Source organism: Curcuma longa, chromosome 17 (genome assembly GCF_044706935.1).
Source record: "Curcuma longa cultivar G26 ecotype Majalengka, Jawa Barat chromosome 17, ITB_CL_G26_1.1, whole genome shotgun sequence".
Taxonomy (NCBI): domain Eukaryota; kingdom Viridiplantae; phylum Streptophyta; class Magnoliopsida; order Zingiberales; family Zingiberaceae; genus Curcuma; species Curcuma longa.
In genome coordinates this window covers 3,926,677-3,987,624 of record NC_133877.1, presented here as the reverse complement: position 1 = coordinate 3,987,624, position 60,948 = coordinate 3,926,677, and the positions used below count along the sequence as shown (strand labels likewise).

The following is a 60,948-nucleotide window of genomic DNA, read 5'->3' as shown; positions in this document are numbered from 1 at the left end:
ATAAACCAGAGATTAGGTCGACGGTGGAGGTGGTCGTTGGGGTTAGAGGGAAGATAAGGTTAAAAAAAACCTTCAATTGGTTTAAAAAATGGTAGCAAGCAGACCATAAACAGTTGTGGCCTGTCCAATGGATTGAATTGTGATTCATCCTTTACGTTAATAAAGTTTAAATTACTAGAAATTCAATGTCAGATCTCTCTTGATTAATCTATCTTCAGTTCTAAAGCGAAGGAATTGTTTACCTGCCTATTTTCTATGTTTTTTAAAAAATAAGAAATATTTTGACAGTTATATTTATGGAAATTTGTTCTTGGAAATATTACTACTTTTGAGTTATGTTCCTTCAGTTTTATGGAGAAGAAGCAGACAAAAAAAACGCAATCTTTCCTCGTGATTCGTGAGCGATGAATTCTTGTTTGGGCGAGATGGTATTAAATGCGGCGGATCATTCTGGGATGTGGTTCTACGGACGGTCGCTACCTCTCTCTCCTTCTTTAGCCGCTCGCTGTTGCTTGATCTAACCACTGCCATCTCACCTGCGTGGTCCTCGTCCGCTCCGCTTTCGCTGTTGTGGCTTCGGGCTTCCCCTCCATGGGCCTTCGCTGATGGAGTGATGGGGCATTAAATCCGCGCGGCTCTGGCACCATTCCGAAGGCGCCTCTTTCATCGCCTCATCTTCATTCCCTTGCGCTCTCTCTCTCTCTGCGGAATTTTGGCGTGGGCTTCGCGGTTAAGGTATGGAATGGGAAAAGGGAAGAGCTTCAATGTTTTCGTCGATCCCAATGGGGCTTAGGATCTGTTTGGCTTCACAATTTCATTTTCCTTTTTTGGGGGGCTGAAAGATCCGTTCTTTGTGCATATTCATGTCAAAATTTGATTGCAGATTAAAGAAAAAGTTGAAATTTTTTGTTCCTTTGATCTTTTGGCTTTTGCTGCACAGTTCGGCCTTTCCCCAAATGCTAGATCTTCGACTGTAGGAACTTTGACTCTTAGGTTTCGGTGTTCAATTTTTTCTTGGACTTTTTTTTTGACTTCTGATGGCACTCACTTTTGATTGTATTGTGAGACATGAGATCATAGAATAATAGGAATACCCGAGGCTGTGCATGGCATCCATGCGTCTTGGATCAAATTAGTCTTCCTCAAGACTTTCGCTGGGGAACAGGTCTCTGCCCCACGAGGAAGAAAAGACCAGCAGCGAACAAAGAATAAGATTGGGAAAACGGTTGCATGCTAGATCAAGATGGATCATAAAAGGATGGAAGTAATACAAGTTATCTTGAATTAAAATGGATCATAAAAGGACAGAAGCAACACAACCCTCGTCATCTTTGACCTTTGTACTTTGCGTTCTCTGTTTTACCTTGACGTATTCCTTACATTTTGTCCTTGCAGAATTACTAATATTATTAAACATGTTGCTTTTTTTTTTCATAATAACCAAAGGTGTTGCTTTGAGACTTGTGATTCAAGCATTTATCTTGTTTGTCACGTGCCCGATCAAATTTTTATTTCCCTATACCATACAATTGTATTTCAGATTCATACTTGCAATTCATATTGCAGAGTGAGAGAGTTTTCTAACTGCTAGCAGAAGCATTTAGTTGCTGATTAGGTTCCTTTAGTAGTTGGCATGCTTTTCATTTCTTTTTTGTCAAACAAAAAGCACTTCCTCTCTTAAATTATATTGGACTTGGACTTAGTCATTCTAACACGTTTGAAGTATATGTAGAACAGGTCTTCATATTCGTTGATTGCTACAATTTGGATTTCAAATGGGCGAGAATTATGGCAAGAAAGCTGCCAGAGAACAGATCTTTTCAAATGGGGATCAAAATGATGATCAAAATATTAATCATAGTTGCAATGCCAGATATAACAGCAATAGAGGTTCTCAAGTCGGCATCCAAGGAAGATATACATATGCAAGAGCTCCTGTGAATTATGGTGAGAGAGTAAAGCAATTGCTGGAAGTTCTTCCAGTTCATCTTCTACATCTAGTAGATGCTCTAAGTTCTTCCAGGAACAGCAGAATCAAACAAGTCCAAGGGGATCAATTATTGAACAAAATGGCAGGCAGGGTAAGATTCAAGATTTGATCAAGGTTGACAGGAAGGTTTCTCTGGAGAATCTAGATTCTAGAACAGAAAGGAGGATGGACAATTCAGAAGACACTCTCACAATCACGGAGCAGACTGAACCTTCAATCTTACAGAATATTTATACAGATATAAATGAGTCAAAAATTGATACATCAGTTCAACCACATAATCAATTTTACTTCATAAATCGAGATTCTTCTTCAAGTTCCAGCATCGAAAATACAGCTACTGAATATAGGAACTTTAACCCGGCAACTAGAAACAATTCTGAAAGATTGGGCTCTGGGACAGAGAGATGGGGTCTTAAAGGTATAAGTTGCACATCAATATCTGATGTTCTCCCTTCAACTTGTACCTCCTCTCATGTCCCACAAAATAGGAGGGTTGATACAGTAAGAAAGAGACCGTCTGATGCAGAAATTTCAGCTGCGAGAAGCAAAGGCACAGCTGCATCTTCCAGTGGAACTTATGTAGTCTCCACTGATTATGGTGCTGGCTCAAGTTCATATCGACGGGATCATTTAACACATCACCGAACAGCAAGAATTGCTAGAAACCTACCGACATCTAGGGATGATTCAATTCCAGTTAGAATTCGGAGGGGTTATAGTGGAGAAAGTCAAATGAGGTTACCTGTGCATGGTGATGAAAGTGCTTTCCCATTGCATGAGTCCTTTGTCGACCCCCGTTACAGGTGGTCTCAATTTTCTGTACCTGAAGCACAATCTGAAAGTTCATCAAGATCATCACACGCTTTGCATAATCCTTATAGGCGACCAGATTTAAGCGATCAGGCTTCTCAAAGTAGATTCGTGCCTCGTCTTGAAGATAACACTGGAGGAATTCTCGTCAGTTCTTTGAGTTTGGGGGATAGAGATGACTACAGACACTTAGGCATGGGTGCTGTTGCTGAGGTTCTCTTCTTACCATTTGACTAAAAACCTAAAAATTGTCATACTGATTGCTTCATAGTAGTTTTCATAATTTATTTAAACATAAATGGACAATTGCATTACTTTAAGTCTTACTATTTCATTCAATTGTTCATGACTGGACATTTGTACTAAGCACTTAAACTAAAGGATCATTTTTTCTCTTCAGGTTCTTTTGGCACTTGAACGAGCTGAACAAGATGATGCATTGACATATGAGGTTGTAAATATGTGTTCTCAGAACCCTTCATTCAAATTTCACTATCTGAATGAGTTTCTCTCTGTCTTTGCAGCAATTGTTGTTGTTGGAGACGAGCTTGCTCTTTAGTGAGCTTAACTTCAGTGATAGGCATAGAGACATGAGGATGGATATTGATAATATGTCCTATGAGGTATCACCTTTCCCTTATGTTCTTTAGCTTGTTGATTTGTCTAGGATTTTTTTTCCCTTTTGGTTTGGGATAGAAATTATGCCACATTTGACCTTCAGTACTTTGATATGCCAGTCAATCTTCTCCTACATGTTTGAAAGGACAATATTTTTGTTACGTAGTCAAAGCAAGGCAGCTGTTTGAGATGGGTTAATAGTAAAAAGACAAACTGCTCTCTATATTGTACTTGTTAAACCAAGAAATTGATCATTTTGATTGTGAAAATTTCAAAACGATTTCCAATCTGAGTTGTCTTGTTTATTTAGCTCAGAGGCTTAATTTTTTTTTAAAAAAAAATTAGGAACTTCTGGCGCTGGAGGAAAGAATGGGTACGGTAAGCACCGCCCTATCGGAAGAGCAATTGTTAAGATGCCTCAAGAGAAGCATATACACAACCAACCATGTGGCCAGTGGAATCACCTTCTGTGGGGATGAAGATATGAGATGCAGCATATGCCAGGTACTCTGCTGGTGAACTCTCTCCAGGAAATAATGTAGTCTGGTAACTGATCGTCAATAGATTCTGCTTCTCATGGGATAAGTTTTAAATGTTTTATTGCCCTCTCATACATTGACCAGAATAATTATCAATTTAGTATGTTCAGATGTAATAACCTTGCATGTTCTTGATGCATTGTCGATAAATCATTGGAAAGTCAGTGATTCTGAGAACCAGTGTTTCAGTCATCCCTGATACTTGCAACATGAAATGTCTGTTTTGTTTCCATCGATGATGATTTGTTATTTTCCTTTCAGGAAGAGTACGTCAGCGAAGATGAAGTAGGCGAGTTGCCATGCGACCACCGCTACCATGCTGCATGCGTCGAGCAATGGCTCCAGCAGAAGAACTGGTGCCCTATCTGCAAATCATCTGCCCTTCCAGAACATAAAACTGGCTGAAATCATTTGCCAATCCTTCGTGGACACAGACTTTTCACTGTAATAAATCCAGATTTCCTCTTCAGCAGCTCTTATATTCTTAAATGTGCACTGGAATTGTTAAGCTTGTGTGGAACATTTCATATGAAACAGCTCTCTTTCCCTGTAATAAACTGGCACATCTAAAGAAGCAACTGACAGTGAAGAAAAGCAAGTCAATCTTTTGTTCCCAAAATCAATAGAGGGGAAGAAAAAACTTTTTATTCATCTAAAATTTTAGATATTTCTAAGGAACTATTATTTGTGCTCACAAAAATTGAGGAGGAGGTAGAATAATGGTGAATCCCGCCTCATGAAGCTTCTACTAGCCACTGCGCTTCTGCCAAGTGGCTGCTTCTCCATCTCTACGATGATAACAAAGCCTTCTACGTTAACAGTGTAGCATTCAGAGCCCCGAGCCAAAGCAAGAAAGCAATAAGCAGCTCCTTGTTCGGAGTCCATGGCTTTGATCTCCTCTACGCGTTCTTTCCTCACTGTAAACCCTCTCTCGCCCTTCACCAAGCACAAGAAGGCGCTTCACAGGGCGCCTCTGGTGGCCTGCAGGTGCTCCGTCGACGATGGCTCATCAAGGTTCGATTTTTAGTCACAGATTTTATGGTTGCTTTCCAGATTGTCTATGAATCTTACTCTACCTTTTTCTGCTAAGTGAGCAGTGGGAAAAGTGAGGCGAAGTTGGCCAAACTAGCGATGGTCACATTGGCAGCAGGGATGCTGGCGCTTGGTAGTGTGGATCCGGCGGCGGCTGCGAAGTCTGGCGGCAGAGTTGGCGGTCAGGCCTTCCGATCTGCGGCTCCTAGGGTTTCCGGCCCTCGGATTAACAACTCAAGGTAATTGAAGCAACCGATTGGTAAATCAAATAATCAATCCCTATCTTGTTGGGGATCCCTCGGTTTAATTGTTTATTTGCTTTGACGAAATTGCAAGGTGTCTACCCTAGCAAAGAAGCCATTAGACCTCCATTCTTTCTTGGCACTAGCACTCTCTGCGTTAAGTATATCCATGGCTATTTTTTTGATTGCCTATTGAAAGTTGGTTGAATTGTTTGGCTGAAAAGTGTCTAGACTTGCAGTGTTGGGTCAAGAACTAAGGTATCAGAGGCTATACTACTCTCACTACTAAGAAACTTTGTCTAGATTCTGAAGTGTGATCCATTGGGTCTGTTCTCTATCCTCCAGTTTGGTAGATTTAAGCCATGAACTACTCGCATCTCCAGTTCATGTTTGACTGTTTTCTGTCATTAACATCGACGATCAATGTGTAATTAGCTTCTTTTTGAAGGGAGATTCAGAGCAATGCATCCACCAATTTTATTTCTATAGTAAATTGGTTTACAGTGAACTGCGTTTGCATAGAGCTAGGGAGATGAATTTGTTTACATATGTCATGGGAGAAAAGAGAGAATTACAAAAGATCCGGTCTAAGTGACTGCAAAAGCTAGTTTTAGAAGAGCAGCTAGATGGGGTTCATGAAGAGCTGTCTAGAAGAGGTAGGACGTTAAGTAGCATCAAAGATCCTGAGATTCTCCATTGATTCTGAGAAGGTCTGTAGATAAGCTTTATTCGATGAATAGGCAACTGGTTGAATTTTCTCCTTGCCACTCCAGAACAACCACAACGACAATAACTAGGGGGATCCATGCTCGATATTTCCTGGTTAAGTGGTTCAGATCACAAATTAATGGTTTCTTTTTAGAATTAGAGTGGAAACAAGGACAGATGTCCTTGCATACCAAAGATCATTATTTCCTGATTATCAATTAGTAAGAATTCATTTGCTCATTTCAAACTTAGTTAGATATCAGATCTGTATTCTTTCCCTATTAATAAGTTTTAATACGTGATCATTTCTCTGTCTGTTAATACGAGTATTGGCACAAAGTTTGTTGTAGAGTATACATCATCTTTGGTACCAATAGAATGATACTTCAACTCAAGGATCCGAAATGATTCATACTGTGACGATGTTGTGCAGGACAAATATCTATGTCAATCCCCCAATCGCCCCGCCACTGTTTGGCGGGTATGGCTATGGTGCACCGTTCTACGGTGGATGGGGTTGGTCACCATTCACATTCTTCGTGCCGGGGCCGGGCATTGCAGTAGGCGTGGGTGGTGGCTTTGATGTTTTTGTTGCATTTCTAGTGCTCGGTGCCATTGCAGCTGCGATCCGAAGGGTTTTTGGGAGCAAGGATTATGAAGATGATGATTACTGATGCATCTTTCAAGTGGTGTAAGTAAATATACGCATGGAAAAAAAATTACTTTAATGGTGTTATAATTTTGGCGAATGTAATTGTAGTATAGCAGATTTAAGTAGAGTAACTTGTTGTAATGTAAACTGTTGTGGCCTGTACACTGTGGATAGTTCAAACGCTGTTTCAAGGTTCGTCGACGTGCATGTTCCTGTGATGAGACTGTGGAAGGAGAAGAAAAGGTCTGCAAAGTACTCAAAAAGAGAGTTAGAATGATATCGGGATGGATTTCCGACAAGTTACTCCGACGCTCAAGTTAGGGTTCGACGCAAGGAGTTTAATGACTTGGGGAAGTTAGAGTTTATGTGTGCGTACCTGTACCCATGGACATGAGTTACCTTTTTATAATAGTTGATCTCCGAGATATTAGCAACCGTTTAAGAATTATTTTGACATATTTGTTTTTTTTGAAAGATTTCGTTTGTTTCTCATATATTTATGAATATGTTCTTGTTTTGTTGGAGAATCGGTTCTACATTTCCCGATTTAAATAGGATGACTCTGTTTTTAGGTGAGAATCACGCGTCAAGTATTTATACGTGATCTCATAGGCATGTTGAGACCAAATCTTGATTTTAACACGTGCAAGGAGCGTGCAAAGACCAAGTTCCGAAGTCGACACCCGACGTAGGAGGCATGCTAGGACTAAGTCATGAGGTCGACACCTGACACAGGAGGTGCGTTGAGACCAAGTTATGAGGTCGACATCTGATGCAGGAGGTGTGTCGAGACCAAGTCACGAGGTCAACACTTGATGCAGGAGGTGTGTTGAGACCAAGTCATGAGGTCGACATATGCTTAAGGAAGCATATTGAGACCGGAACAGGAGATTGACATATGCTTAAGGAAATATACCGAGATCGGAATAGGAGGTCGACATATGCTTAAGCATACCGAGACCGGAGCAGGAGGTCGGCACATATTTAAGAAAACATATCGAGACCGGAGCAGGAGGTCGACGCATGCTTAAGGAAACATACCGAGACCGAAATAGGAGGTCGACATATGCTTAAGCATACCGAGACAGGAGCAGGAGGTCATCACATGCTTAAGGAAATATATCAAGACCGGAGCAGGAAATCGGCACATGCTTAAGGAAGCATATCGAGACCGAAGCAAGAGGTCGGGGGTTTATTCGGATTCCTCTCATAACTCTCGGTGATTAACCAATACTTATATTTATTCTTTTTTTCCTCATATTCTATTATACCCGATGTTCATGTAACCACTAAATAATCTCACCGAATCATAAACAATAAGCTTCTGCAGTCTTTATATTAATATGCACGAGTAAACTAACCTAAGTGCTTAGATATTTTAGTATTTTGTAAACTTAGTTATACTAATTAATATCACTTGTAAATTATTATTGATAAACTATTTCACCAAATTAATCTACTCGTCAATGGATAATAGCAAAAGCGTTAGAATACGTAATTTATTTGTTATATCGTTTCATCCATGCAAACAAATAAAAATTTACTTCCCCTTTGAAATACAAGGGATCATGACTTTTTTTATTTTTTTCCATAAACTTGTTTTTGTCGTTTCTTCTGATTTTTACTCATTTTTCCCTTTGGAAATGCAAGTATTTCAACAACAGCGGCTTCTGCTCCACGTGTTTGGAAAACTATCGTTGACTTTGACTTACGTTCCGGTTTTGATCCCGATACTCGTAGCTTCTCCATTCCTTTTCTCATCTCTAGCAGATCAGAGTCATGAAACCAGTTTCGCCCTTCCGAATCTTCATCGGATTCGTCACCAGTAAGAAACATCGATCTCTCCTTCTCTTCACTTAGTTAACTTATTCCGCTGATAGAATTTCCCACGCTTGATCTTGCTCAGCAACTACACTTATCTGCTTGCCAATCATCGCATTCACAACGGAACAGGTCCCAGCCTTGAAGATAACCACCTGTAAGAAACAGTACCTCTCCTTCCTTTAATCTCTTACTCCTTCCATGCTAGCTAATACTCACGTTTACTTGCAGTTGCCATAGTTCTCTGTGTGTTATTCGTTAAGTTAATATGGCTCTACAAAAAGTCGAGCAAACTTCGGCCCCAAATCACTGCCGTAATCATCGCCTGTAAGAATTGTGATGTTTGCTTTATATATATATTGGCCACTTCTCTAATTAATGCAATACTGATGAATCAAATACTGTGTTTGTTCTTGCAGTAGCTGTAATTTTCTGTTGGCTAATCCTTAGCGTGATAATATGGAAGATACCTCTCGCCATCCCCACTGTCGGTAAACAACAATCGACACCGAATAATATTAATTTGTTTGTTAAACACAAAATATAATCAGTGTGCACGATTCGAGTGAAATCACAAACATCGTCGAAACCTATAACGACGATCATGAAAAGTGAAGAAATCATGTTTAAGCAGAGTAAATCAATTTTGATTATCTCACGTCTATGCCTGGGTTGATTATTCTGCAGTAGCTGTGGTTCTGTTCGTGGTGTTTAGTGTGGTTACAGCCGTCCTCAAGTGGTACCCCATAAGAAAATCTCAGTATCCAACCAAATTCGACACAATACCACGAACAGTTGCTAGAAGAGCATTCGCCAATATGCCGATGAGGACGAAGAGAATACCACGAACAATTGCTAGAAGAGCACTCCCCAATGAGCCGCTGAGGACGACGACGATAGAGAATTTTCTTAACAAGTTAGCGGAAGAAAGGCCAATCCGCTTTTTGCCTCAACAGCTCGCAGAGTTCACGCACAATTTCACCGTCAAATTGGGCTCCGGCGCGTTCGGATCAGTCTACAAGGGCGAGCTCCCCGACCAAAAACCCATCGCCGTCAAAGTCCTCGTCGGAATCATTGACAGGAGAATGGAGGAGCAGTTCATGGCGGAGGTGGGCACCATCGCCGGCACCCAACACATCAACCTCGTCCGCCTCTACGGCTTCTGCTACGACGACACCCTGATCGCGCAGGTGTACGAGTACATGGAAAACGGCTCCCTCGACAAGTACTTGTTCCACAAGGACGACGTCGACACGCTACGAGAAAAGTGAGTTTTAATGATAAAATTTATCATCTCATTCAATAGTTGGTTAAGATATTAAATGTATAATTTCTATTAATAATTTTATCAACCATTTTCCTTTATGCCATTGTAGTGGCCGCAAGGTGATAGAGTTCGGGAGGCTGAATGAGATCGCCATCGGCGCGGCGAAAGGAATCCGGTACCTGCACGAGGAGTGCCAGCAGCGGATCATCCACTACGACATCAAGCCAGGAAACATCCTCCTCGACGCCAACTTCAACCCGAAAGTGGCGGACTTCGGGTTGGCCAAGCTGATGAGCAGGGAGTACACCCACATGAGCATGACCGGAATGAGGGGCACGCCGGGGTACGCGGCGCCGGAGATGTGGGTGCCCTCTTCTCCGGTCACCTACAAGTGCGACGTGTACAGCTTCGGGATGCTTCTGTTTGAGATGGTGGGAAGGAGGAAGAACTTCGATTGCCGCGCGGCGGAGAGCGAGCATAAATGGTTTCCCAAGCTGGTGTACAAGAAATGGGATAGTGGGATGCTGGGAGAGGTCTTGGAGTCTTGTGGGATTGAGCAGAAGGCGGGGAGGGAGAGAGCGGTGAGGATGTGCAAGGTGGCGCTATGGTGCGTCCAGTACAGCGCGGAGGCGAGGCCGTCGATGGGCAAGGTGGTGCAGATGCTGGAGGGACAGATAGAGATCGAGCCACCGCCGAATCCTTTCACTGACTTGTATGTTTCAGACGTGCCTGATAGTGATTTGAGAGGAGGAATCAGTAATAGTAATGACCTTCAAAGTTTACTTCCAGTTTGAAGCTAATCCTCTTCTTCTTCTTCTTCTTTTATGGAACTGATAATGTTCAGGTTCATATGGGTTGGTGTAAGATTTTCATTTCTAGATTTCTGCTGTAAGTAGATTTGGCTAATGAAGAGACACTGTGCAATATCATATCAATCAGAACCAAATAAACACTTTTGTCATATATCATTCTCGTTGTCTCTAACTTATCAGAGCATTTCTGACTTGAAACTTCCACTGCTACTCAATAAATATGGTGAGAATCATTTGTAGTCTTCTAAACCTCAAACCTTTTCTCTCATGGCCACACAAAAACTCCTCTTACGTTTTGATATATAAATCGATGATCATGACTTGAAGCCTAATGTTATCAATTCGTGTCTCATGGACTTGGCCTTCAAAATCTTCCATCTTGGTGCCATTCCCTAATGGATCAGAAAAAATTGATACAAGCATAAATGAATTGAATGAATGCTTCTATTGCAATGTTTATATATTTTGGACGGATAGAGTATTTTAATATTATAATTTTGATTCAAATATCAAGTAGACATAAATGAGATGCAGATTAAGTGACGACCAGAATGTGTCAAATAATGGTCAAGTGGAAAGGAATTCTAAGCTCTCTTTCCTCTGAAATGCTGTCGATTCCGAAAAAGAAAATGTTCTTTTTTATTTTCCTAAATGGAGCTTGGGAGATGAACTTGTTTTCATATGAAATGAGAGAAAAGAAAGAATTAAAAAGAGCAGGTCTAAGCGATTGCAAAAGCTAGTTTTAGAAGAGCAACTGGTTGAATTTTCTCCTTAGTCCTTGCCACTCCAGAACAACCAGTCAACCACAATGACGACGATAACTAAGGGGAGACATGTTCGATATTTTCTGGTTGACAGCTAGTTCAGATCACAAACCGAGTCGGACAGTGATAGATTATCGACAATAACTAGGGGGACCCAAGCTCGATATTATCTCCAACGCTAGTGTTAAATAACACCTTTTTATTCTCTCACCACATGACACACATGACGGAGGAGTGATCACATGAACTCATGTGGCAGGGGTGAGAAAATTTACCCACATGCTTTTTATTTAAAGTTTTTTAGGTATTATAACTCTTCTGCGTTGCAGATGCTCTTGCCATTTAATCAACTATCGTTTACTTGACTTGCGTTCCTCTTCTCTCCAATTCTTATCCCGTTACTCTCGTCGCCTCTCCAGAACAGTTGGATCAGAATCATGAAATTACTTCTGCCCTTCCAAATCTTTATCGGAATCCTCACCGGTAAGAAACATCTCTCATTCTCTTCGTTTCGTTAACTCAATCCGCTGATTGAATCCCACGCTTGATCTTGCCCAGTAAGTACAGTCATCGGCTTGCTAATCATTGCAGCCACGACGACGACGTCACCAGCCTTTCTGATCGCCGCCGGTAAGAAACACTACCTCTCCTGCCTTTGTCTCTTACTCCTACCAAGTTAATTCTCACGTTTACTTGCAGTAGCCTTACTTCTCTGTGTGTTACTCGTGGAATTAGTATGGCTCTACAAGCATTTCGACAAACAATCTCGGCCCCAAATCATTGCCGTAATCATCGCCTGTAAGAATTGTGCTGTTTTCTTTGTATACATTGGCCACTTCTCTAATTAATGCAATACTGATGAATCAAATCCTGTGATTATTCTTGCAGTTGCTGTAATTTTCTGTGCGCTAATCCTTGGTGTGGTATTATGGAATATACCTCCCTTCGTCCCTATTACAGGTCAGAAACAATATCAATCGATCATTTCTGATATTTGTTTAATTTGTTAAACGCAATATTTTATTTGGTATAAAATCAAATTTAAAAGACTTTACATTAAAGCTTCGACATAGTATAACGGTATATTTAAGGGGTTTTTTTTGCTCAAAGTGAGAAATAATCTCATATTTGAGTATCTTGTTGTTCAGATAAAAAATATTATATCTATGTAAATATTTTTCAAATATATTTTATTTATAAGAGAATTATCATAAAGCAATTGCTAAGTGGTATGCGATGTGTGATGTGGTAACATCTTTATAAATCACGTTCTGAAAATCAAAGGTCATACGAAGGTCCAGACTTAGACTTATATTGATTTAACATCCTAAGTTAAAATAGCCCAAAAGAAAGATGGTTCCGCTCTGGTAGAGCTTGGATGAGCCCAAATGTTATATTTGCCTCAAACACCATCTCGATCTCAGACACTATCTCGTACGTCCTCAGATGTCATTTCGATCTTAGAGGTCATCCTTACTTTGACTCATATCTCAATTTTACACACCTCTAGCCCTACTCCATATCAAGTCCGCTCCATATCCTAAGTATGATTTTGTCCTTCGTAACTCATATACAGGTTTGCGAATATTCCCAAAATATGTGGCAGCTTAAGAATAAAAGAGCAGTTAGGAGGTGATCAAATGCAAAAAAAAAAAAAATGGAAGCAATCAATGGCTGTCATATATGGTCTTCTCGTACACTTCCAAAATGATGTCACTCCCGTTGATGTGGAGATGCTTCTTGATGGTTGTATAAACCCTAGAAGAGGTACGTCTAGGGGAGATTTTTCTTTTCTTCAGCTTCTCCTTCTTTGATAGTCATCTCTTCTTTCGAATAATCTTAACTTGAGCGTTGAAGTGGTCTACCGGAACTTCTCAACACCAATCTAACCTCCTACTGAAGTGTATTTCAGGTTCTCTTTACTTTCTCCAACGGGGTCTTCTGGAGGTTGTGCACGTTGGATCGTTCATTGACTTGTGGCTTGACCATCCATGATATCTAGCAGGAAACAATTGGGGTCGTCTGTGGAAATACTGAGCTAAGATGTCGTGATAGTTAATACTAGAAGAACTACCGACAACCGCGACTTAGTCAAGGAAAGGAATCACGACGACGTGATAACCATGACACCTGAGGATCTTGATCAGTTGATCCATTGGGCAGTGCAAGAGGCATTACAACGGCAAAAACCTTCACAACCCCAAGCTGCTAGGATCCCCCTCCATTGGCTGGAGTTCATACGGTAAGTCAAGCTTTACCACTCATCGTCGGAGCTTCCCCAATGATGATTTCAATCCACAGAGACGTAGCCGCTTCACAAGAGGACTCACATGAATCTCGGCCTAGAGAGGTACCCTTGCACAACCATAGAGGGAAAGCTCTTATCCTCTCTGAGGAGGATATTGAAGAGACCCCTTTCTCTAGAGAAGTCCTTGAACAGGAACTACCCCCTCACTTTCGACAATTATAGCTGGGTGAGTACATGGGATCCTCAGATTCCGAAAATCACTTGTGTCGTTTTGAAAATACTTCCTTATTACACCGATATATAGACAGAGTAAAATGTCAAGTCTTCTTGAATACCCTTTCAGGCTCCACTCAAAGATGGTTCAAATGTCTTCTTACCTCTTCCATTCGTTCCTTCAAAGACTTTAAAGTCACCTTTCTATATCAATTTGCTAGCAGTAAAAAGTATCAGAAAATACATCTTAACCTGTTTACTATGAAACAGAAGTCTCAATACTCTACGAGAATACCCATATCCTTTAGTTGTCCAGAATTGGAAAATCCTGCATCTCTAAGCGCCAAAACAGTCTGTCCAACCTCCCCATGTGTCCACTAACTCCATAAGAAAAATAGGTAATCTATTCCCTTTTTCGAAAATAAGATTATTTTGGAGGTTGTGTAATGCTTAGTCTTAAACTCTTTGTTTACACAGTAGTGATATTCTTTGTTTCTAAATCGAAAGTATCAAGCAGGTCGAGTAATCAGAGCGAGCGGAGAAAGAGGGATTCGAACCCTCGGTACGAATAATTCGTACAACGGATTAGCAATCCGACGCTTTAGTCCACTCAGCCATCTCTCCAAACTCTAAACGGAAAAGAAAATCGAAATAATTTAAATTAAAGAAATTACGGAGAATTCAATATTTTCTTTATTTTATTTTCATATTTCATATATTATGAATATATTATGAATTAATATATTAATATATATTACTATTACATATATATTAATATAATATTATATTATAAATTATTATTTTATAATTAAATAAAATGCAATTATAAAATTTTATATTAGGAATTTCCTATTTTTCATTAATATAAAATAAGTAAGTTCAGAGTAAATAAAGAACGAATTTGATCAGGAATTACATTTAGATAATGATTCGAAACAAGTATCTACAATACAATAGAAAGAATACCTTACTTCTTTGATTTTGTACGAAAGATTTATTCCCCCGGCCGAGGCCGGGTCTTAGTTAAGTACCGGCCAGGCCAGTACGTACCTCTTTTTGTCTAGCTTCAATGACCCCTTCAATCCGAAAATACTAGCAATCCAACAAAACAAGGATATATATAGTCTTATTGAAATTTATGTATGTTATTTTAAAAATTCGAAAATTTTAAAAGCTTTGTGCCCTTTACCCTTTTAAGTCCCTGGCTAACAGGACTAAATATGCGTCAACACCATAATTTGGATCCTATCTTGATTGCGTATTAAAAACTTAAATAGTTAAGGGAAGGGGTATCTCCGTTTTTTTCATACTCCGATCAAAAACTTTATTTCTTAAAAAGGTTTAATCCTTTACCTCTCAATAGCATATTTGAGGAAGAACATACATTCTCACGATTTGTATCCAAAGTCCTATTAGAAATTCATTTTTATTTATTAAAAATAAAAATGGATTATGTAGTCGTGAAACATAATTTTTTTGAACTGGATCCAGTCTTCCAATCGAATAAGTATGACTAAGGATCCATGGATGAAGATACAAAAGTTTAGTTCCAATCGTAACTAGATCTTCTATTTTGGTGTTGTAAAAGGGAAATTGAAGCCAAACAAGCTGGAAGAGAGTGGTTTTGGTTTACTAGAACCATCCGCATCGCATATTGTTTCAGCTCGGTGGAAACGAAATTCTTTTCCTCAGGATCCTGCCAGTAAAAATAGAGAACGAAGTAACTAGACTAGACGGATTTCATATAATCCCTCTCCTCTAGAGGGATCATCTAGTAAGCAAATAGTTTTGGATACATTCAAACAGAAAGGCTCTATGAATACATCAATCTTCCATAAAGGAGCCGAATGAAATAAAAATTTCATGTTCAGTTTTGAATTAGAGACGTTAAAAATAATCAACCAACGTCGACTATAACCCCTAGCCACATTTTACTAATGAAAATAAATTTAAAACCAAATTAAGTTCCAGACCAACAAAACGTTTAGAGGGAGGACAATAAGCTAATCCCTAGAAAAGATAATGAACATAAAAACTAAATACATTAATTAGCTTTAATGAACATTAATTTCCACTGTATTGGAGTGTGTTAACCTACTACCTGCTCTAAAATTGTATACTTATTTCGCTCTTAGCTTATAATAAACTGATCATATATGGGAATTTATATTTGTTAGAAAAAAAATCATCGACGGATAAATTTTTTATTTCGTCTGTTGATTAAGCAAGAGGAGAAAAGAATCCATCTTTTATTACGAAATAAAGAGAAACGAATTTCACGATGAAATTTTTTTATAATTTTTAGTTCCATCCATACAAAGTAAACAGAGGATTAAAGGAACAGGATCGCGTTGGCCTTGAATATTTTACTTATAAAATCAAATATTTAATCTAACTTGATTCCCAAAAAGCAGTAAAATAAATCCTCAAATATCACTAAATTTCTTTAGTCATAATCTTTTTTCTCATCATCATGCAGCAGATCTGTATGTTATCATTAAATATACAGAAAATACTAACCATTTCATGTTACGGTCAGTTACCACAGGACCGTTCTTCATGCATCCAAGATATGTTCGAGTATACGGTCGTTATTTTGCCAAAAGCAAAGAAAGACGATCTGAACAATGCAATGAACATATAGACTAAAGCAGTTCTAAAGAAAGAAATGACAATTTCTCAAATACATGTTACCTGGCCTCAAATATATGTCATCATTGGCTTTCACATAGAAATCAGAATCATAAAGTGCAAATGCAGTTTTGAAGAAAGCTAATCTACAACAAAAATCAGATGAGAGTTTGGACAAACCAAGAGAAGAGCACTCCAAAACACTTATGTAGTGGCATTTCATACGTTTTGTGTGGAAGATTGGTGTACTCTTCTTCAATATCTATAAGCATGAAATCATCGTACACATTCACCTCCTTTTGAAGGGTTGCCATTTTTGATTTACCTTTGGTCTTTCCTATAACAAATCTGAAAGCCAAGCCAGTCGCTTCTTCCAAACTGCAGCATGCATTACTGAGACTCAGAAATAGGGCCACGATTCAACGCCAATCCGGTTAATTACGAAATCCATCCAATTAGAGATCACAAGATACTATCAAAGCCGAAACTTTGTGGTACAAAAATCAACAGACAATGGAGAAGAGAATGAGACAAACGAAGAGTCCGATACGACGAGATCGAGATTAAAGACGAACCGGAGAAGACCTCGACGATCGGAGGGCAACCACGCCTGCCTGATAGCTTCCCTCCGGCCGACTGATCCAAACCCCGTCTGGATCCCAACGAAAGCCATCACCTTGTGCCGCTTCGACGCTCCGACGTCGTGTAAACCTCCGCCACCGGCGCCGCTGCGATCCCACACGACGGAGACCGACCTAGGCTTCACATCGGGGCACTCTCCGGAGGGTCTCGTGACGGAGAATACGCCGAAGAGGACTCCGGTGATGCAGAAGATTAGGCAAACGAAGGAGAAGACGGAGGAGGAGGAGTAGAGGCGGCGGAAACGGATGTTTGAGAACAGGGAGGGAAATAGGCGCTCCCCGGCGATCGACACCACGCGACTTGTCACGTGAGTGGTCGTCCAAATAAGCCCGTTTTAAGTGTACTAGCAGGTGGTACATGCACCGCGCGTTGCGCGGTGCGTGCCATAAGTAGTAGCTTAAATATAAGTATAAATACAAGCATGTTCACGTAAAAAGAAAGGCTTGAAGGACTATAAACTTTGAAAGAAGTTCACACATGCCCATCATTATCAGGAGAGGAACACCATTCCGTTGCAGCATTTTGTACGAAACACAAAGGGTGAGAGAAGGAAAGAACCGGATTTTTCGCTGAAAAAAATCAAAGATGTGACATTAAGAAACATTTTTCAAATTCAAAAATAATAGAAAAATTAGGAGGAAAAGGTAATTTTATGTTTAGGTAGACCATAAAATAGATTACCAGAGCAGCATGCACAGGTGCTCAGATCGATGCCATTAGAGCCCTATGCAATTGAACCAAAATCAGGAAAATCTCACTGCCGGCGCAGAAAGCGGTGCATCAGAAAGGGATTTCAGAGCATCGGACAAGGATGATTTGGGGGAGGGTTTAGCGGACTCGGAGAGAGCGGGCCAAGACGCGGTTCCCCCAATCACGGCGGCGCCCGCCTTCGCCGACACATTGGGCGGTTGCTTCCAAGCCTGCTTCTTACCTTGGGCGGCGTCCGATGAAGTCCTAGACGCGTCTTTTAATTTTTGTGTTTTTCATTCTTAAAGATTTTGTTATAGTAATTTATTGTTTTTTATAATGGTTAAACATTTTTTCTTTGAAGATCGAACTTTTTAGATGTTATTTATAATAAAAGTATATAATAAAAAGATGACTAACAAAAATGGTAGCTATCTATTTAGTGAGAATTCGCAATTCATTAGCATCATTCCCTTTCTATATGCTACAGTTATAGTGGCCGTCAATCTCCAACGTAAAAGTCAACTTGCTCTCGTAGCTATGGAATTAGATGGCTATAATCACTTGATTAGATATTTGATTTTATCAGTAAAATATTTAAGACCCACCTGTCTCTTTAAGTCTTAATCAATAGTTCATTTAATAAATGCATGATTTGATGATCGAAAAATATAAATCAAAACATATCGTGATTTGGATTGATTGAAATGACAATACGTAACACAATATTTTAAAGATTGGCCAAAAAATAAAAAATGATGAAAAGCAAAGATTAAGACAGTAGATTATTTAATTAAGTAAATTTTAATTAATTTTCGTGTAGCAATGACGACGGGCGAGCAAAATATTAAAAATTTTGATATATATAGTATCTATTGGTTCAATAGATATCGAATGTATCAATATCTTTGATATTTTTGATATATCCTAAAATAATAAAATATCAAAAAATTTAATGAGTCATTGGACAAATATAATTTTTTTATAATTTTAATGCATCAAAAAATTGAAATATCGAATACTTTTGATATAAACGCTATGAAGTTTGAGTCTGGATCTCGAGATCGGAACTTGAGATCAAGATTCGAGAGTGAGATAGCGTCGATGTATGATGTCAAGTGAGTGTTAAGATCGGAATTCGAGATTGAGACTTGAGATCGATATGAGATCAGTGCATGATACCGATTGAGTGCGGAGATCAAGATAAGATTGGCATTTGATGACGAGCGAGGACAAAAGTTAGGTTCTAGATTTTGAAGGTGACTATCATCAAAACTTGAGAACACATAAATTTATCAATTATCCACCTCTCAAATATTATCTGATCTTTTTTAATGATTTATTTTTTATTGTATAGTCATGTGATATTTCAACGGTCACCATGTATCGATCTAGAGATTCCATCATATTAGATATATAGGGTTTTTCATTATTAAAGATTTTGTTATAGTAATAAATGATGGTTAAATATCTTTTCTTCAAAGAGGTGAACATTTTAGAGGTGTTCATAATTTTTTTTTGATTTTATTTATAATAAAAATATATAATAAAAAGATGGATAACAAAAATCGTTGCTATATATTTAGTGAGAATTGACAATTCATTAGCAGGACACATCATTCCCTTTCTATATGTGTCTCACATGTATACTCATAGTCACACTTTGCTCCATTAAATTCTACAAATCCATCTTTACCACAAATTTTTGTAGTTATGTTTTTCCCTTTTTAATAATTTTGTTGTTCATATTTTGTCCACCCCTTCCACGTTAAGCATGATTACCAAGTAATCATAATAATACGTTTGATTTAAATTATTATATATAAAATATATTAATATTATTTAATTTAATTTATTTATTTTAAAAAATAAAAATTAATCAGTATAATATTTACTATTATTTAATTTATTTTTAAAATAAAATAAAATATTAATATTAATACTATTAATGATTATAATAAATTGATAATATATAAAAATAAATAAATAATTTTTAAATATAAAATAAATTTATATATTTTAATAAAATAATTCATTAAAATAATTATTTTAATAAAATAATTTGTTAAAATTAATAAATTTAATTTTTTTAATTTAATTTTTTAAAATTTAAAATAAATTTATATTTTTTAATAAAATAATTCATTAAAATAATTCATTAAATTAATAAATATAATTTATTAATTTTAATTTTTAAATTTTAAAATAAATTTATATATTTTAATAAAATAATTTATTAATTTTATTTTTTAAAATTTAAAATAAATTTAAATATATTTTAATAAAATAATTAATTAAAATAATTATTTTAATAAAATTAATAAATATAATTTATTAATTTTATTTTTAAAATTAAAATTAAAATTTATTATTAATAGATTGGTGAAGATAATTAAATTTTTATAATTGATGTGATAGTAATACTATATTATTTAATAATTGATTATAATTTAAATTAAATAAAATTAGAATTAATAATTTTGGACGTTAACTTCTCCGCGTCCGTACGACCTCCACTCTTCTTGTCACGCCGTGGGAGAGGAGATGAACAGGAGAGAAGAAGGAAGAATGAACGAGAAGAAGGGAAAGAGATATAGAGAGGAGGGATGGTGGAGGCATGGCTACGGTAGGGCTGTGGCAGTGGGGTTTTTTTTCCCAATACTTAACACTTCAGCTTCTTCCTATAGCTGTGCTGCTGCTGTTGCACTCTTGCTCTCGCTCTCGCTCTCGCTCCTGCTCTTGCTCTAATGGCTGCTGCTGCTGCTGCTTACTCCACCCCTCGCGAGCACGTCGAGTGGATACGGAGGGAGAGGTACTACATTGGGACAGTATGACGAAGAGGAACAGAGCGATAGATTGAGAGAGAGAGAGAGGAGCACGTGATGGCACGGTCCTTTATGGCGGAAGAGTGGAAGGAACAGTAGATAAAAGGGCGAAGCGAGGAGACGACGGAAGAGTGGAAGGAACAGTAGATAAAAGGGCGAAGCGAGGAGACGACGTCCCATCATTATGAACAGGCGTCGGACATCCGGCCACCAGTCAGATCCCCACAAGACTGGTCCAGATCAGACGGCAGTACTTTGTTCCATCAACGGCTTGTTCCCGCGACAGTACTTTGGTCGCGGCGTTTGAGGGCAATATTTGAGAACAGAGAGGAAAATACTAATGCTGGCAAGAAAAAATCACACAACCTATTGTCACGTGAGTGGTCGTCACTCACGTGATCAAATAAGCCGGTTTTCTTTTTACATATAGAAAATATAATAATAATAATAATAATAATAATAATAATAATAATAATAATAATAATAATAATAATAATAAAAAATAAATAATAAATAATAATAAATAATAATAATAATAATAATAATAATAATAACTAGCAGGTGGTACATGCACCGCGCAATGCGCGGTGTGTGCCATAAGTCGTAGCTTAAATATAAGTATAAATACAAGCATATTCACGTAAAAAGAAAGGCTTGAAGTACTATAAACCTTGAAAGAAGTTCACACATGCCCATCATTATCAGGAGAGGAACACCATTCCGTCCAGCATTTTGTACGAAACACAAAGGGTGAGAGAAGGAAAGAACCGGATTTTTCGCTGAAAAAAATCAAAGATGTGACATTAATAAACATTTTTCAAATCCAAAAATAATAGAAAAATTAGGAGGAAAAGGTAATTTTATGTTTAGGTAGACCATAAAATAGATTACCAGAGCAGCATGCACAGGTGCTCAGATCGATGCCATTAGAGCCCTATGCAATTGAACCAAAATCAGGAAAATCTCACTGCCGGCGCAGAAAGCGGTGCATCAGAAAGAGATTTCAAAGCATCGGACAAGGATGATTTGGGGGAGGGTTTAGCGGACTCGGAGAGAGCGGGCCAAGACGCGGTTCCCCCAATCACGGCGGCGCCCGCCTTCGCCGACACATTGGGCGGTCGCTTCCAAACCTGCTTCTTACCTTGGGCGGCGTCCGATGAAGTCCTAGACGCGTCTTTTAATTTTTGTGTTTTTCATTCTTAAAGATTTTGTTATAGTAATTTATTGTTTTTTATAATGGTTAAACATTTTTTCTTTGAAGATCGAACTTTTTAGATGTTATTTATAATAAAAGTATATAATAAAAAGATGACTAACAAAAATGGTAGCTATCTATTTAGTGAGAATTCGCAATTCATTAGCATCATTCCCTTTCTATATGCCACAGTTATAGTGGCCGTCAATCTCCATCGTAAAAGTCAACTTGCTCTCGTAGCTATGGAATTAGATGGCTATAATCACTTGATTAGATATTTGATTTTATCAGTAAAATATTTAAGACCCACCTGTCTCTTTAAGTCTTAATCAATAGTTCATTTAATAAATGCATGATTTGATGATCGAAAAATATAAATCAAAACATATCGTGATTTGGATTGATCGAAATGACAATACGTAACACAATATTTTAAAGATTGGCCCAAAAATAAAAAATGATGAACAGCAAAGATTAAGACAGTAGATTATTTAATTAAGTAAATTTTAATTAATTTTCGTGTAGCAATGACGACGGGCGAGCAAAATATTAAAAATTTCGATATATATAGTATCTATTGGTTCAATAAATATCGAATGTATCAATATCTTTGATATTTTTGATATATCCTAAAATAATAAAATATCAAAAAATTTAATGAGTCATTGGACAAATATAATTTATTTTATAATTTTAATGCATCAAAAAATTGAAATATCGAATACTTTTGATATAAACGCTATGAAGTTCGAGTCTGGATCTCGAGATCGGAACTTGAGATCAATTATAGTAATTTATTATTATTATTTTTATAATGGTTAAATATCTTTTCTTCAAAGAGGTGAACATTTTAGAGGTGTTCATAATTTTTTTTGATTTTATTTATAATAAAAATATATAATAAAAAGATGGGTAACAAAAATTGTTGCTATGTATTTAGTGAGAATTGACAATTCATTAGCAGGACACATCATTCCCTTTCTATATGTGTCTCACATGTATACTCATAGTCACACTTTGCTCCATTAAATTCTACAAATCCATCTCTACCACAAAATTTTGTAGTTATGTTTTTCCCTTTTTAATAATTTTGTTGTTCATATTTTGTCCAATTAATGTCTTTTTCATGATTTATCCTTCAGCTTGTGTATTTAAAATTTGATTTACAGAATATTTATTTTCATTAAGATTCGAATTCTAATATTATATTTTGTCTGTTTCGTATTCGTGGAGATTGCTCGTTGATTTACAAATTTGTAATTATTTCTCACAAATTTATTTTTTTATAAATAAAATGTAATTTATATTTTGTATTATATTTTTATTCTACTCCATTAGATTTTTAATTTTATAAGTAAAAGATTTGAGCCCACGTGCATATTTAATCCTGTCACTTTTAGTCTTAATCATCAATAAATATTGATTTGACAATTAAAAATATAAATAAATCAAGTAAAAAGAGAAAAGTGTCACGTGAGTGGTCGTCACTCACGTGATCAAAGAAGGCTGTTTTTCTTTAATATCGTGACGACGTTCGGGGAAGGGAGGGAGCTGATGAAGGCGGAGGAGGAGGAGAGGAGGAGGAGAGAGAGGAGGAGTAGAGTGACTGGATGGGCGGACGTACAGTTTCGCTTGTTCCCGCGGCAGTACTTTGTTCGCGGCGTTCGAGGGCAATGTTTGAGAACAGGGAGGGAAATACGCGCTCCCCGACGATCGACACCACGCGATCAAAAAATGCTTTTTGTCAGGTCATAAGATTGAATTTGCTTCCCCTAAAAACATGGAAGCCGGATCGCCCTTGACGAACTGTACCTATTTAAAGTGTTAAATATCCAAAAATAAAACCTTTTCTCTGAACACAGCTTCCAAAGTATACAACTCTTATAGGTCAAAATCATTGATCTTCTCATAAACCTCTGATATCTACAAGTTCAATAGGAAACGAAAACCAAGAAGACTAACAGATTGATAACTTAAAGATCCGGAAAAAAATAATGGAAATCGACGCGATTAAGAGAAGTGAGAGGTGGAACTTATCAGAGAGTAGAGTAGAAGAGTGAATAAAAAAATATTTTAGATATAAAACATTCAATGAGATGTTCATTTGAATTTTATGTTTATTTGAAAACGGAGTGTTTTTTTTACTTTTTATTTTTGGTCAATAAAGTTTGATGCAATTGTTTGGAGTCTTACGTCACATTTTGGGTAATGAGATGAGATAATCGATTATAATAGGGAAGAAAAGCAAAGGAGGAGATGCCACGCAAAGGCGTGGCCACGTGAAGGATAACATGAAGCCGTTCAACATGCCTGCACGACATTAACTATGCCGCTCAGCAGGTACAGGTCTGACGAGACCTTTGGCGTGTCTTGTAATATCGGCCATCCACGTGGACTTTGATATGGGAGCGTATCGATGGGCAGATACTTGTCTTGCGTGCGTGGTACTTGGTGCTCATTGATTTCGGCACGTCTGCTGTCAGAAAGAGGAAAGTAGTCCAATTGATGGGCGAGTGGGAATCAGGGTATATTGCGTACTTTATTTTCGAATTTAGCGTAGGAAAAGTACGCCGGTATGGGCACCGAATACAGGGAGAGGGAAGAGGGGGGCCGACGTATCTTGATTAGAAAAAGGGACTGTGAAACAAAGTCTAAAGATCTGATAGGGTCCAGTGCGATGTGACGGCCAAACTGTAACTGCACTGCTTGGAGACAACAGAGCGAGCCGGATGGGAGGGAGAGTTGGAGGGGTAAGCAGTGAGCGATGATTCCAAAGCGATGACAATTAATGGGCACACCGAACGTGAGCTCAACTCCGGCGTGGGTGCGCTGCTTCGGCGATCGACACCACGCGACTTGTCACGTGAGTGGTCGTCCAAATAAGCCCGTTTCGGAGAGGAGGAGGAGAAAGAGAGGGAGGTGGGCAGAAGCCCGCTGGCTGTTCGCCCTATAAAGCTCTTTACTTAAATGTCTTATAACCATACTATGATATATATGATATGATGTACAACATAATATAAATATAAATATAATATCAATTATAATAAATGAATAATATTCTCTTTTTCTACTTTATTCTCATTTCTTGTTATTTATTTTCATTCATATTAAATTACTTGTGCACTATGAAAATCTCTTTTTATTTTTTTATTTTTTATTTTGAACAATTACTTACTATTCCCCTTCCCCTAATTAGTGGGTTATCAATTTATTTTAATCAATTGATCTCATAATTATTTTATCTAAATTTATTACACATGCATCTAATCTACTATCTAATTATACTTGAGTCGATTAATCTTTCATTTAGTATATTGATCTACTATAACTTATAGGTCATTGTAGTCTTATCATGTTATAGCATTAGTTTTCTTTCAAACTTTTAGTCAATTAAGTTTACCTTAATAATTGTCTAGTCAACTGACTTACAAATGAAAATATTTTATTTGTTAACAAATCAATCAAGTCAATTGTCTAGTCAACTTAATGATCAATCAATTAAATTATTAAATTCAACCTTTAGTCAACTAGATTATCAACTTCAATCAACTCTAAGACCAAGTCCTTACCTAAATCAAGTCTACTAAAACCCTAAAGTATATGTCATTTATAGATTTCTATCTTACTTACACTTTCTTGCCAAGGAGTCACACCCTCGAGACTTCCTCATTTAGCTAAGAGTCCTTACTTCTAGAATTTTCTTCATTAAGAGTCTTGTCTTCAGAACTTCCATCTCTACATAGTATGGTCAACCTTAATTTACCATGATTTCACTAACCAAGGACTTAGCCTTTAGGATTTCCTCAACCAAAAGTCTTTGTCGTTAAGACTTCATTATTTATCTAATCGCAGTCAACTTTGATTTGTTATGACTTCCACTTGTTCAACCTTATATCAATTTTGACCTACCTTCCTTGACCTTCCAAGACTTCGATTGTCTATTATTAGGTCAACTTTAATCTACCATAACTTTCTCTTGCCTTATTAAGATCAATTTTGATTTGCTAGGACTTCTTCTTACTTAGATTAGGTTCACTTTGACATATAGACTTCCACATTTACTAACTTTTCTTTTATCAAGACATGTTGGACTTTCTCAACTATCAATTTTTAATCAATTTTAACTCATTTAGACTTCACTTCATATGAAGTATCTAATTAATTTTGACCAACTTAACACATCATATAAATATAACACATTGTGCTAACTTAACCACCTGAGTTAAACATATCTTTAACCAAGCATATAGCTAAACGTCAAAATGTGTTGGTCTAATAAAACAAAGGTTACATTGAGTAAACATAAATTATTGATTTTATAATGAGTTAAATTTGTAAAATGTAACTCATAAACTATTTAAACACACACAAAGTGTAAAATACCATAAATTAAGGGGTAGTTTCTAAATAAAATGTAACTTAATTGTTGGGGTTTAAGGGAAGATTAGGAAAGTTATTGGGTTAATGATTATTGGATCTTAAAAACCTAACTCATTAAGGCTATAATAAGATCCGGTTACTGTAGATCCCTAATTCATGATTGTCTTCTCTATTTCTCCCCATCGCACGAAGCTGCGGATCTTCTTTCTCGCCGATGCGCAAGAGCAGCTGGCCGAAGCTGGAAGCGAGGTCAGGTTGAGTCGCCGACGACCAGAGCTTCGATTGTTGAACTACATTTAGCTGGGGAAGTGGCTGCTCAACTTCGAGTGGCGGTGATTTGGGCAAACGGGAGCAGGGGAGATGGAGTCGAAGAGGAGAAGTATCAGTAAGAGCTGAAATTTTTAGGGATTCATTGGATTTCTTGGTTATCTTTGGATTTGGGTGTCAATTTTTGGATTTGTTTGAACTTACAGATTGATTCGGTTGGGAAACTAAGCGATCGGTCGGTGGTGACGACGAGATTGGATCGGAGGAAGAATCGAATTAGGGCACAGATTAGAGGTAAGTTTCCTTATTGAGCTGGTTAGATTTCCGAATTGATTGGATTCTTGTTCTTTGTTGTTGTCAATGTGATTTGGAACTGTTCAATCGAGATTTATTGATTCATATTGGATCTGTTGATGTTTATTGGAATGGTTAGAGCTAGATTTTTGTACAGGTTTTGGTTATGGATTGATCAGTGTGAGGGGTTGGCCTTACCCTGTTGAAAATGGGTGTTGATCTGAGGGATTAGTTGGGTTTTATGGATCTAATCAGATTTATGAATCTAATTAGGTTTTGCCGGGAGTGTGGGTTAATCTCTGAACTGGTATGGGAGTTGTTTTGTTCGGTAAGAATGAGATTGAAGGATCGGGTTGTGTTTCGATGTTGAAGGATTGTGTAGGTTATTGATGTTGAATCTGTTGGTTGGGTGTGTTGGACTCAAATTGGTTCTTAGCTTGAGAATTGGGGGTAATCGATTAAGTTTGTATGGTGGCTTGGAACTGATGTAGTGGGAACCGGTTGTGATTAAGTATGGAATGGGTCTAATTAAATTTATGTGATTAGTTGTGATTCGGATTAGGTTAATTAGGTTAGGTTAAATATGATTAAAAACTAAGAATGGTTTTAGTGTGGATTGATTAGTTTAATCATTGTATTTAGGAATGTTATTTATTCCTTTTGCAGGACCTTAATTGATTTGTGATCCTGCTATATACGGAGTATTATATTTTCTGGGGGTTCTGTTGTTGACGGGCATCAGATTCAGGTGGGTACCATGTACTTGGTCACTACAGGTTTTATTTTAGTGTATAACCTATTGTATATTGTTTATCTATTCTGTTGATACTTCTGCTACTTGTGCTAACTACCTAGTTGACACCTTGTTACTCGTTGCTTGATACATGCCAGTTGACCTTTGATTGATCTATCCATTGATAGTATAATCTCAATTTACCTATCACTGATGTATGAGGATTTATCTTGTCTTATGTTGATTATGCTGAGTAGTTGTAGCTATTATATGTTGAGTTGATCATCATAGCATCTACATGCTAGTAGTAGTTGTTGTTAACCGCTGTTGGCTGTTGTTGCTAGCACTCACCTGCACTGTGGTGTGGTGGCACATGGGTGAGAGCACTTGTTGCGCTATGTTGGTGCGACTAGGACTGACTAGATAGTCCTCCTGAGATACACTGCCCACTCCCCACTTATTATTAGTGGTTGTTAGAGCTTGTGCAGTATGTCTTATTTGGTGCCTCAGTTCACTGTACTGGATGAGTGATTGGGGATGACGAGTGCAGACAGTGACCATGCATGTTGCATGTGATGTGTGTTGCATATTTGTGTAACGCCCCCCTCTTTCTTATACTAATAGGGAGACGTTACGTACTTTAAATTTTTCCTTAACCTTTACTTATTAAATAACATAACTCAAATAAAATATTCTTTTTCTGTTTAACATGCGGAAGCAAAGAAATAAATATAAATTCTTGGACATAAAATAAATATTTATTTAATTCTTAATCTTTGATCTTATTTCGCGGTTCCGCCAACACCACACATCAAACACTTTTCCAGCTGCCTCCACTTTCTTAAAACTTTTCCTTTTATTTATCTGCAATATGAGGAATGCAAACTATAAGCAACGCTTAGTAAGTACATACCTAATCTCACAAAACAACGAAAATCGTTTCATGCATTCTTTCGTAATTAAACAGGAAATAAGTAAACATACTTATGGGCCCTGGCGGAGTATCAATGCGCGCATCTCTGATAGGACTCGGGGTAGCTAGCCACCGAATGCTACTCAGAGGACTTATCTTATCAGGCGACTTTTGGCCTGGAATTCCTTTCCTTATGGGCGAACCTTTGGCCCGGAATTCATTATGGGCGAACCTTTGGCCCGATACCCGCCTCTTAAAAGTAATATACATTTCTTATACTTCTTATATCATGCAATTTGGAAAGAAAAATTTACACATGCTTTAACTTAAAATGATGCCATGGAAAGAATACTTTATGCATGCTCTACAAAATCATGCTATCGAAAAATAAAGATAACCACGGAACTACTCATACTGCAGGTGAGAGATGTACTTACTTTCTGCGCTAATTTTCTTACAATTCTTTCGTTAGAAAAGAAAATCTTTTCGGCGATCTTCCTATGTCTACGCGCTCTTCTCACGGAGAGGAGAGTCCTTGTAGAAGAAGTTTTTCGTAAGCCTTCCTTGTGATCCTAGGGGACGGAATCCTCGTTCTTCGGGTTTGGGGCGCCGAGAGGGAGGAGAAAAGAGGGCGACGGCGTTCTGGGCGAGAGGGGAGGGAAGAGTTTTCGAAGATAATCAAAACCCTTAAGCCTCCTATTTATATTAAGTGATTCCTATACCTAACTGGCCTATAAGTAAATTTTGATTCCTTCTTTTTTGGAACAGATTGCTGGGCCGTTTGGTTATTGGAGATATTTTAGAAGTTGCAGATTTCTGAAGGTTGCGGGTTCAAATCTCGCCTTGGACGTTTTTCTTCCTATTTATTTTTGCTACTTTCGCTACTCCAAAAATTCTAAAAAAATATTCTAAAATTCTAGAAAAATCATAGAATATTTCTAAAATTATTTTTGAGATTTTTCGGGCGTTACAATTTGTATGCATTTGCTGTTATATTTTACTACATTGTTGTTTACTGCATATTTGTGTGTGACTGTTGCACTTGTTTGATATATTATTGTTGCATTGTATGACATGACATGCACTACTTGATTTTGCATGATTCTTATACCTGTTATACAGTATTGATCTTTCCTTATGTATCACTTATAGAGACTGTATATCTTCTGTTATTCTTATTGATATATCCTGTTATGCACTTCTATCCTGTATTTCACTGAGTATCTGATACTCACTACCCAGACCCTGGGGTTGTATTATTTGCTCCCCAGGTAGCAGATAGGATTGAACATGAAGCTTAGAGTTCTGCCAGGTTGATTCTATCTCACAACAGGATATGTGGTATTGTGGTTTTATTCATATGGATTTTATTGTAGTTGGTATATGGATTGTATGTATGGACTTATGAAGTTTGGTAAGTGTCTAGATTTCGGACTTGTGTTCGTACTTATGTGGATTTGTATTTCGTTCTGTTTTGCTGCGTAACTCCTGTAGTCTTGTGTGGACTTGTCATTTATACGTTTTATTTTAGTTGCATGTATTAGTTTAGTAGTTGTGACCGTGTGGACCTTATTTTTATCTGTTATATATCTGTGATGTATAGATTGCGGTCGTGTAGGCTTTTTGTATATATGTATTCAGGGAAATGTCATTGTTACATGGGAGATGCTGCCTAAATTTTTCGGACGACCATCTCCCGGGATGTAACACAAAGATTATTTTAAAAAAATATTGGCATTAATAATATATCCAATATGTCTTGATACATCTTACATTCAACAAGTTATCTTCATCATTTTCAACTAAGGTTGCAATGCTAGCTTGTTTTTAAAATATAGACAACAAATGTTAGTTGCATCAATTATAAATTAGAAATAAAAGTAGAAATTATGAAAAGAATAGAACCATTGATGGTGATATACTTGCATCAAATTACTTTGATAAAGAAGTGCCCATGAGTAGGATAGATGAAGGTGGAATACAGAAAAGAGCTAGGTTTTCTAATGTATTTAAGTTAGATAGTTTTACAAGCAAAATATATTTTCCAAAAGTTAAGAGTACTTATTTAAGCGCTCCTTGTAAGAACATTATATTTGAAATTTTCATTAGCAAAGATACTATTTAGAAAGGCATTTTATAATTGATATACATTGTTACTTTGTTAATCGCAATATATGATATAACTTCTTGTTAGAACTATGATATCTTATTCCCTTCAACAAAAGGTGGAATCCGCCACCCGAGCAGCCCCACATGATCGGCCCCATGACCATCTATGAGGAGGTAAATCGGGGAAGCTGCAGTTGGCCATGACGGAGGAGGACATTGCCTCGGCTTCGCCAAAATTCGACCCTTGCCTATAATATTTTATTCCTTCTCTATGTTATTCTCTTCTATTTGGATGGGATTGAGCATAAATAATTAATATGTTCAACTTATATTTATTGGATGTTTAAATTTCACTTTCCTTTAGTTCTGGTGATTTTGGAAAAAAATAAAATAGAGGAATTAGATTAAAATAAATTCCTTTCTCTTCTCTATTTTATTTAAACAATCTCTTCATTTCATTTCTATTTTCCATTTTATTTGAATGATATCTTCATTTCATTTTTCTTCTCTTCTATCTTATATCTATCTAAGTAAACTTAATATTAATCAAAATCTATTAGCTTAATAGTATAGATAAGTTAGTTTTGTCAGACTGTGGATTATAAATCATCATGATCAGTTCTAAGCTCAAATTAGCTAGATTGTATTTGATAGTTGTAGCTAGGCCATTGCAAACTTTGGCTCAAAGAGCATTCAATACTTCACTACAAAAATAATCAGTATTAGCGACGAAATTTTCCATCGCTAACAAGCTTTAGCGACTGATTGGCGATTGATTTTTCTCGTCTCCAAAAATTTGATCGTTGACGCCATTTAGTAACAGAATTTAATTTTCATTATTAATTAGCGACGGAATATATAATGTTCATCGCTAATCTTAGAGATAAAAATTTTAATCCATCGCTAAAACTGTAAATGGAATGTATTTTTCTGTCTCTGATATAGTGACGGATGTGTCGTCGCTAACTTTAGCGACGATTTAAATTTCCGTTGTTAATTAGCAATGAACATTTAAAAATTCTATCACTAATAGCAAGTAAAATTTTACAACTTCTTTCAGTTATCGTAGTTACCTATTTACGTTTTCATAAATAATCATAAACCATCACAAGTGCTAATTTTGACAATACATACAATCCAACAACTTCAATAAACAACACTACAATCACAAATTGATCCAACAACTTACCAAATTCAATATCTTTCTAATCACGATACAAGTTAAACCAATACAACAACTTAACAAATTCAATATCTTAAATCAATCTAATCACAACATATCAAATATAACAAATGAATACATTCAATATATGAAATATCTCATGTTAAACTAATTAAATCATAATACAAACACAAATATCAAATATCTGAATACATTGATAACATAGAATATAATGATAATATATCAAATATCTCAATACAATTACAACCTATGAAATATCTAAAATATCCAACTAGCAGTATTGAATCCTATAAAAAATATAATAAGATAAGTTAGTAATAAAACAAGGATATGTATCTATTATGAAAATTAATAAATTTAATTTGCATGTTCATGAGTGATAATTAAATAAAAAAGAAAAGTTAAAAATGTTAGCATATCTCTGATGCAGCTATTGATCAGGATCCTGATGGTTGTGAGGGTTTTGAGTCTCTTGAGAGTCAAAGTCATACGGCGGCTCCGGCATTTGACTCATGCGAACCATGAATCCTCGCATTTCTCACTCAATTTCCTCGTATCTCAACTAGGTTTGGCAAGACTCTTGAAATTCTTGCTCTAATATGGAGAGTCGATTCTTCAATGCAATATTTTCTTGCTCTAGGGCTTCTACCCTAGTAAATCATCCGCTGGAACACACGGTTTCTTCTTTTCAGTGCTTCATATGGCGTTTGGTCGACAAGAGTTCTGGTGGACGTTCGATTAATGAGGTATGTGGCGTGTCTTACAGCTTCTCCCCATAGAAAACTCGGAATCTTCATATGCTTCATAAGACTTCGCGTCATTCCCATCAATGTTCTGTTTCTCCTCTCAACGACTCCGTTTTGTTGAGGGGAGTAAGGCGCAGTTAGGTGCCTACTGATTCCGGATTCTTCGCAGAAACTTTGAAACTCACGAGAGGTGAACTCGCCACCTCTATCAGTTCTGAGAGTTTTGATGAAAGCTCCTGTTTCTTGCTCAACTTTCACTTTAAAGCTCCTGAACTTATCGAAAGCCTCTCCCTTTTCCTTCAACAGAATTGTCCACATATACCGTGAATTATCGTCAATAAGCACAAAGATGTACCTGTTGCCTCCTGCAGTCGGAGGGGAGATAGGTCCACAGAGATCTCCGTGTACAAGTTCAAGTACTTGTGATGCTCTGAATGTAGTTGCTTGAGGGAACGACTTTCGGGTTTGCTTTCCGAAGAGACAAGAACTGCACTGCTCCTTTGTAACTTCAAACCTTGGAATTCCTACGACCAGTTCCTTGCTCATCATTATCCTCATTGCATCGCTTCCAATATGTCCGAGCCTCGCGTGCCACCTTGCTGATTTGTCCTAAGAAGAGTCGAGTTGCAGACACTTCGTCTCTGCTCTCTCCATGATAACCTTGTACAAGCGATTTCGTGACCGAGTTGATCTTGCAATCACATTGCCCCCTTTATCATGAAGAGTAAGAAGACTCCCCTTCATGCTGACTTCACAACCTGATTCCGTGGCTTGACCTAGGCTTATGATGTTGTTCTTCAAGTCTGGAATGTAATAAACATCAGCAAGAATCTTCCTTTCTCCGTTACTGCTTATGAACAGAACCGATCCCTTCCCCTTGATATCGATTCGTGAAGTCATCTCCAAACCGTACCTTTCCTGTGACATTCTCGTCAATCTTCACGAAATACCCTCGATTCCCAGTCATGTGGTTGCTTGCTCCATTGTCAAGGTACCATACACAGTCATTATCTGAACAAGTTTCAAACTTCATGGGTTTGACGTTCTTCTCATGGAGATAAATCACCTCATTCATCAAAAGACCATCAGCCGCTTGCGTATCATCCTGATCATAGGTTTGAGTCTCTTGAAATTTAAGGAGGCGATCAGGACAGTTAGAGGCATAATGTCCGAAATTGTCACATCTGTAACATTGGATTTTCGACAGATCCTTTGTTCCATTAGACCTTCCACGGCCCCTTCCTCTACCTCTTGATTGTCCACCGCGACCTCTTCCTCCGTTGAATCCATACTGATTTTCCGAAGTCGCATACATCAGCTTGTCTTGTTCCCCTTGAGTTTCTTCGTCTTCATCAGCAACCCGTTCCTCATAAGCCTTTAATCGACCTATGATATCTTCAAAACTTGTTTTGTTGAGATCCAGAACTTGCTCAAGCGACGCCACTATGTGTATGTATTTCTTCCTGGGAAGACTTGCAAGAAATTTCTTCACCATCTTTGGATCGTCAATCTCCTCTCCCAACTCGGCTGATTTGGATGAAATTGAAGAGAGCTTGCCAACAAAGTCGTCAATTTTCTCTGTTTCCTTCATCTTCAGGCGCTCGAACTCAGCCATCAAGGTTTGGAGTCTTGCTTCCTTAACTCTTTCTGCCCCGAGGTGTCTTGTCTTTATTGCGTCCCACACCTCCTTCGCAGTGTCCAGATTCCCGATTTGGAGGATGAGAGTTTCTGGGATCGATTGAAATATCAACGCCATAGCCATGTCGTTCTTCTCTTCATCAAGATTCCCCTTTCAACAGCCTCCCATCCTTTGTAAACCTTGAGAAGAATTTTCATCCTTATGGCCCATACCGTATAATTTGTAGAGTTAAGCATAGGGCATTTAATCGATGAAGACCCTCCTCCTTCCTTCGGCTTCGACTTATGCAACAGAACAACAACAACAACAACCAAGTTTTATCCCACTAGGTGGAGTCGGTTATATAGATCTTTCTACGTTATTGGGCTCTATCCCCTACTATATCATCATTTATATTTAAATAAATTTTATCTTGTGTTATTGTTGTTAACCAAGTCTTTTTTTATTTTACTCTTCCTCGTTTGATGTGCACATTTATCATAGTTTCACATCGCCTAACTAGAGCATGTATTGGTCGTCTACGTACATGTTCGTACCATCTTAAACGTGTCTCCTTGAGTTTTTCCTCAATAGGTGCAACCCCGACTTTCTCTCTAATATTTTCATTTCTTATCTTATCTATCCTTGTATGTCCGCGCATTCACTTTAACATCCTCATTTCTGCAACTTTCATGTTTTGCTCATGTGCTCGAGTCATAACCAACATTTAGCTCCATATAACATAGCAGGTCTAACTGTCATTTTGTAAAACTTTCCTTTAAGTTTTAAAGGTATTTTACGATCACAAAGAACATCTGACACTCTTCTCCATTTCAACCATCCCGCTTTGTATTCTATGTAAGACATCTCTCTCAATCTCTCCATCCTTTTGTAGAAATGATCACAAATATTTAAAAGTCTCAATTATAGATAATTCATCATCTCCTATCTTAACAATTGTCTCATTACGTCTAATATTACTAAATTTAATTTCATATATTTTGTCTTTACTCTACTAAAATCTAAAATCTTTCATTTCTAGTTTTTCCCGCCAAGATTCGAGTTTAGCATTTACTCCTTCACGTGTCTCATCTATAATATCATCTTCAAAACAATATCATGTCTTGTGTGTCCAGTGAATTCATTCTATGATTAGTGTAAAAAGATAAAGACTTAGAGTTGATCCTTAATGTAACCCTATCTTTATTGGGGAATGCTTCGGTTAATTCTCTGAAATCTTCACTCTTGTCATTACATTTTCATACATATCCTTAATTAGTTCAATATACGTTATACTAACACCTCTCTTTTCTAGAATTCTCCATATAATTTCCTTTGAGATTCTCTCATAAGCTTTTTCTAGATCAACAAATACCATACGTAAGTCTTGCTTTTGTTCACAATACTTTTCAATTAGTTGTCTGAGAATATATATAACTTCTATTATCAATCTTCCAAACATAAATCCAAATTGATTTTCGATCACCGTGGTCTCCTTAGTCTTTTTTCTATTACTTTTTTTTAAAATTTCATGATACGACTCATTAGTTTAATACCCCTATAGTTTGCACAATTTTGTATCTCCTTTATTCTTATATTAGAGAACTATAGTATTTACCCTCCACTAATCGGATATTTTTTTAATTTTTAATATCAGATTAAAGAACTTTATAAGTCATTTAATACCTTATTTCCCTAGGCACTTCCATACCTCTTTGGGAACATCAAAATATCATCTGATCTAACTGCTTTTTCCATTTTGTATCCCATTTAAAGCTTATTCTACTTTTGAAATTTGAATTATACGATAAAAATTTAAATTTCTATACTCATTTGACCTACTTAAATTACCTAATTAAATTGGTCACCTAAACCTTTATTAAAAAGTTGATGAAAATATATTTTTCATTACTCTTTTATTTCCTCATCATTTATTAATACCCTATTGCATCATTTATTAGTACCTTCTTTGATCTTCCTTTCTATCGCTTTAGCTATTCTGTAAATATCTCTTTTCCCCTCTTTTATATTCAATTTTCGATATAAATATTTAAAAATTTTATTTTTAACTTCATTCATTGTTTTCTTGACTTTTTTCTTGGCTATTATATATTTGTTTAAATTTTTCTCGTTCTTACAAGTATATAATACCTTATAGGCTATTCGTTTTTCTTTAATTTTCTCATTTTCTCATTCTACCACCAAGATTCTTTACTTGGTGGTACATGTCCCTTTGACTCACCAAGTACACTCTTAACTACTATTTTCAACTTTGATACCATCTTATCCTATGTCGTATTCAAGTCGCCATATATTTTTCCTAATACTTACCCTCTTCTTAAATATGTTTTGTTTTTCATCCTTTAACTTCTACCATTTAATTCTAGGAGTCGTATATATTTTCCTTCTATTGATATTATACTTGAAGTGTAAATCCAACACTACTAACTTATGTTAGATAATTAAGTTTTCTCCTCTACAATCTTTACAACTCTTTCTATCCTTCTTCCTAATCATAAAAAAGTCAATTTGTGATTTATTATTCTCACTTTTGAATGTGACCTAGTATTCTTCTCTTTTCTTAAAAAACGTATTAACTAATATAAAATCATATGTTATTATAAAATCCAATATAATTTTTCCTTCTTCATTTCTTATTCCAAACCTATAACCCTCATACTCCCTATCATATTCCTCATTTGTTCACTCCTATATGCTCATTTAAGTCTCCTCCTATTAAAATCATTTTAGTTGGCGGAATATTTTATAATACCTCATTTAGGTCATCCCAAAATCTAGATTTAATGTGTTCACCTAATCCTACTTGAAGTGCATATATGTTAATTACATTAATAGTTTCTTTCACCACCATAATCTTGAGAGTTATAATCCTATCCCCTTTCTAACTACTACTACTTCATCCTTTAAAAAATTATCGACAACAATACCTATTACATTTCTTGTTTTACTCCTTCCTGTGTACCATAACTTAAAATCTAAATTTTCTATCATCTTTGTCTTCTCTTCTACCATTTTGTCTCTTATACACAAAATATTGATTTTTCTCATAATCATCATATCTAGTACCTTCATTGTTTTACCAGTGAGTGTTCTTAGATTTCATGTTTCAAATTTTAGATAATTAATTTTCCTATAATATTTGTTCTTGATCAACCTATAATGTGAGAACTCTTACATATTTAACACTATACCTATATTCTCATGAAGATGTAACAGTCCTTGCTAAGATATAGTCGAACCCTGCAATGCGTTCCTTACAGGAAGCATTAGTACAATACAATTTTGATGGATCTATTTATTGAATATTTACTTGTAAGTTCACGCTGACTGCAATCTAATACGCAACCCTCGCACTTTTTCAACCGGGCTTAGAATCGACTTTGACGGGTTTTACTCCTAAATTATGCGCAATCAATAAATTTATATACACATGTCGTGCATCGGCATATCTTAATTGAAAACAAATTTGTATTTCTCCTATAGAAAATCATCTCTGAGCATTGTAAGACAAGACTACTAGTCAAGGTTGGTCTTTTGTTTCACCAATGTAGAAGGGTATATAAAAACAGAACCATCTAATCATTCACAAATTCTTAGACGAGTTGAAAGAAAACCTAAGTAGCCTTCATTCCACTTCTATAGCCTTCTTCCCATAAAACATAAACTTATGAAACCAAAAATAGACATATACCTATCTCATTCAAATCACCCAAATCACCAAAACCTTTCAAAGTGGAGAGTTTTCGGTATCTAACAATCGAAAGAATTCATCCGCAACCCAAGTAGCACAGGGTGTCAACTCCAGACACGTAACAAAAGAAAAGTAGAAAACCCCAAGGAAGCAATGACGACAAATAATCCGCAGCAAAAGAAAAACAGCACCTCGATAGCCGCATTCTTTCAGTAGAGCTTGAAGCATTCTGAGGCAAGCCCTGTCATCGTCCACCACTAGAACTCGCATACCCGACGGGAACTTGTTCTTCCTCGAGTATTCAGAGCCGCCCTTCTCCATGAGGTCTCTCGCCCACTGCTTGAATAAAAATAGAAGCTTTTGGGTTTGCCTTCTCTTCAAAATTACCTTTTTATCCATATTTTCCAAGATGATTTTGGGGTACCTGCCTCATGGTAGGATGGACCCCACCTACAGCCAACCATCAGCAAGCGAGGTGACGGTGGGTTTGAAGGAGCAAACCAATGTTTAGCGAATGAAGGCGCAACCATCCCCAACTAGAGTTACATTCATAATTGACAGTGATAAACTTTTCTTTCCACGGAATATATTCGAAGAACTTAACAACTCGTCCGTATCATACAAGAAGTAACCGAGGAAAATATAGATGACATCTTACAAAGATAAATTCGACTACCATTTCCCAATCAAAATATTTAACATCTGTTAATCAGCAGAACTCAGTTGCAGGTAGGCGGTAGCACAGTAGCAAGACAAATTCCACAATCTAACGAGTATACAACAAGAGGCATGAACGAGGAGCTAGTTTTACTCGTCTGTGAATCTGATGTTGGCCTATGATTTCTCTGCTTCTGCAGCCTTTTGTTCCTCTTGCTTCTTCCTTAGAGATGGAGGTGGCCGAACAACGATACTTCTCTTCCATTTCTTGTCAAGTTTCCTGGACAATCTTTTGTTTATTCCCTCTTCGATCTCCCTCTCCCTTTTTACTGTTAGCATTCGAGCAATCTACAAGAGATTATCAAAACAAGTAATAATATCTGCATAATCCACAAAGTATACATTTTGAGTAATTAAAGGGAACTAATAAATTGACTCCCCATTGGCCAAAAGCATCCTAATGATTCATTTAAGATGCTAACACAAAAAATGTGGATCCATACATGTATTCGGGTTTCGCAACTGGTCTGGTCACTAAAACTTGGGGCCTGGGGATGCTTATTAGAACAGAGCTAGAACTGGAAGCTACAAAGAAAAGCACAAAGGTTTTTCCCAAGCCTAATAAGTCAAGATGTGTTTGCCAGATGGTAATTCACCATATAAAATAATGAACACTAAAGGTCTAATGCAAAATTAAGATCAAAATGTTATAAGACAATATTAGCAAGATATTTGTCTTGTTATCCATGTGAAATTTCATTCTTAAGGGACTAAACATTACCAACAGAGAATATTTGTCAAACTATACTAATGTAAATACAAACCAAAAGTATGATCTCTCAGCAAAGCATCCTTGTATTTGCATGTTCATTTTAATCAATTTCATAGATCCATAGCATATGAGCCAACGCCAAGCATATACTGCATGATATTATATCTTTAAGTCGCTACAGAATCTGTTACGAGAGTCTTAAAGTGTTCTTATGTATTACCTTGATGTAGAAACAACCTTATATTGCATATTCAACTTTTAATCCTCACTTACAACATCAAACTTCCTATATTACTCCAATTTGCTCATTTCAGTTTAATTAGCTGGATCCAGAGTCGTGGCAATTTGTGAAGATACAATCGCACTCATACTAAATTTCTGGCAAAATGACTATACTTTATTGCAGCCTAGTTACTTGGTACCCACATCTACAAATAAGTACAGAAATTCAAATGCAAACTCTAATCAGTTGAGAATTTTATGAGTATTTATCTTCTAAATTAACAGACCTGAAGCTTGGTGTTTTTTTTTTTTTTTTTTTGTGACTGAAAACAATAATACAAAATCAAGATAAAGCTCATCCTTGCCACTTCCATCAAAAGACTCCATGAAAGCAAACTTTTCTTGAACTCAGAAAAATTGACAATTGTATCACCTACACACATAATAGTAACATAGGGTGAGAGATTAATAGGGAGAGGAGTTTCCGATGTTTAGAATGATTGTTGGGTATGCCATCATATTTAATGGATCACCATGAAAATCACATAAAAAATTAATATAGCGAAGAAGAAAATACTAAGATGGATGTGTAAGATACTAACTAAAAAGTATAAAAGGACAGCCCGATACATGAAGCTTCCGCTAATGTGGAGTTCTAGAGAAGGATTGGATCACATTAGATTTATTGCACATAGTCTTACCAATGTAGAGGTTGTTTCCGCGACTCGAACCCATGACCACAAGGTCACACGGCAACAAAGTCTAAAATAGAAAATGCTACTACTTGAATCAATTAAGTGTAGTTCTAAAAGATGATAAAATGAGTTAAGATAGTATGAACATATCCAAAATGAATGTAGATTCTACCATTAGACAAATTGAATAAGTTAGAGTATTGTAAGGGAAAGAACAAGACTAAATCAAACTCTATTTAATGTACCTAAAATTCTTTAAGAGATTTGACTAATGCAGAGTTTTGTAGAAGGATCGGACCACATTAGGCCTATTATACGCAGTCTTACATTGCATTATTTGTTTCCACGACTCAGACTCGTGACCACAAGGTCACACGGCAGCAAAGTATAAAATAGAAAATGCTACTACTTGAATCAATTAAGTGTAGTTCTAAAAGATGATAAAATGAGTGAAAATAAATTAAGATGGTATGAACATATCCAAAATTAACATGGATTCTACCATTAGACAAGTTGAATAAGTTAGAATATTGTAAGGGAAAGAACAAGACTAAATCAAACTCTAGTTAATGTAACTAAAATTCTTTAAGAGATTTGACTATTATTAGCAAGCTTATGCATAGACATATGTTAGAACCTCATCAAGCTTACGCATAATGTTTCATTACTGATGACCCTTACACCGAAGTGTCCATATTTGACAATAATCACACATAGTTACATGTCCTCGTTACTAGAATTCCAATTAGCTATTGGTGTCATTATCCGCACTACCTGAACTGCCAATATACTCAATCTCCATTGCCCTTATTAACAAAAATGGCAATAACAACAAAACAAATTTCTTCATTTTTTTTATGTATAACTATGAAGCAACCATTTCACATGGAAGAAACAGTTCTTAAAACATAGAACAAGTAGATGGATTTTATCCGAAATGTGATACGATATGAACCTTAGAACACAAGCAGAAAACTCCAATTTCGAGCATCGAGCAACAAGAATGTAAGAAAGAGGAGAACAGGTAGCGTGTACCCTTTTCTGCATCCGTCCGAACTCACTAGATTTGAACTCATTCCGCGCAGATTTCTGGAGCCGGAGCATGAAGAGCTCCCCCTTAAGGTCGATTACCTCCTCGTTGATCTCCTCAGTCGTCTTCGTACGTATCTCCTTCATCTCCTCTTCCCTCTTCGCCATCCTCACCACCAGCCTTCCTCCGCGCGCACTGTAGCGCGGCGTCGGAGCTCGAACTGCGGCCCCAAGTCGGATTCCGCTGAAGGACGAAGCCCTTGAGGAAGGAACTGGAGGCGAAACCCTGAGAAAAGAGAAGGAAGCAAGGATTTGATGAGATGAGGAGGACGGCGGCGATGATATCCCGAGAGCCATCATCTTCGTCGCTGGGCGGCTCCACTCGCTCTCTCTCCGGTGACTCTGTTGTGGGTAGGATTGGGCAGTGATAACGTTCCTACGGAGTATGGAATGTAGGAATTATGGGCTTTCCCGGTTTCTAGCCTTTCGGCTCAATAATAACAAAATTGGCCCAAATTACAACCCGATTATGAAAACAAATTGGAAATTTTTTAATATAAATTAATTATTTATTTATAAAATTACATCATGGTGCAGATACTATTGAAAAATGAAAAGAGGCCCCCTTGTATCAAATATCTTAAACCATGGAAGACGGCGTGATACAGGCGTCGAAGAGTAAGCTCTCCTTGGCCGCGTCGAAGATGGGCTACCTACCGTCACTCGGCAGCAAGGCGGCGCACCTCGTCTCCGGCATCACCTCCGTCTACCTAAATCCCATCTCCGATGAACCTGCTGACCACTCTGTGAGTGATTTTGTTCACTTTCCCTTTTCATCTTCTGGTTTGATTGATCGAAGGCTAATTCACTAGATTATGGTTTTCCTTGGAATTTTTAAACTGGTGTAATCGCTGTGAAATGGATTAGAGTAGGAGATCGAGATCATTTGCATAGGGTAATTCGTTGAAGGGCGGCAAGAAGCTGAAACAAAATGTTTCGCCATTTTTGTGGATTATAAATTTCATAGTTCAAGTGTCACTAGGCATCAAAGTATCATGGAAATTGGATGCATCATCCTGTTATAGCACTATGTGCGATTGATTGAAAATGAATAACGATTGGCATGACCTTTCTCATTTGTGTTAAGTCTATGGCTTGAAGTTTTAGGTGCTTGCTAATCTCGGTTATCCTGTTGGGTTTAACCAAGTAAAATTGAGCCTTCTACTGTCCAAAACTGAGATTCCGTGTAGTTTGTAGGTTCTCTGTTTTTTCTGTGATTTCCTGAACTGATGTGTTGCTTTAGAGCTACTAAATTAGTTAACCTTGGTCATGATACTTCAAAGGACTACACATAATTCTAGTTGCACCTCACCATGTGATTGCCTCTTTATTCTTATGAAACTATTGATAAAACGAGTTGGTGAGACACCAAAGAGAATTCTATTTATTGTCGTTAAAAGTAAAATGAATTTTAAAAGTGATATGGGCACAATGGCAGGATGGGATTCATGTGGCCAACCTTAGCTAATTGAGACTTTTGACTTATTGTGATTGTATTGTTTATCTTCTTTCCTTTGTTATTTTAAAATGGTAAAAAAAATGGACGGATAAATAAATATAAGGATCTATCATCTCCCTACTTTCAGTAATTCCTCATGCTTTCTTGGATTAAGTTGCTGTTGACTATTTTCCAATTTCTTATGACTTGGCTCATTGAGATGATAAAATGGTGACAAATTTTAGGGTGCAATATTTAGGCCTTCGGATTGATTGAAGAAAAAAAATTAAAAAATGTTTCATATTGAAATTCATCTTTCGTCCACATGCAATCCTACTATGCCCTTAATTCTACTGATAATTGTGGGTATTTGTTACCATAATTTACTTTTCAAAGTATATGAAATCAACCTCATGATATAAGAAACAGTTGGTCAAGAAAAGATGATGTGTCTTTTGAACATTCGCTTCCATCCTTTACAAGTTGTTAGTACATTTTTTTTGTAAAATTCAAGCATAAGTTCACAAAGAATCCTTGTATCCTGCATCTGTCTTATATTATTTGTCCTGAATTTTCATAGAGATGATTCCAATGCCGGTTGAAGTTTTGAAATTTTTGATCCTACAAGTTTTTGTGAGATGAAAGATGTTTTCTGGAATGCAATCCATTAAACATGTGCAATATTTTCTTTGAGGCCTTTAAGCTTTTTTCCTATAGTTTGTGACTATTTTTCTTGTGCAGGAAGAGAATTTGGGGGCAAAGAACCTGGATGATGCAGACTTACAAGGAGGAGGAGGTTATAAATCTCCAAATGTTCCAGACACCACCTCTTTCGCTGCATTTATGATCTCTCTTTTGTCATTGTCAAACTCAAGTAATCATCCTCCTGAAGACCTACAAGAGCATCATGCTGAAGAAGAAGAGAAAATTTCAAAGTCTGTACCTAATGAAAATAGTGGAAGAAAAGGCATACTTGCAAGAGGGAAGAAAAAACTTGGGAAAGTTATTCACAAGGCAGCTAAAATGAGTGGATTTAGACAAAACTCAGTGCCTGAAGTTGATTGTAACATTCTAAAAGATTCAGAGTTGAAGACACATGAATTGAGTCCAGTTAAAGTCACAAAGAATGCTGCAACTCTATTTGACCTACCGGAGATGTCTGAGCCCTCATTACTTCTCTCACACAATACGCGTGCTGCTCTGTACTTTTCACTGCCAGCATTAGTCAAAGGGCGGAACTGGCTTCTGCTTTATAGGTTCTAGAAACATATTTCTATAATCTGTTATGCATAAATTTGCATGATTACCATCTTCGGTACACTTTTATTCACAGACAGTTTTGATGCAGCACTTGGAGACATGGTATATCTCTATCAACTCTTTACAGAAGAAGCACAATTTTCCCTGGTCACTCACTCCTGGTATGTACTTTTTTCTCATAATCTAATTTAGTTTTCAATTGACGCACTCTTGTTTTTTTTTCCTCATAATATAATTTAGTTCTCAATTGACGCACTCTTGTTTTTTGTGCCACTCAATTATTCACCTAGTGAATAGTGAACTTAGTTAAATGGAAGAGGAAAAAAATTTGTATAAATTAAAAAAAAAAGTGAAGGAACATTGCATGGATATTAATGCTAGCCGTTAAGACAAGTGTGAAACCACTGGCTTGATTAGTTCAGTTCCATGTATTTTGCATCGAAGTCCTGCAGGATTCCAATTGAAAAAGTTATAAACCTACAACCACTATCGGTTCGTGCAACAGTCTAGAAAACAAATTGGAAATTTGGCAGATCAGATCTCTTTTATTTATTTATTTTATATATATATATATATATATATATATAATTTAGTGCATTTAACTTGTTTCTAACCATTTCCGATGCTCCTAGTCCTAGCATCAGTTATTGCTATCCTAAATATTTGCACTACTGTTTTTTGACTTTTTTTCTTAATACGAAGTTGCAAAAACATGTGAGAGAAGTTAAAATAGAAAGCATGTGGATTTGCTCTTCAGATAGTCTACTGTTTTTTTTAAAACCCAAGATACAACAATTTGTTAGTGAATCTAATTTAGTTTAAGGTTCTCCATGCTATTTTTATTTTAGTGATCTATTGATTGCTATTACTAGGATTCTATCTCTATGCTATCAGTCTTGAGGGCGAGCTACATCCATCTATAGAACATTACTGCTTAAATAGAATCATGTCTCTTCTAGGGCTCTAATTGTTAAAACAAATAGGATGTGAGAGGAAAGGATAAAACTCCATCCTTTAGTTACAGATTGACTTTAAAAAAAGGATGTTGGGCTTGAGTAGGCATGTTAGGATAAAACTTTGCCTTTAGTCCCACATCCCAAAATGAGAGGTCTTAAAATATACTTGAATACGAAGAAATCCCTACCTTAAGACCCTCGGCAAGCTTGCTTAAATTTGAGCAAGACAAAATCAGAAATATGTTTTATCCCTATATTAATATGCTTCATGAAAAGAATAAACATTATATTTCACCCATTAGTTTACTCCTATATTTTCTTTCAGGTCGTTGGGGATCAGAAGGGTGCTGTTTTTGGTGGCTTAGTTGAAGCACCGTTGCAACCAACCAGTAGGAGAAAGTATCAGGTCTATAAACTGCAGAACTATTACTTTCATAGTTGACCTTCTAGTGATGTTTATTGATATTGTTTTTGTTAGTACGGTCTCAATTATTTTGATTTGTTTTGGGTATTTCAGGGAACAAACAGCAGCTTTGTTTTCTCTGATGTATCTGGAACTCCTGTTATCTTTCGGCCTACAGGTATAGCCTGAATATCACACGGCAGTATCTTTGCACTCTGTTGCCTGTAAATTTTACTGACTATAACTTGATAGAAGCAAAATCATGGATTGGTTGCTATGATCCATTAACTGTTAAAAAATAATAATAATATTATTATTTATTTCTTTTGTGTTCGTGTTAAGTATTAGCTAATTGTTTGTACTATTTAGGTACAAATCACTACTTCACTTTGTGTTCATCTGAATTCTTAGCATTGGGAGGGGGCGGTCACTTTGCATTGTATTTGGATGGAGATCTGTAAGCTGCGCTTATTTGAACTCATCTCTTAAAATCCATCCAGTCCTTTGAAAAATATCTGGCACCAGGATATCTACTTGTTTTGACAATCTCTGTTCTAATTGTATTTTTCAAGGTTGAACGGATCAAGTTCTTCTTCAGAAACTTTCGGAAATTCATGTCTTGCACACACTGAAGATTTTGAAGTGAAGGAGGTCGAGGTAAGTGATCTCTCTCCATTTTCCTGTCCCTCTCTCTCTCTCTCTCTCTCTCTCTCGCCAGTGTTGTAACAAATAAAGTCTGTTGCGACAATCTTACAAAGGAAATTATATCTTTGCAGTTGTGGGCTTTTGTCTATGCTTCCCAATACGATGAGATCGTGGATTTGTGTCGAACAGAGAAGCCTGGAATTTGCAGATGGCGTGAAGACACTTCAACTGTGTAAGCCTTCATAGCACATAAAACTTGTGGAATTTTCACGTTGCAAATATACAACTCTGACTAATTGTGTATAAGTCTTGTTCGCTTCACGAAAAGTATCTTATCGAAATATGTGAGCCATGAATCATGGGTTCTTTCAACGGCATGGATCGATGTGGATCGACCCATTGGGCCGGACGAACTCATAGAAACCCCAATTATTAGTAACATTATGTTATCAACCAACTAATTTAATTAGGTGGTAAATATGGATGCTCAAAGTAGCAAACATTAGATTAGACTCTAATTAAATTAATTTCAAGGATATAATTCTAGTAGGCAAACACCTGTTAAAATATTTATGAACCTTCCATCGAGTAGAGAGATAAATGCATGCATAGGGCCGGGCCTTATATTAGTGGATTACTGCACCATTTGTAAATTGTATTCTAGTTAAGATTTTTTTAACTTAGTCAATTAATATTAAAGCAGCCGAAAGTTAATTCGTCTTAATGGCATGTCCAACAAATTCGGTCAATAATGCACATAAAGTATAATCATCATTCATTTTCACTTCCTTTTCTTTTCTTTTCTCTTGTTTTTTTTTTATATTCTTTTTATCCGAGTAAAGGCAGCCTTAGAGTTCATATTCCAACCATTTAACATATCTCTCCATCGATTGCTTTAATTGGAATCTACCTACATGACAAATACTCTTTGATTTGTTTGGAATATTAATTGGACCTAGCTATTTGATTTAAATACTAACGTACGGGCACTAGATCTTCAATAATTAATGAAGACTAAATATGTATATGACATTAATCAACTTTAATATATAGTTAGCTTTAGGCATAATCATTTATATTAATTAATTAATGGGCTCATATGATGATAGTAGTTCTTTGTATGAATTAAGGGCAAAGGAAAGCTTCTTGATCATATAATTCATCCATGGATATTCCATGCATATATATAATGAGGAGAATAAAGGGCAGCCCGGTGCACGAAGCTCCCGCAATGCGAGGTCCGGAGAAAGAATCCATTGTACGCAGTCTTACCTTGCCTTTGGCAAGAGGTTGTTTTCAGGATTTAAACCCGTGACCTCTAGGTCACATGGCAGCAACCTTACCGTTACGCCAAGGCTCCCCTTCGCGCATAATGAGGAGAATAATGGATCATTTAATATACACAAAGTTATCATGCTTTACATACCTTTTTTTTATAAAAAGAAAAAATCATTAATTATAAACATGAATATAATTAATGGACCAAGACTGTTCATATATTCTTTCAAGGGATGAATAATATCCCTTTTATTATCTCAATAAATTAAACTGATATTTTTTAACTTATCCAATTAAAATATAGCAAAGTGGAAGATAGAAAAGATGATGAGTGCAGTCCATCAATTGACGAGATATATAGATTTGGTTTGCTTGGGGTTCAAATTAGTGGAAGTCCAAGTTGTACTCGTGCTATTCCACATGTTTGTGACTCAGATAATTTTATCGCAGCATCTTTAGATTTCTTGAGGTGAGATATTTTACAGTTAAGATTATCTCTCACTTGAGATCTTTTCTTGAGATCGACATAAGCTCGAATGCGAGTGATTTATCATTCATATATATTCGCTTCTTTACTTTTTGTCCTTGAATTTTCGATGTCCATTTCTCATCTTCTGAGATAAACAAAGTCTGTCAAAAGTAGCTCAACTTTTTTATTTTTCTTCAGCAAAAGATAGAATCCGCCATCCCAACATTCTCACACGATCGACCCTACGAGTTATATATATATATATTAGTATTGCATTTTAATTTTTTAACTAGAAAATAATTTTATATTTAATAGAGTGTGATGTCATGCCATACTAGCTACCTTCATTAGACACTTATTAATATTGTCATTTTCTTAACTTTCCTCCTAATTTTGTTATACTCCATTAATTTGGTCGGATCGATTTATCATAATATCAATTGGTGAATTATTTATATAAATTGAAAAACTTTGGAGATTCGAAATTTAGCAAGAGTACACATGAATGAATCGGATGATAGGGATATGTGAATGAACCGGTTGATGTCGATCGCCACTTGTTGATTAAAACTTGAAACCGAGACAAATCGGCCCATCGACTATGACTAAACCATTGGGTCGCAAATTGGACCACATTACCAATACAAACATGGTCCCCCAATTCTAAGATTTAGACTGTTAATTGAAACAAAACCGTCCCCATTAGTATTAATAGCTATATATTTATTAAAGGATAAAAAAGATAATAAAATATAGAAAAAATTATAATTATATATGTCAAAGAAAAACATATTATATTTTTTCTAAGTAGATTAATATATAAAATGAATAATTTTCTCTTTCAAATTTATCTCAAAATTAATTATGTGAAAATATTGAAATCAACATTTTTAATGTTTTTAAAAAAATAACTCAAACCAAACAAACCGATTAATTTAGCCGAGTTTTTTTTATATAAAATTAATAACGAGTATTTTGATGAAAAAAACATATTATTGGTCTAAGAATCCGGCGCGCGCGCGACGACCGCTGACCTACTAATTACATAGTGCACGGAAAGAACAGGAGTTGACTTAGCGTTGACCTTGCATTGACTGTAATTATGTATTTATTTATGAAGTCGGACAAGTTAAATTTCATAAAAGTTGTCCGTGAAATAATTTATTTTAATGCGGGATCGAAAATTTTGACAGACGCAAGATTCAACTGCTGACTACTTGAACTCGAGTCAAAAGTAGCATATCCCTATGAAAATAAACAAAGTTTATGTAATTATATATACAGTTAATTGATTGTGTGTGCAACTAAATAAGTTAAAAATGAATACGATATTTCTTGATATATTTCTCCTATAATATTTAATTGCCACCATTGTACGTATAATATCGTTGACATATATATGAGGTTGAAAAGTCAAATATCTCAACAATATTAATCAACAGAAGTTGACCGTTGGACTCATAAAGAGGAGTATGTTGCGTGTGATCAATGGAAGGCATAGCTAAGCTAATTAATTATTCATCATAAATACGATTAATAATTAAAATGCTCTCCGTATGGTGCAATGGTAAGTGACAAGGTGGATAACACATAATGGTTCTGAACTACTGGTGATGTTGGATCGTCGAGTTGTAGATTTATATAATTTCTGAATATACTCTAATGGTAGATGAAAAAATATCTAAATTAAAATAATAAAAAAATAGATGATGAACCAACTAATAAATTGGAAAGCAAGCAAGTAATATGGGAATGAACGGATGAGTATTCATTGGTAATTCAGTGAATATAAATTATGAATAAAAAACTAATGATAATTCAGTGAGTATACAAATTATGCATCCTACAATCATAAAGAGAAGATGAAAACACCTAAACATGTTATTAATCTCTTTTCTCATTTTTTAATATATTTATTTTGAAAACAAAAGTAATAGAACATTGATTTTGTTAGGAGGATCCATCATCATTATTTATGGATAGATAGCACCAACGCCAAGTTAAATTTAGATCCTTTTAGATGCTAACTGAATCTCTTTACATTATTTACTATTTAAAGTAAACTCGAATCCACTTGACTAAGATTTAGTCCTCCATGTTGGCTTGATCGGTTTGGCAATTTGACTTGAGTTGACCATGGTTTAGCTCGAGTCGGGTCCGATTTAACCCTAAAATCAATAAAAATCAAATTAATACCAAAAATTGCCATAAAATCATGAAAATTAGAATCAAGCCTCAGATTATGCAATAAATGATAATTAAGATCAAATCGATTCATTTTGTAATTTATTTTCATGTAAAAACCCAAAAGTGAATCGATTAAAAATGCATAAAACTCTAACTCATCAGGGGGCGATGGAGTAATCACGGCCGGATGGATGGATCATCGATTCCTGCTCCAGAAGATGGCTTCGGTGGCTCAAAACATTCCTAGGGTCTCTCCCAAGGTCTCCCCCCTTTCTTAGGGGTCTTTAGGTGTAACAACCCCCCCCCCCTCTTTCTTATACTAATAGGGGATGTTACGTACTTAAACTTTTCTCATTACTCTTACTCATTAAATAGAATAACTCAAATAAACTTTTCTTTTTCTGTTTAGCATGCGGAAGCAAAAGAAATAAATATAAATTCTTGGACATAAAATAAATATTTATATAATTCTTGATCTTATTCCGCGGTTCCGCCGACACCACACATCAAACACTTCTCCAGCTGCCTCCTCTTTCCTATAACTTTTCCTTTCATTTATCTGCAATATGAGGAATGCAAACTATAAGCAACGCTTAGTAAGTACATCATCTAACTCACAAAAATCATAGAAAACTTCGTCATAACATATGCTATTATATGAAAGAAAATGCTGGTAAATGATGTGGAAAAACTTATACTATATATAAGTGAAAATAAATAAACATCCTTCTTTGGGCCCAGCGAGGTATCAATGCAGACATCTCTTACATAGGCGAACCTTGTGCCTTGAATTCCTTTTCTTATGGGCGAACCTTGTGCCCGGAATTCATTATGGGCGAACCTTGTGCCCTGGATTCCTTTCCTTGTGGGCGAACCTTGTGCCCAGAATCCTTTATGTCTTGCATTTCTTATGGGCGAACCTTGTGCCCGATACCCGCCTCTTAAAAGTAAAATATCTTTCTCATACTTCTTATATCATGCAATTATACCATTTACGTATGCTTCAACAAAATCATGCATATACTTTAACAAGATCATGTTTATGGAAAAACACAAGAAATTAAATTTACACATGCTATGTAAAAGAACTTAATGCATGCTTTTAATAAAATCATACTATAGAAAGAGCAAAGAAAATAACGGAACTACTCATACTGCAGGTGAGAAATGTACTTACCTTGTCTGTTCACTAAGGTTTTCACGCTAAGGTTTATGAAATCGGTGACCTTCTCCGATGTGTTCTAGCACCTTCTTCGCGCGACCTAGCAAAATCATAACTATAGCTTAATCGAAACCATTAACCTAATCTAATTCCTCAACCTGGTTAAGAGTTAATCCTATCCCAATCTAACCAAACTCATTCTAATTTAGTTTAAATCTTACTTAATCAATAAATAAGATTATTAATTAGTCAATTAATCAATAGATTAAATGTTAATTAATCATATTAACTAACTTGATAATTAATTAACAACTAATTAGCTACTTAATTAATCTAATTAATCACTCAACTTAGCTAAATACACAATTTATTTCCGACTAATTATTAAACTAATTAATTAAATTACTGATTACACTATAATTATTAATTAACTATAAATGTTTAACTTGATTAACCAAGAACTAATTACTAAATTAACTAATCCCCAAATAAATTAACTGATTAACACATTAACAAATTAACTATTGATTAACCAATAATTTAATTAATTAATTAAATCTAATAATTAATTAACTTAATTAATTAAAATCCCCTTTACCGATTTAATCGGCGACTTCCCACGTAGAGGAGCTCGGACCGGCGGCAGAGGCGGCGTCGGCAGGAGGCAGGGCGGCGGCGTCTTCGGCAAGAGGAGGGTCTCGGCCGGCGGCGGCAGTTGAGCTGGTCCTCTCGACGCGAGCAGCCGGCTCACGGCGGCGCTGAGCCTCGTCGGTGAAGAGAAACAGAGGAGGTGGCGGCTGCTTCTCCACGCGGAGGGCAGCGGTCGCAACGTCGGCAGCGATGTTGCGGCGCGGAGCGGAGGGCGTCGCGAACGGAAGGCTGCAGAGGGCTGCTGGCAGGGCGGCGACGCTGTGGAGGGAGGAGGCTTCGGCACCGGCGGCTCTGTTCCTCTTCACGCAGCGGCGGCGGAGGAGGGAGGGAGACGGGTGGCTAGGGTTTTGGTCGCGGCCTCTCTTATAGCCCTCTTCCTCGGTCCGTTCCGAGTTCCTCGCCGGCAGAATCGGGCGGCGGCAGACCGGGTGCGGGCGCGCGGACGAAGTCTCGCGGGCGCGGAAGGAGCGGGCGGCGGGGAGAGGAAAAACCCAAAAGAAAAGAAAAGAAAAAATAACCGGACCGGTTATTACTGTAGCGGTTCAATCTGTAGTGTAGCGAACCGGGTTAGTAGCGGTTCGCTTGGTTCGGCTATCAAACGACCTCCGATTTGGTCAAAATCGGTCTTGTTGGATTCGTCTTCGCGAGATGAAATTTCTCTTCTATTTTATTTTATCAAACTCCCTTCTATCATTTAACTACAGGACCTTTATTATAATTTTAAATCTAATTAAAAATCCTAAAAATAGGGAAAAATAATACGGATGTTACATTAGGAGGCTATTTATATGCCCTCCTTTCGACAGGCACGCCCTTGTCACACTGCCGTGTGCTGCCGCTCCTCTGTAGAATAGGCACGGCCGTGGCTAGGGGGCACGACCATGGGACGTTGATGCACTAGAAATGTGGCACGGTTGTGCCCGGTGGTCACGGCCAGGGGCAGATGAGGCTCTGGAGACATGGCACAACTGTGCTTGTGGGGCACGACCAAAGGCAATCGTCGCTCTGGAAATGTGGCACGACCGTGCCTGTGGGGCACGGCCATGCGCTGGCTGGGTGTTGGAGTGAAGGCAAGGCCGTGCCTATTTGGCACGACCCCTAGCAGCTGCTCCTCTATTGTGAAGACACGACCGTGCCTAGTGGGCATGACCAGGAGCTGGTTCTGCCTGTGAAGAAGCACGGTCGTGCCCTGTGGGGCACGCACGGTCCCTGGAGGAATGAGACACGGTCATGCCTAGGAGGCACGACCCTGTCTAGCCTTGTCTTCAATTGCTTCTCCGTTTAGCCTTTTCGCTCCATTTCCGTCCTGCAAATACATAAAAATACGAGTAGATCTCCGAACTAGGAAAAGAAGATAATCATGTCTAATGCACAGATAAAGGATGCAATGAACGTAAGAAATAGCATGAAATATAGAAAGATATACGATTAAAGCATAAGAAACATATGTATACCCTACGCACATCACTCCTCTTGCACGGTACGAGCTTCCTCTATCGGCACCTGATGAATGCGACCATGGTCGCCACGCCCACGACCACGACGACCCTTCATCGAATCTGATGTGCTCTGATACCAACTGACGCCGAGCAGAATAACGATTATTCTAGATGCGGAAGATTGGAGGAGAATTGAGGAGAGAACAAGTTCGAGAAATTGGAAAAACGGGTAGAAGGCTACGACAGCGCGCGCTGCTTCTAGGATTTTTGCCAAAAAAGAAAAATTTTATTAATCAACCAAACTGTTTCCTAAACATCAACTTATAAGATGTTTATATAAACTCATACCCTAAAAAAGATTCCTAATAAAAAGAAAAATTTCTTAACAAACTTGAAAAGAAAGATTCCTAATAAAAAAGAAATTTTTTAATAAACTTGAAAAGAAAGATTCCTAATAGAAGAAAATTTTTTTAACAAACTCAAAATCCTAAATGGATTTAGAAAATTCTAAAATAAAAAAATAAAACTTTTCAAAACTATTATAAATATCAAAAACTCTAAAAATTACTAAAAATAAAAATTTAATAAAAAAATTAATAATTTTTTTTAAAATCCTCCTGCATCATATTTTGATTGAACATATAATTGTTTTGATTAATCTGATCAAACTTTTGATTGATCTGATCAAAATTTTGATTGATTTGATCAAGATTAGATTAAATAGATTGTTATTTTAATTGATCTTATCATTATTTTGATTGGGGTCTAGATAAATTCGATCAGGGTCTTGATGGATCTGATTAAACATATTATCATTTCCTTGATTAAACACATTATTAATTCTATAAACTTGATTATCTGAAATTTTCGGATTAATCTTAATTAAATTCAAATTAATTAGTTTTTATTAAATAAATTTGAATGAGTTAAATTAAGTTTATTATCACTCATTAAAATAGTATTGACATAATTATTTAATTTACTAAAATAATTCAAAATAAGAAAAATTATTATTATTATTATTAGTGCTAGCATGCGTTTCAAAGGATTATCTTCACGAGTAATAAATTTTAAAGTTATTTATCTCAACCGCTGTTTGGATTTTCTTCACGAGTAATAAATTTTAGTGTCCAAATTATTTTGCACTTGAAATGCATGATTTGATGTGTTCCTTTTCTTTTTAGATTCCTGACATTGATTTCTCTTTTATCCTTTTCTTCTGCATTAAGGTGGATCCGCCACCTTAGCGGCTCTACACGATCGGTCCCACGATCATCTGTGAGGAGACACTTGAAATGCATGATTTGACGTGTTCCTTTTCTTTTTAGATTCCTGACATTGATTTCTCTTTTATCCTTTTCTTCTGCATTAAGGTGGATCTGTCACCTTAGCGGCCCTACACGGTCGGTCCCACGACCATCTATGAGGAGGTAAATCGGAAATTCGAACCTATTGCCTGGCTTCGCCAGGATTCAAACCCTTGTCCTCTTCTGCAAGTCTGCTATGCCGTAACCAACTCAGCTATGTCCCGGGGGTGATTTCTCTTTTATCCTTGATAGTGCAAAACGTGTCTTTAAAATATGATATTTATTTTTACAGTATATTTTTTTTCTCAATTTAAAATATATTATATGAAATTTAAAATTTAAATTAAAATGATTATTTTTTGAATCCTCATTAGGATTCTCCCCTTTAACCCTTGACGACTTGACCTCTGCTTCAAATTAATCTTCTAGTTTCAAGGGATCCTTTGAAGCTCGATCAATCTAGTTCATAGAGGATGGACATTTTTCATACTGCTTAGCTAATTTACACATAATTTTATTAAATAAAATATTTAAAATTAATTTAATTATCTTTTGTTTGTTTTCAAATTTTGAGAAGATGGCTACTAGCTGTAAGTCGCCTATTAATATGAAAATTTTCATCGTTGACTTTCAAATTTTAAACCCCTTCATCTCGTGCTATGGTAGTTTATAGATGCATCGATTAAGTTCTTCTTCAAATTTTTTTTACTTTTATAATACCAAAAAAAAGGAACAATAATAATTTTAAAAAATGAATTTCCTCTCATCTCTAATCTACTCCTTTGACAATTAAAGAGTCTCTTTCTCTAATACCAATTTATAGAATTGATCTTACGCTAAAGAAGATGAATAACATAAGACTTTTTTATCATGTCATTCTTATCTATCGATGAGTACACAGCGAACATAATAATAAAATAACTAAAATAAAGAAGACAAGATACATCAAATTTTTACTTGATTTATAATCCTCTAGAGTTGCTATGTTCAAGGATATGTACAAACGCCATCTACTATAATTTTCTCCTTTTAAGATATTTTCCAATGGCGAAAAAACTAAAGGGAGGTTTTTCTTCTTCAAACTCGATGTCGATCTTAGTTCAGTCAAGGTCGATCGCGTTCAAATGTTGCTTTAGTCAATTTGCTTGAGTTATTACGTTCAAATGAACTGACTAAGTGGGTGTGGATAAAGCTTTAGCCAAAAAAACGATTAATGGGTTAATGGAAGTTTTGAGTGGTTAAAACGATATGAAGATTTGTCAAAGTGATCATTGTCTGACTTTATCCACGTTGTTCAACACGTCTTAATAGTCTTCGTAGGATCGATTCTAAGAGGACCAGAGGATCGTTGAAATGGCAAATTCATCTTTTTTTTAGTGGACTTCCTTTCCTAGCGTTTATCAATTAGGGGAAAAAAAACTAACAAGCACTTTAAATATTAAAATTGTCAAAAAAAAAAAGAAGAAAAACTTTTATTTTTAAATATTAAAATAACATCGCAAGTTTAAAAAATACTCTTATTCTATGAAATAAATACTACAATTCATTAAAATCAATTGGCTCAAATTAATCAAAAATATGATACATAAAATTTTTTAATATTAATTTTTTTAACTTATTCAAAATTACTTAAATTCTTTATATTTAATTAAAATTATTTAAATTTAATTAAATATATTTAATTTTTTTTCCTACTATGACTTGCGAAGCTGCAGCGAAGGTTCAGCCTCGGATGCGATGCGTTGCGATGACATTATCCGGATTCCACTTGAAGGCAAAATGGGCCCCACTCCATGAAAATCATAATAAACCACCAAATCAAAGAGCAGACGCAGCGCCGGCGAGCAGATGTAAACGCACGCTTCCACCGAGCATCCACATGGCTGCCGCCGCCTTAGCTTTCGCCTGTACCCACCACCAACGCTTCCTTATCCTTTTCTTCTTCCTCCACGGCCTCTCCTCCGCCGCCGCCATCGATTTCCTCTTCGACTCCTTCGCCCCCGCCGACGCCTCTTCCAACCTCACCCTCATCGGCGACGCACGAATCGATGGATCCGTCCTCTGCTTCACCAACGATTCCAGCTACTACTCCATCGGCCGCGTCTTTTACCGCTCCCGGCTACGTATGGCCGCCTCCGGAGGGAGCCCCAACCCCTCCCTCTTCTCCTTCTCCACCTCCTTCGTCTTCTCCATCCTTCCCGGGATCGACAACAGCCCGGGGTTCGGCCTCGCCTTCGTCCTCTCCAACTCCACCTCTCCTCCCGGCGCCCTCTCTGGCCAGTACTTCGGCGTCTTCAACAACGTGACCCGACGGACGCCGGCGCCGCTCCTCGTCGTAGAGTTCGACACCGGGCGCAACCCTGAGTTCGAAGATCCCGAAGATGACCACGTCGGCGTGGACCTCAACTTCGTCGAGTCTTCCAAAACCGAACGCGCCGGCTTCTACCGCTCCAACGGTTCGTCGACAGCACCGGAGTTCGAGTACCTCAACTTGCGATCCGGGCGCAATATCCGAGCCTGGATCGAATTCAACGGGCCTCGATACCAGATCAACATAACCATCGCGCCGGCTGAGGATCCGCGGCCTCCGTGGCCTCTGATTTCTTACACAGATCCGGTCATTGCCAACTACGTATCGCCGGATATGTTTGTCGGGTTTTCGGCATCGAAGGTCCGGTGGGTGGAAGAGCAGCGAGTGTTGGCGTGGAGCTTCTCGGACACCGGATCCATGGCCAGGGAGATCAACGTCTCCAATTTGCCCAATTTCTCTCCGCCGTCGCCACCGGCGTCGTGTGGCTCGCCCTCTGTAGGGCTAATCGTTGGCGTCACCGTCGCTGTATCGGTCTGCTTCGCAGGGATTTACTGGTACTGTAGGTGGAGGAGGAGGATGAAGATCCGGAAAGAGGAAGACGAGGATGAAGAGGAATGGGAGTCGAAGTATTGGCCGAGGAGGTTCAAGTACGAAGATCTTTGGAGCGCTACCGATGGATTCTCCAGGGAGCGTCTTCTTGGTTTCGGTGGTTTCGGCAAGGTCTACAGAGGAGTCCTCCTTGCGTCGGTCGGAGAGGAGGGAGCCAAGGGAGGGAGCAGCGGCAGAAGGGAAAGAGAGCACGAGACGGAGGAAGTGGCGGTGAAGTGCGTGTCTCACGATTCGAAGCAGGGGGTGAGGGAGTTCATGGCGGAGATATCGAGCATGGGGCGGCTGCAGCACCGGAGCCTGGTGGACATGAAGGGGTGGTGCCGGAAGGGGAACGAGCTGTTGCTAGTGTATGGATACATGCCAAACGGCAACCTTAGCCAGTGGTTGTTCCCGGAGGGGAAGCGAGGGGCGCCATTGAGTTGGGAGTCCCGGCGGCAGGTGCTGGTGGACGTGGCGGAGGCGCTTCTGTACCTCCACCAGGGGTGGGATAAGGTGGTGCTCCACCGGGACATCAAGTGCAGCAACATACTGCTCGACGCCGGCATGCGGGCGCGGCTGGGCGACTTCGGGCTCGCCAAGCTCTACGAGCGCGGCGTGGCGCCGTGCTCGACCCGGGTGGTGGGGACGCTGGGTTACCTGGCGCCGGAGATGGCGATGGCGTCGTCGCCGACGGCCTCGGCGGACGTGTACAGCTTCGGAGTGGTGGTGCTGGAGGTGGCGTGTGGGCGGCGGCCGATCGAGAGGGCGGAAAGGGTGGAGGACGATGACTGGGTGCTGGTGGACTGGGTGCGGGAGATGTACGCGGAGCAGAAGCTGTTGGAGGCGGCCGACAAGCGGATGCAGCTGTCTCCGAGGGCGGAGATTGAGCTGGTGCTGAAGCTTGGTCTGGCGTGCTGCCACCCAGATCCGGAGCAGCGGCCCACCATGAAAGAGGTGCTGGAGCTGCTCCTGACTGCCGAGAATGTTACATCTCCAAATTCTGGTGTTCCTTGACCTGCATCCTCTGTGTGTCATCACTGGAGATTGAACAACAGAATGTGGCCGGAAATCAAATGTCAATCCTCCCAGAACAGAGCGCATCGAGGCTGTTTGATCTAATGCCTTCGTGGGAGCGAACAGAAGGCCACGCTTTTTGTATTCTTATGGTTGGACCAGATAAATTTAAATTTAACCTTCGAAATATTGGCACAATATGTATTACTTCAACAAATCGAAACATGGATGATTTTTTGAAGTTCTGATAAGGAGTTGAGTTTACTATTACAATGTACATATTGTTATAATAGATGGAGATCGAATTTTGTTGAAGTTGAAAAAAATATTCTATCCCATACTAATCGATTATAATTTTTCGATTTATCTTTTCATACATAATCGAAAGATTGACCGTATGAAATCATTGGAGCGGCGGATTCAACTTTTTATTACAATGAATGATTTTTTAAAATCCATGGATGAGGTAGATAAGGTGTAGTGGTAAAATATTTATCTCCCTTGACTTTGCTTTGGCACCTACCGTACATAGATGAGAGCGGAAGATGAAAACCAAAAGAAAGCACATTCAAATAATTTTCAGTTTGAATGTGCTTCATCCCCGGGGCAATGGTGCAACGGTAGGACATCCGGGTTGTGACCTAGGGACTCGCAGTTCGATCCCCAGCTATGGCGTATTTGTAGAAATTTTCCTCCAAATGGGGAACGCAATCAAAGGATCCTGGGCATCCGGATTGGCCGCCGTATGCGCTTCCCGATTTACCCTGCAATCAAAGGATCCTGGGCATCCGGATTGGCCGCCGTATGCGCTTCCCGATTTACCCTGGTGGTCGGTGGGAAACTTCTGTGGGACCGGATCGACCACCTCCAGGGATTAAGTCCATGAGACTAACTGGAATTTATCATTCAAACAATTTTCAGTCGGAAAATCTACTATCAATTCTACACGGGGTTTTAATTAGAAAGATAGAAGAATCTGTCAATCCTATAGGGGGTTTAATTAGCAAGATAGAAGGGGAAGAAAAGAAATTTAAAGTGGAAAAAAATTTAAGGAAAGATAAGAATAAGAAAAGAAAAAAATATAGAGATTAATCACATCAATTAGAAGTTGATAAATAACGATTCGCTTTGCTCGTTAGCCATTCGTATGCTCATCTACCATCGGTTAATATGCAGCGGACAGATAAATATAAAATCAAACAAAAGCATAAATAAGTACAAACATAAATCGATTTTACATGGTTTAAAACCTCCGATTCAGACTCCATAATCTAGTTCTAACGATACTTCACTATACATTTATTTTTACCGAATAACTTTTGAAGGTAAAGAAATATCTTACAAATAATACAAGTCAAATACTAATACACAAATATAATCAAAACAAATAAATTTACACAAATGAATATAATTTTACTCGCTATTGATTGTTTTGGTTTGCCTCTTGAAAGTCTGAAAATGCAACAATATTTTCTTCCAAAACCTCCAAGAACCGATAGTGAAATCTTCCACGAAGTGCTCCCTTATAGCCTTCAGATCAGGATTGATTTTTGCCTAACAATCAATTGATTGTGTCCATCAATTGATTATTCCACTAAATTCAAATAGTGCACCTGCAGAATGACTCACTCAACTGAGCTTTGACTATAACAATCAACTGCTACCAAAATAGTCGAGTCACTTAATTGAGTTCAAAACAATATATTCGTTGTAATAGTAACCAAAGTTGACTGTTCCGCACCAACAATCGAGTTGATCAGTCAAGTTTAAAATATTATATTTGGTACAACAGTGTTATCAGTTAATTGCTCGTATCTAGCAGTCAACGAATCCACAACAAACCCCCTTAAACTCCCTCACACCCGGAATTTAGAGTTTAAGGGTTCATTAGTCAAATGCTAGCAGTCAACTAATACATCTACTTTAGTTTTACTGAGGTTGAATTCTCGCCTTACATAATATCTGATTGACTTCTGTAGGATCGAAGTGACACGCTAGACGTGTGTCATTTTTTTTCGTTCGTTCGATTTCTAACAAAATACTAAGCAGCGGAATTAGTAAATAACACAGGGGCACGCGGATTTTACTTGGTTCTTAACCTCCCAGGGTTAGTACATCCAAGGCCTATGCACGGGAGGCGCTCGTCCACTAGTGGTCTCCTTTCTGAACCTTGTTCGGAGGCGGAGAAACCCGTCTTACAGTCCGTATAAGAGAAAACAATAAAATAAATTAAAGGACAAGCAAGAAAGAAGAAACCAAACAATAGCCACCGATCTGGAAGTCCGAGCGCTGCGCACTCTTCCTGGATCTTCCCCGGTTGCATGTGTCTGCTCTTGGTCGCGTCCCGAATCACCACTTATTGAAGAGGGGAACTTATGAGTTGATATCTTACATTTGTGCACATTCACCTTCTTTTATACTGCACCTGAGTCGACTCAACTGGGGCTTGAGTCGACTCCAGCTGACGTGGCAGATCAATTTTCCTTCCCTGCTTGTTATCCACAGCCTGAGTCGACTCGGCTTAATCTGAGTCAACTCCAGCCTTGAGTCAACTCAACTGTAGCTTGAGTCGACTCCAAGATACTTTTTGTAGAGCTCTGAAAGAGCTTCGAAACGCATCCAACCGTGCCTCGTTCTGAGTCCCGAGTCAAAAGTTATGACCCGTTGAAGTTGACCCTGCTTTATGGTTCCTGCAAAACAAATATGCAGACAAACAAACTAACCTAACTTTTCCTTGTGGGTCTAACTTTA

General features: G+C 37.4%; 5 protein-coding genes, 1 long non-coding RNA gene, 1 other non-coding gene and 2 pseudogenes across 7 annotated transcripts; 6 read left to right on the top strand and 3 right to left on the bottom strand.

The window, feature by feature from the left end:
- Positions 1-761: 761 nt before the first annotated feature.
- LOC141848217 (uncharacterized) lies at positions 762-4,574 on the top strand (annotated as a pseudogene).
- Positions 4,575-4,782: 208 nt separating this feature from the next.
- LOC141848216 (uncharacterized) lies at positions 4,783-6,787 on the top strand. The gene is made up of 3 exons (XM_074736277.1): positions 4,783-4,974; positions 5,058-5,231; positions 6,376-6,787. The coding sequence occupies exons 1-3, from the start codon at positions 4,844-4,846 to the stop codon at positions 6,614-6,616; spliced, it is 546 nt and encodes a 181-aa protein (XP_074592378.1). The 5' UTR covers positions 4,783-4,843; the 3' UTR covers positions 6,617-6,787.
- A 1,543-nt stretch (positions 6,788-8,330) lies between these two features.
- Positions 8,331-10,627, top strand: LOC141848215 (G-type lectin S-receptor-like serine/threonine-protein kinase SD2-5). The gene is made up of 6 exons (XM_074736276.1): positions 8,331-8,419; positions 8,501-8,572; positions 8,647-8,742; positions 8,835-8,906; positions 9,103-9,682; positions 9,792-10,627. Exons 1-6 carry the CDS (start codon positions 8,374-8,376, stop codon positions 10,474-10,476), a joined length of 1,551 nt encoding a protein of 516 aa, XP_074592377.1. The 5' UTR covers positions 8,331-8,373; the 3' UTR covers positions 10,477-10,627.
- Positions 10,628-11,595: 968 nt separating this feature from the next.
- On the top strand, positions 11,596-12,218 carry LOC141848214 (uncharacterized). Its single transcript, XR_012603501.1, has 4 exons — positions 11,596-11,741; positions 11,817-11,888; positions 11,961-12,056; positions 12,147-12,218. It is a non-coding gene; the product is annotated as an uncharacterized LOC141848214 (long non-coding RNA).
- Positions 12,219-14,255: 2,037 nt separating this feature from the next.
- TRNAS-GCU (transfer RNA serine (anticodon GCU)) lies at positions 14,256-14,343 on the bottom strand. Its single transcript has one exon. It is a non-coding gene; the product is annotated as a tRNA-Ser (tRNA).
- Positions 14,344-15,722: 1,379 nt separating this feature from the next.
- Positions 15,723-32,882, bottom strand: LOC141811547 (uncharacterized; annotated as a pseudogene).
- A 5,426-nt stretch (positions 32,883-38,308) lies between these two features.
- On the bottom strand, positions 38,309-41,456 carry LOC141811674 (large ribosomal subunit protein uL29c). The gene is made up of 2 exons (XM_074699704.1): positions 41,036-41,456; positions 38,309-38,659 (listed from the first exon to the last, which is right to left on the bottom strand). The coding sequence occupies exons 1-2, from the start codon at positions 41,387-41,389 to the stop codon at positions 38,489-38,491; spliced, it is 525 nt and encodes a 174-aa protein (XP_074555805.1). The 5' UTR covers positions 41,390-41,456; the 3' UTR covers positions 38,309-38,488.
- Positions 41,457-41,690: 234 nt separating this feature from the next.
- LOC141811435 (uncharacterized) lies at positions 41,691-46,147 on the top strand. The gene is made up of 8 exons (XM_074699473.1): positions 41,691-41,835; positions 43,269-43,783; positions 43,876-43,948; positions 45,069-45,149; positions 45,261-45,324; positions 45,516-45,603; positions 45,719-45,803; positions 45,923-46,147. The coding sequence occupies exons 1-8, from the start codon at positions 41,734-41,736 to the stop codon at positions 46,025-46,027; spliced, it is 1,113 nt and encodes a 370-aa protein (XP_074555574.1). The 5' UTR covers positions 41,691-41,733; the 3' UTR covers positions 46,028-46,147.
- A 9,984-nt stretch (positions 46,148-56,131) lies between these two features.
- On the top strand, positions 56,132-58,487 carry LOC141812000 (L-type lectin-domain containing receptor kinase S.1-like). Its single transcript, XM_074700084.1, has one exon. It carries the CDS (start codon positions 56,164-56,166, stop codon positions 58,195-58,197), a length of 2,034 nt encoding a protein of 677 aa, XP_074556185.1. The 5' UTR covers positions 56,132-56,163; the 3' UTR covers positions 58,198-58,487.
- The last annotated feature ends 2,461 nt before the right edge of the window (positions 58,488-60,948 follow it).

Coding starts and splice junctions, on each gene's coding strand:
- LOC141848216 (XM_074736277.1), top strand. CDS start 4,844: ATGGCTTTGATCTCCTCTACGCGTTCTTTCCTCACTGTAAACCCTCTC. Junction 4,975..5,057: donor GTCGACGATGGCTCATCAAG/GTTCGATTTTTA, acceptor CTAAGTGAGCAG/TGGGAAAAGTGAGGCGAAGT. Junction 5,232..6,375: donor CCTCGGATTAACAACTCAAG/GTAATTGAAGCA, acceptor GATGTTGTGCAG/GACAAATATCTATGTCAATC.
- LOC141848215 (XM_074736276.1), top strand. CDS start 8,374: ATGAAACCAGTTTCGCCCTTCCGAATCTTCATCGGATTCGTCACCA. Junction 8,573..8,646: donor AGCCTTGAAGATAACCACCT/GTAAGAAACAGT, acceptor GTTTACTTGCAG/TTGCCATAGTTCTCTGTGTG. Junction 9,683..9,791: donor GTCGACACGCTACGAGAAAA/GTGAGTTTTAAT, acceptor ATGCCATTGTAG/TGGCCGCAAGGTGATAGAGT.
- LOC141811674 (XM_074699704.1), bottom strand. CDS start 41,389: ATGATGGCTCTCGGGATATCATCGCCGCCGTCCTCCTCATCTCATCAA. Junction 38,660..41,035: donor TCGGACGGATGCAGAAAAGG/GTACACGCTACC, acceptor AATCTCTTGTAG/ATTGCTCGAATGCTAACAGT.
- LOC141811435 (XM_074699473.1), top strand. CDS start 41,734: ATGGGCTACCTACCGTCACTCGGCAGCAAGGCGGCGCACCTCGTCTCC. Junction 43,949..45,068: donor TCCCTGGTCACTCACTCCTG/GTATGTACTTTT, acceptor ATTTTCTTTCAG/GTCGTTGGGGATCAGAAGGG. Junction 45,150..45,260: donor CCAGTAGGAGAAAGTATCAG/GTCTATAAACTG, acceptor TGGGTATTTCAG/GGAACAAACAGCAGCTTTGT.
- LOC141812000 (XM_074700084.1), top strand. CDS start 56,164: ATGGCTGCCGCCGCCTTAGCTTTCGCCTGTACCCACCACCAACGCTTC.